The sequence below is a fragment of the Vitis vinifera genome, chromosome 3 (genome assembly GCF_030704535.1).
Source record: "Vitis vinifera cultivar Pinot Noir 40024 chromosome 3, ASM3070453v1".
In the NCBI taxonomy this organism is placed as follows: domain Eukaryota; kingdom Viridiplantae; phylum Streptophyta; class Magnoliopsida; order Vitales; family Vitaceae; genus Vitis; species Vitis vinifera.
Window position 1 is genome coordinate 1,516,146 of NC_081807.1, and position 70,639 is coordinate 1,586,784.

Below are 70,639 nucleotides of genomic sequence, written 5' to 3' on the forward strand. Positions count from 1 at the left end.
CTGTTATTTCTTTTCTGGTAGTTGATTGGCCTCTGCTTGAGTTTGAGTTTTCCGAGTTAAGCTTGGAGGGAAGGTGAGAGTCAATAAACAAAAAATTATGGAACTGCTTGCAATGGGGCCAATCTTGACAGGTTGGCCTTGGTTTCATGGTCTGCTAATGGCACCAAAAGTGCAAGATCAACCAGACTGGCCTTGAGCATGACAGCCTAAGTTTGGTTTTAACCTCCATTTTTCGGGTTTTGCAGATAAAACCATAGCCATGATCAGGATAGACATGTTTGCCTAAGCAGCAAAACCCATCCCATGCACCCCTGTTTCAAAAGTTCCATGGAATCGGATAAAAGCCCTCAGCTACCAACATGGCCTGTGAGTTGTACGATTCTTGTCCACTGATTATTTGTCCATTAATCTTGGGCCCTTTGCTAAACCAAGTACTTCCATTAGAAAGAAGCCAAGAACTAGCGCCTTGATTCATGGGGTCCCAAAACAGAGCAGTTAGTTAGCCAAATCCTCGACCACAACCCTCAGTTGGGTTCACCATAATTGTGATTTGAGCACTGGAGAGTCAGATTCTAGTAATAAAATTGAGCCATGAGACACTCGTGTGGACACCCACATGAAGGACATGTCCCCCATACACGTTCACTTGTTCTGTTCCTGGAAATTTCACTGAATTTTTAGTGTTTGTTCCCTCTCTGTTTCAGCTTGATTCTCCATCTCTCTCACACACACCCAACCCCTCATCTTTATCCCAATATTAAAAACCCTATGCCATACTATTTTATGTGATCCATGTTAGGTTTGTTGCCCTTATCTTCCAAAATTGCTTTAGACATTTTTATGGGACAACTCATGCTTGGGGATTTGAAATCTTGGAGTTATTACACCCAATACTTATAAAATATGAAGGGTATGAATATGGATTACTACTAAAGTATTCTGCATGCACTGAATCATTTGCATGTAGAAGTTTGTCATTCTCTCTTTTCATCTTGGTCATTGCATATCGCATAAGTGTATAGCAAAAGTAAATATGATCCAAAACATAAAGAATAAGATGATAGTATGACCAAGATATGAAAAATGAATTTAGGGTATGAAAAAAATGATCAAGGGTATGTATAATACGATCAATTTTTCGTATTGAATGGTCTACGTTCAATCAAACCAAAATAGAATACAATTGAATTATGATCAAATGCGAAAATATGATCAAGAATAATGACAATATACTTGGTGACAAAATACTATCATTGGCTCGTATTATATACCAAAGATGAAATGGTACGAACCTAGAATTTCCCTTTCATCTTTTGACCATTTAGCTGTGGTTTTCTTCCCATGTCTACTTTGCTTTCAAGCAAAGACTCTGGGAGAAACTCAAGAGAGGGATATGGGGATGTGGGTGTGCTATCCAAAATGGGACCACTGTATTTTTTATGCAGAGAACTTTTGTTTATGTTAGCATGTTTGGCTTGTATGTGGCAAGTTGATGAATCATATGCCCATTTATTTAAGTTTTATACCAAAATAATATTAAAAAAAAAAAAAACCTAAATCTAGATTAGGTTCTAAAATAACTCCCAATCGATCTAGTTTGTTTTGTCCTTAGAATGTTTAATTATAAGTCAAAATTGCTGTAAGATGTGTTTTTAATTTTGGGAAAAGTGGATTTTGATTTATTAATATAAAAATATATGAAAAAAAATAATCCTAATTTTTTTAAATCAGTATTATCTTCATTTATTTAAAAATAATTTGAAATATATGTACTTTTTAATGATCATATAATTATTCTTTAAAATGTTTCTTTTACTTATGATGTCATTAACAATAATTGACAACTAAACTTTGATACGTAAACATTTTCCTTCTTTTTAGATATGCTCTTTATTATTATTATTATTATTTTTGTGTTATTTATCATTCTTTTTAAAAATATAAATTAGCTATGAAAAAAATAAAAAAAAATTCAAAAAATGAATATCAATGAATTTAAACCACGATGTTATATTTTGGTGTGGTTTTGATTTGTAATTAAAAGTAACACCCTTAGGTTATATTTGGTTCTCAGAAAGTACAAAAAAAAAAAAGCAAAAAAATGTTAAGGAAAATGATTTTTTCATATTGATTATCTTATAAAATATTTCAAAGAAAATTAAATATAATTAAAATTAGTTAGAAACTTATGCATTTTAAAAATTATTTGATTTTTATATTGATGAATTAAAATAAATAAAATAAGTTTGAAGTAGTAAATAAAAATAATTTATCATCTTTAACTCTATTTTTTATTTTTCCTTCACTTTTTTTTTGCTTTTACTTTTCTTCTTTATTTTCTTTTCTTTGCATTTTTTTTTCAAATTTTCCGATAATAAAGCGTAGCCTTAATATTATTTTGGTTTAAAACTTCATTTATGAACTATTTATTGCATCTGTCCTTTCTTAGTGCCCCCTTTGCTGGCTTTTCTGACCCCTAAGCCTTGAGTTATGTTACATTAATTCTTCTTCCTATACCACTGCCAAACCCTAATTCCTTGAACTTTCTTTCTTTCTTTTTTTTTATAATTTTTTTTCTAAAATAAAAGAAAAATTAATTTCATCAGCTATAACATCACTTTCACATAAATGCTCATCCAATTTAGGGGCAAAAAAGGAAAAAAATAAAATAAAATGAATTAAAAGGATCTTTTTAGAAAAAAAAATTATTAATTGTACTATATGTGGAGCAACATAAATGCCATTTGATTAGAAAATAACCTTAAAAAATTTACTAAAATTAATAAAAAAATAAATCGTACAATAATTGTAATTTCTTTAGAAAAAACTTTAATGTAATCAAACCCACGTACATTAGGGAGTTCCTAAGCTGAGGGCAAAATGGTCACTTCAAACCATGTACTGTATATTATTATTATTATTATTAATTAATTATTATATTTATCATTGATCTACGATAGACCACCGAACTAAAATCGTAATTACCGTCAATTCCAGTGGCATTTCGAAAACCCACATCTTTATATAACTCCATGCACCATACTCTGAATTCAGACCACCTCTCTCCTTCCATCAAAAACATCAGCAGCAATGGCTATGGCTTTCAAGATGGTATGTTGTATGAATTTTAATTTTGTTTTCCAAAATTGCTTTCACTGTTTCCATATCCCAGCTGATCCGGTGCTGCCGGAGTGCAGGCGACGACCGGAATGTGGGTGACCGACGAGTGCAAAAACTCATTCATGGAGATGAAATGGAAGAAGGTTCACAGGTACATAGTGTTCAAGATCGATGAGGGATCCAAGCTGGTGACCGTCGATAAGGTCGGCGGGCCTGGGGAAGGCTACGACGAGCTCGCCGCGTCGCTGCCGACCGATGATTGTCGATACGCCGTCTTCGATTTCGACTTTGTCACCAATGATAACTGCAGGAAGAGCAAGATCTTCTTCATTGCCTGGTCTGCACTTTTGGCATCTTCTTCATGCTCCATACCATACAGTTCTTTTTTTATTTATTTTTTCATTTTGAGTTATATGACTTGACCGTTTTACCCTCACTTCAGAGCATAAGGGTAATATGGTAATTTAACCTTTTGATTACAAAATGATCCTATTATTAGGGCACCTAATGGCACAATTATTGGAATTAAATGATTTTTTTAATCCCTCTAGGTCACCAACGGCATCAAGGATAAGAGCAAAAATGTTATATGCGACATCAAAAGAAGGATTAAGGAGAGTGCTGGATGGAATACATTATGATATGCAAGCCACCGACCCAACAGAGATGGGGATGGATGTGATTAAAGATCGAGCTAAATAAATACATTTGTGATAATTTAATTATGTTCTCAAATTTTACTTTAATTTAATAACTCGCACCAGACTTGCTTTGTAGTGTTACCTTCCTCGGTTTTGGTACTAATGTAAGTTAATCTTCATCTAATTTGTAATAATAATAATAATAATATGTACCATGTGTGTTTAATTTATAAGAAAGTGGGGTTTTTTTTTTTTTTTAATTGGGCGTGGATCTACCTTGCCCACAAGCAAGAGTTGGGATACCCATGAGGTTAAATAATGAAGTTGATTTGGTGGGTTGTAGCTATTGGATCTTCTTTTTTTTGGGGCATTGGGGTCTTTGATGAGGCCAAGCTCATTCAATTTGACAATCAAAAATCATGGTGTGATGGGACTCTCGACCCTACTAATAAAGGGGTGAAACAAATTGAGATGGAGAAGATCCACCCACAAATAAATCATTTTCAACCCCCACTTTTTTTTTTTTTTTTTTCCCACGATCAAATTGGAGAAACATTTCTTCCCTTTATCTTGATGATAGTGGTGGTGGTGGTGCCACATTACAATATGTCATGACCAACTTTAATCAATTCCGATTCCAATGTCAATTTTGGCATATAAAATCATTTTTTACTAAGGGTTCATCTTATCCCTTTTCGACTTAAGATTTTTATTTAGAAAGATGATTTTGAAATTAGGCGTTTGATTTTGATTTTTATATTTTAAATATGAAAAATCATTTAAAGTGATTTCTGAATAATTACTTAACATGTGATTCTTCAATGGAGACGTATTAATAAAAAAGATGAAAATGCTTTAATCAGAGACACTTTCTGAATGGACTCTTGATATTATTTGTCAAAAAAATTTTGTAATGTTTCAAGTGAACCTTAATAATGGCTAAGTTTATAATATATGGTGATTTTTCAATAAAGCAACTTTTGATTTACTTTTGTGCTTCAATTACTATATCCAATGATCACTCTAGGGCTTTTGCAACCACCACAATGATGCCACACCAAAATCAACTTTGCTTGATGTCATATATCACTGTTCATGAAGCAAAGGCCACTAGGGTCCAACTGCCTATGAAGAATGTATCATAGTATAAAAAGGTTGTAAGGATACCCATAGCCAATTGGCACTAAACAGTGAAGTTTGATGATGAGCACTCCAATTATGAGCAACAAACAAATGGCCTAGTGATTGAAGTGACCTAAAATTGGTGGCTTGTGTTGTGGCCTAGTGATTTGGGGTATCAATGAGAACAGGCCCATTTGGGAGATGACTCGAGCTCTTCCAAACTGATGATCCAATTTTATCTTCCCATGGAAGGATAGGGCCGACCCATTTGACTAGATTGGAGAGAGGACAAATGCAGAAGACCAATCACTAACAATCAAACACTCACTGCACTTGATCTTTTGTCCCTTCAATCTTCAAGATTTGGAAATTTTTGTAGTTTTGTATGTCTTCTTCCTACTTCTAACTTAAAGATGAAGTTCAATGCATGTTAAGAAATGAGATAGACTCAAACTAGGGAGTCATGGGTCCTTGCCATTGGGCCAGAAATGCCACGCCTATGGGCTGTCTAAGACCAGAAGGGAGACATGCAAGCATGATGTCATGGGCCCAATAGGATATGTGAGAGGTAAAGTTAGGTTGAATTTTCCGTAACCCAAGGGACAAATAATTATTTATGACTAAGTGAAAAGATGCTTTAGGGTACACTTGAGGTAGATGTTATTTTTATTTAGTCTCTGCTAGAAGAATTTGATGCTATGGAGTATGAATCATATCTTTTAAAGAAAGATATGATTTGATTATTAAGGTGGGGTTTTGGTGCTTTTCCTTTTATCATTGGGTTTAGTTGCTAATGGTGGGTTTACAAGAAAGGTTTCCAAGTTCCAAAAGCCATTGGAGTCAAAATTACACAATCTTCTTGGTAAGTAACTTTGGTTCATTGCATGGCTTGCCTTGGTTGAAGTCGTTCCTTCAATTCAACAAGAAGTTACTATTATCGATGCCCTTTTCATCAAAAGTCGGAAAGCTCAATTATAGAGGTTTAGCTCCCAAATAACACTAATTTTAGAATGTTTCTCCTACTTTCGATTTGAAAATCAATCATCGAGTCAATTTTATCTATAAGATTCAAGTGTAATCGAGAAAGACCTTCAAATTAAAAGATGAAAACTTAAAAGATTTACTACTTAATCTTAAGTAGTGTTTGTTTTTTGGTTGAATAGAAAAAACCAAAATATTTGACTTTTTCTATTCAACTAAAAGTAATCTGTTGACATCATCTAACATAGTTAAAGTGAATTTATTATCAACGGGTTCAATTTAGTTATGTTGAATGATATCAATAAATTATTTTTAGTTGAAGAGAACAAGCTAAATATTTTGACCTTTTCTATTCGATCAAAAAACAAACACCACCTTAGTTTATAAGTACTCTTCCAATTCCGATCACTCCTTATCAACATTATTTATATATCTAGAGTGATTTGATGTCTTAATCATTCCTAAAAATACTCAATTTCTCATTGATATTATTTTTATATATATATGAAATAATTGTACGACACTTAAACCCTGATTCAAAATGTTATAATCACATATTTAATTTTCCACCAAGATGATAATTATGGAGACAATGAGTTGATTACATTATTAAAGGTTGGGAAATATTGTGATGAAAAAATAATAAAAAAAACCCCAACCCCACAAAATAGAAAACCCTGCAGCCATGGGTTCATTTTCAAGATGGTCCCTTGTCCTTTCCTTGCAATCAGACCAAAACTTGTGGGAAATGAGAGCCAGAGATGCCAATAATTGGGATGAGATTTATGAGTAGGATAGGGTTTCCACCCAACTTCTTTGTTTCCATCCACAACCGATGGTTAGAGCAATTGCTAGCACTCAATTCCTCTTCATTGTCTTACCAATTGAGAGCACTCAATTGCTTTTAGTTGTACTTTTATTTTCCGCTTTTGTTTCTTGAGACATACCAATGAGGCATCCCCGTTAATCCAAGCCTTTAAACTAAATCACTAAACTTGATGAGTTTTGGGTCAAAATGGCCCATTTATTAAAAAAAAATATAAGATATAGCCCATTTTTGAAACTTATGTTCAAAATGCCCTCTTTGGTGCCAAATAAGCATCACGTCATAAAAAAAAAATATTTTTTTATTATTTTAGTTGAAGTCTCAGTTGCCAACTGAAGCTTTAGTTAATTTTTTTTTTAAATTAAAATTTAATTAAAAATGATTAAATTATAATTTATGATTGAAATTTAAAAAATATACTTAAATAATAAATTATTTATATTTAAATTTAAGAATTTAGTATTAGTTCAACAAATATAAATTGATAAATAAAAGATATTATAAATGAATATTTTATTTATTAATAAATTAATAATTTTAAAATAATAAATTTATATAACACATAAATAATATATAAAATTGTATTTTTTTTTAGCAACCGAAACTTAAAAATATAATATTATTTCAATAAAGATAAATTTGTTATAATACAAATAATTAATATCTTAAAAAACAACAAATTAAATATCTTAAATTAATAAATTATATAATTTTATATATTATTTATATGTTATATAAATTTATTATTTTAAGATTATTAATTTATTAATAAATAAAATATTTATTTATAATATCTTCTATTTATCAATTTATGTTTGTTGAAGTAATACTAAATTCCTAAGTTTAAATATAAATAATTTATTGTTTAAGTATATTTTTAAAATTTCAATCATAAATTGTAATTTAATTATTTTTAATTAAATTTTAAATTTTAAAAAAAATTAACTAAAACCTTAGTTGACAACTACGACTTTAGTTTAAAAATGAAGCCTCAGTTGGCAACCGCGACTTCAATTCAAAAACGAAGTTTTAGTTGGTAACTGAAGTTTCAACTAAAATGATAAAAAAAAAAAAAAAAAAAATTATGATATGGTGGTTACGTGGCACAAAAAAGCCATTTTAAACATAAGTTTTAAAAAGAATTACATCTTATACATTTTTTTTTAATAAATTGGTCATTTTTACCCAATACTCAAACTTGGTGGCTTGTACTGTTGTTCGATTGACTATTTGGATCCGATCAACTTCTGTTGCTACGTAGTTGTATACACTTTTTAGAATTTAATTCACTTACTTTTTATTCTCTATAAAATTAAGTAATTTAAAATTACATAATTTTTTAATTTTAGTTATATTTGATTTTATTTTCTTTTATATTTTTATTGCAAATCATAGTAAAATTATTTTTCTAAATTTGTATTTCCCTTTTTAAAACATTTTAGAAAAGTATTTTAAAATTATGTTTCACCTTTAAATTCAGTCTTCATTGTTGAAAAAACTCTTTAAAAATGTTACATTTTTTATTTTAAAAACATTATAATTTTTACAAATTTAAAATATTCATTTTTAAAAAAAAATTATTAAATCAAAATGTGAGCATGGGGCAGCCCTCAGAGTGGGACACGTCGCTTTCCAGCTCAATAAAAGTCAGATGATGTCAGAACTCAGAAACGAGAAAGGTCAGAGACAGCTGATGTGGGACAGTTGAATGATTACGTGTCGGCCATGAGGCTATGCACGTGTACCCCCACACCACATCTCTGCCGTCGGATCAATCATATACTAGAACCAGTCAATGATCTCTCCATGTGATGGCCATCATCTAAACCGTCCGATGAGTGGAAAGTCCATCTGTAAAAACCAACATTAGCCGCAATAGAAGCGAGTAGTTGGCTTTTTCTAACTCCACTGACATGTTCCCTAGCTTTAGTAAAGCATCGTGGTTAAGAAATGCTGCTCCCCACGCGCCTTCTCTCCCACACGCGCCCTAATTTTGATTTTTACCATAATTTTTTAAACTAATTTAAATCCTAGCCAACATCCACCTTTTTCAAACTTCTACTAAGCTATACCACCTCAAATATTACCAACTCTCCTAAAAGCAATTACTGTTAGGAAGTACGCACACTCTAACCTTATAGTGCATTCACCCAAGCGTCCACGACGAACACAAAGGGAGTTGATGGATACAATCAACCTTTCGATCTACTAACAATCTCCCCCTAGCAATACCCCGACTCTGATACCACTTGTAGGACTTCAAGTGCTACTAACTCTCATAAAAACAATTATTGTTAGGAAATGTGTCTACCCTACCTTTATAATATATTCACCCAAACGCTCACGACAAACACAAGGGGAGTTAATAGACGCGATCAACCCTCCAATTTGCGAATACAAATATTAATCTTCTTATGCTTAGAGACATGTTACAATGCTTCACATTTAAAAGCTTCTCTAAAGATTGATAATAAACAAAGAGAATAAAAAATAAAAATAAAAAATTTTAGTACATAATCGGGGTTAAAAGAATACAAAGAAAGTATGATTGAATAAAGAGATACTAGGTTATGAAAATTAGGCTCAAATGCACTTCAATGAAGAATTTCAAGGTGTTGGGATTAATGAAAGTAAATGTCAAAAGGTATTTAGGAATAAATACACATATGAGTTGAAAATCAACTTCATGTTAGATACAAAAGACTTCAATTGATTTAAGTCCATTTACACTGGTAGTCAAAACTAGTTCGATTAGTCATGCCTAGTGATCGAATAGTGACTTCGATCAATCAAGGTTCTACCGCAATCAATTGGTCATTACTTATGCTATTACTTAGACCACTAAATTCCAAAATTAAATGTCCAACCAACTCTATATAAATATGATCATTATTTATCAAACAATTTTCACATGATTCATCAAAAATTGGTTAATTGTGTCTCTCAATTCACATGTCAATCAACTATCCAAACACATCACTCCATATCTAAAATGAAATTATTCCGTTGACATAACAATAACATATGACATCAACTATATGCAAATCATTTAAAACACACATCATTAATAGGAGGTGACAATAATTTCAAAATTAGATATTAACAAAATAATTATGGTCAAGGCAAAATCAAAGAAGCCTCAATTAAATATTGATAAAAACATTTAACTACCTTCTTTAATTCTCAATTTTGTCAACGAGATATCGAATTAGGGTTTGTTTGTCATCGTTATCAAACCCCAAGTTAAAAAAAGGTTAAGTTTTAGGGTTTTGAAAAACGGTTGCAAACATGGCCTTGGTGTTTGGATTTCCACTTGGAAGCTGCGAGTGGGTATGGCCTACATAAATGGACCAGGATAAAGCCAAGCCTTCTTCGATTCTATCTGATTTGCGCGTCCCTAGGGGCAGACCATGGTCCACACATCCAACGGTCGTCATCATATAAAAAAAATGAGGTCCCATTTTAACACCGTAGTCCCTGCCCCACCGACACAAAATCTATTACATAAAAGTAAATAAATAAAGCGACTCGCATAATTCCGAGGACTGGAGGAGTGAGAACCAACCCTTTTCTTTTCTTTTATTAAAGGAAAAAGGTCTCAAACGACGTCGTTTTTCTTTAAACATAGCTGACTCATCAGTATTTAAAAAAGGACAAGATAAATATCCACAATTCAAACCATAAATATTTAATTAATGGGAAGTTCATGGACACCGTTTATCTTTATTCTTTAAATACAAAATGGTACATGAAATACCGAAATTATCCTTCTCTAATAATACCCGACCCAAATTCAGTTGAGGTAATTTAGTCATTTGATACATTTCATATTAAAAATTAAAAAAATAAAATAAAACAAGGAGTAAATAGAAAAAATTGGGTCCACGTGGACCCCTCAATTAATTTAATTTGAAAAAAGAAAAAGAAAAAACAAAAAGACAATAATCTCCATCTTATAAGTGAGCTTCACTGCCCAGGTTTGTCTCTGCTTCAAACTCAACTCCTTTCATGGCGCCTCCTTTCTTACTCGTCTTCTTTTTTTTCTTCTTCTCTGGGGTTCCGCTGAATGCGGCATCGTTTTCGCATGATCAGGCGGTGAAGACCTATATCTTTCGGGTGGATGGCGATTCTAAGCCGTCCATTTTTCCTACACACTACCACTGGTATAGCTCGGAGTTTGCTGACCCGGTTCAAATCCTCCATGTATACGACGTCGTTTTTCATGGCTTCTCTGCTACTCTCACCCCAGACAGAGCCGCTTCGATTCTTCAGAACCCCTCGGTTCTGGCGGTGTTCGAGGATCGCCGCCGTGAGCTGCACACCACTCGGTCGCCGCAGTTTCTTGGCCTGAGGAACCAGCGGGGGCTTTGGTCGGAGTCCGACTATGGCTCTGATGTTATTGTGGGAGTGTTTGATACTGGAGTGTGGCCGGAGCGGCGGAGCTTCTCGGATCTGAATCTCGGGCCGGTGCCGGCGAAGTGGAAGGGGATATGCGAGACTGGAGTGAGGTTCGCGAGGACGAATTGTAACCGGAAGCTCGTCGGAGCTAGGTTTTTCGCTAAAGGGCATGAGGCGGCGGCGAAAGGCGCCGGTCCAGGATTTGGAGGGATCAATGAGACTGTGGAATTCAGGTCGCCGAGAGATGCTGATGGGCACGGAACTCACACTGCGTCGACTGCTGCTGGGAGATATGCTTTCAAGGCGAGCATGTCTGGCTATGCCGCCGGGATTGCGAAAGGCGTTGCTCCGAAAGCTCGACTGGCTGTTTACAAAGTGTGCTGGAAAAACTCCGGTTGTTTCGATTCCGACATCCTGGCGGCATTTGATGCTGCTGTTGCTGATGGTGTCGACGTGATTTCGATCTCGATCGGAGGTGGCGACGGAATTTCTTCTCCGTATTACCTTGATCCGATTGCAATTGGTTCTTTCGGAGCAGTATCGAAGGGCGTTTTCGTTTCAGCATCTGCTGGAAACGATGGACCAAACGGAATGTCAGTTACAAACCTTGCGCCTTGGCAAACGTCGGTCGGAGCTGGCACCATTGATCGTAATTTCCCAGCGGATGTGGTTCTTGGTAACGGAAAGAGACTCTCAGGAGTGTCGCTTTACTCTGGAGAGCCACTGAAAGGGAAACTGTATTCTCTGGTTTACCCTGGAAAATCTGGGATTCTCGCTGCCTCACTGTGTATGGAGAATTCGCTTGATCCAACAATGGTGAAAGGAAAGATTGTGGTTTGCGATCGTGGAAGCAGTCCTAGGGTTGCTAAAGGTCTGGTAGTGAGGAAAGCTGGCGGCATCGGAATGATTCTCGCTAATGGGATCTCCAATGGCGAAGGCTTAGTCGGCGATGCTCATCTCATTCCAGCTTGCGCTGTTGGCTCCGACGAGGGCGACGCCTTGAAGTCCTACATTTCATCGACCTCAAAACCTACCGCAACCATCGATTTCAAAGGAACTGTGATAGGAATCAAGCCAGCACCGGTAGTGGCCTCCTTCTCCGGCCGAGGACCAAACGGACTCAACCCCGAAATTCTCAAGCCTGATCTCATAGCACCTGGTGTGAACATCCTCGCCGCGTGGACCGACGCCGTCGGCCCCACCGGACTCGACTCAGATACTCGGAAAACAGAATTCAACATTCTCTCTGGCACATCGATGGCTTGCCCTCACGTCAGCGGCGCAGCGGCGCTCCTGAAATCTGCACATCCCGATTGGAGTCCAGCCGCGATAAGGTCCGCGATGATGACCACTGCTAGCATCACCGACAACCGTCTCCAGCCCATGATTGACGAAGCCACCGGAAAACCATCCACGCCATACGATTTCGGCGCCGGGAACCTCAACCTCGACCAAGCAATGGACCCAGGCCTAGTCTACGATATCACAAACGCCGATTACGTCAACTTCCTATGTTCAATTGGTTACAACCCCAAGATCATTCAGGTGATTACTCGATCACCGGAAACCTGTCCGTCGAAGAAACCCCTGCCAGAGAATCTCAACTACCCATCAATATCAGCATTGTTCCCCGCCACATCCGTGGGAGTTTCAACCAAATCCTTTATCCGAACGTTGACAAATGTGGGGCCGCCGAATTCAGTATACAGAGTGAAAATCGAAACTCCGCCAAAGGGAGTGACGGTGGCTGTGAAGCCAGCGAAGCTGGTGTTCTCGGAAAAGATGAAGAAACAGAGCTTTGTAGTGACCGTATCCGCCGACAGCCGAAAAATAGAAATGGGCGAATCGGGTGCGGTATTCGGATCACTGTCGTGGTCTGATGGAAAGCACGTGGTTCGGAGCCCCATAGTGGTAACTCAAATAGAGCCGTTGTAAATGATCACGTGACTGTGATCTTGAAAGTCACGTGCCCAGGTGTACTGTAGCATGAACTTGCTACACACAGTATCACTCTTAATATTTTTGTTTTTGTTTTTGTTTTTGTTTTTTTTTTAATATTTCTTTTTTGTGTGGCTGTTCCTTGGTTGGAGCACTAGGGCTTAGGAACAAGGAACTAGTTTTGAATGTAGTTTTTGAGTGGGTTTTCCTTGTTTTTCTTTTGATGTATTTACAGATATCCAAGTTTTATATATACTCCAATATATAAAAACTTTTGGGTCAATATTTACATGGAACAACAAGAACAATACACCAAAAAAAAAAAAAAAAAAAAAAATTAGGGTAGGAAATTTTTCTTAATGTTAAATTTTTTAAAACCTTTCTTAACTTATAGATGTTAAAATCTTTGATTTTTTTTTTCCCTGCATTTAAAGCACTTCCAACTACTTTCTTTTTTCGTTTTCTTGTTGAAGCATAATAAGATTGCTTTAATGGCATGAAGCATGCTTTAGAGAAATGAAGCAATTCCTTCCTTCCCTTTCTATTCAAAAGAAGGGGGGAAAAATGGTGGCTTTACTTGTGATTTTGAAGGCCACTGTATTTTGGAACTATTGGGCATTGATTTAGTTCTAATTGTGGCCTTTTAGGCTTAAGAACAGTCGCAATGGAGTTTGATTGATTGGGACTCTTAAGGCCCTAGGGCCCCCACACCACCCCCCCCCCCCCCCCCCCCCCCCCCCCCCCCCCCCTCCCAAGGTCAATAATCTTTTCTTTTAGCATAATTTGTGTCCACATGGTCCCAATTTTTTTTGTAATAAAATGAAGGTGGGTGTGACCCATCTGGCCATGGTTGCTTTATGACTGTTTTTTTCTACCATGGAAGCTCACTTTCCGTTGTCACTAATGTGGGACAAAACAGGTGTATCACACATGGTGGACCTGGACCCATTCCTCTTCTTTGTGGGAGACCTCTTTTTTCAAACATTACTTGCAGGGTCTGCATCATTTCGATCACGTCGGCGACAGTGATACTAATTAAGGTCATTTATACATTATATACATGTTAAAGATTTGTTTATTACTCTTCCATCAGAATCCGTTTATGAATATTCTATGCAATCCTGGTTGGAGAATCAAGTTAAATGATCTTAGACTGATTTGCTTATATTAATCTAATGTTGAAGGTGGAGTATTGCATATACCATTATCTTACCTACTAAAGCTCAAATCTGAACACTAGGGTTTGAGTGGGGGAATACCCATTTTTCAATTCTCACAAATCCTTCCCAGTTCCCAAAATGCCTTTGAAAACACTTACCATCAAGCACTTAATCTTCACCTACATGAGAAAATAACCTCTGCTGACTGAGTGACACATGAGGTGGAAGCCACCACTTCCCATCCTTCCCAAACATTTCTGCGAAAGACCCGGAAAAATCTTGACTTATCCATGGTCGTTTTCATGGAAAACAAACAGCTTGAAGCTAGGAAATTAGTATTTTCAGGGGATGTAAGTTGAATTTCCTACTAGTAGTCAGCATTGGTAACCAATGCAGTTGCACTTATTGACTTGTTCTTAGCTCTCATCTACCTGCAGGAACTAGGTTTGGCTGTTAGCTGAATACTACCTCATCCCTCATCCATTGCCCTACAATCACATTTCTCACTACCACATTGTTGTCAGGTTTTGCCATGTCAGTACTGAAGGAAGGGGACCAATAGGATGGTACAGGGAAGAAACTGAATTCAGTCTGGAAGCAAAAATAGTTAGCCCAGCATGAGTCTTTTTGGGTACTAATGTAACTGGCCGAGCACAACCATGGTAGAGCAGTAAAATTAAATATTCGCTTCGGGTTATCCCCTATGGTTCTGCAAAGGTTTCAGGTATGTTTTGAGCCTTTTAATCATGCACATCTTGCATATTCTTCATACATGCTCACACTTCCAAGTCATTCAAGCAGTTTGGTTTAGGAAATTCACATTTTTATAGTTGCATAACTGCAAACATTGAATGGGATGCCATAGATTATATATATAATATATGCAGCATGATTTTAGGAAACTGTTCTAAAATTTTTATGTAACCATCTGCATTTACTCAGTCTCAGTTCTGCTAAATCTATTACAAATTATCTGCAAAACAAAAATGTAATTATTTTGATTTCTGGTGTCTTTGCAACATACCATACTGCTATATTCTAGCTGATGACAAAAACCTTATCCTGGTAAAAAGTACAATGTGAGTTGAGAGCTGTAGAAATTCTTTTAAGATTGAATTTTCTTTCTTCATATCACATGTCAATGTTATGCTTTAACAGCAGGGTCATAAAAAAAAGTTAGGTAAAGAATTTGATGATTCAACTTTGAACTAAATGCTAATGAAATAAAGATGTTGGCTTGAGTCACTTACAAGCATCTCTCAGCATTGATGCTTCCCAAGTTCGTGTCTAAACTGCAAAGCGATTAAGAAGTCCTGCATACACGAAAACGTGGTTTCAGACCTTGACAATGCGAAAGGATGTGTGCAATTTAGGCATCCCCACACCACAACAAAGGAACAGAGAAAAGAAGATTGCACACTTTGATGTCTGAGTCCAGCTTGGCTACAGAAGTCTTTCATAACTAATCATGATTTTTGTAATAATGTGCTAACATGAGGTATCATAAAAAAATAGCGGAAAATGATTATTTTCGAACCTTAATAACTATTTTCTCTTGCCTTTAGGTGAAAAGAAGGTCTAATCACTCATTGTTCTCCTTTCAGGCTTGGCATTTTCTCTTCTCCAATTGTTTACCTGTCTCATTCCTTTCTTTCTTTATTCAAATCATAACTTTTAGCCCATGCATTTTGAGCTGTGTAAGATTCCACAACTTTTGGGGATTTGCATTGTTATTCAGGGGTTTTGGTACACAATTTGCTAAGATGGGATGTTCATCATATTAACAGCAGACACTGATTTTATACAATTTCCTAATACCTATTTGGTTGTAAAGTGGTAGTAATCACTCAAGGTCTAAGTTTCACTTTTGCTCCAATTGATCTCCTTGATTAAGTCACTGAACTTGTTTCTGTTCTGTGGATCAGGGAGATGACCACAATGCATCATAAAGGGCACTTCTCCACGACATTTTAAAACCATTAACGGAAAAGGGTGTGAGGGAGTCTTTGCAGCAAAGGTATGAGATTACATTTTACTTTTATGATTGGTTTTGGAAGTGGGTTTTCCATTTTACAGAAGTTGGATTATGGGTTATGGAAGGCATAAGCTGTATCTGAGATATTGATAGTTATTGCAACAATTGTACGGACCACATAAGCAGAATTGAGTCTTAGAGTTATGACTGCTGCAGAAATTGCAGCAGAGCCAATCTTAGGGGAGTTGCAATCAACTTCTTCTGCAATCTTAGGAACCACAAAATGCCATGTTACCATTCATTTAACCAATTTACCCATGTGTTTTAAGACAATGACTGAACTATCTCGAAGTTATCGCTACCATGCCCGTCACTGTGGAAGAAAATGAAAGAAACTAGGACAAAAAGGGACCAAAAAAAACACCTTCATATATAATAAGCTTGTTTCCAAAACCCTTGTCAACACAACCATGCCTAGCAATTACAGAAACTGTAAGACTAGAGGAAATGCTTCCACTTAAAAACCTTCCAAACCAGCATAGATGCACATGGAAAGTGGCTTAGATAAGGCCAGTCAAGAGATGAAAAAAGCCTAAGCCTACCCATCAATACCGAGTACAAAACAGATATGTGCTATACTGCCATTGTTCACACAAATGCACTCTACAAAGGACCTCAAGATTGTTCACTAAAAACACTAGCTGGTTCATTGTCTCAACATTTTGTTGGTTTATCCTTCCAACTACAGAACAATAAATATCAACCATATTACGATATAGAGGAGGGGAGAGTACAATTAACTACATATATCCTATTAAAAATTCATCACACTGGAGATAATTACTATGAAAATCATGCCAACATATGCCTCCTTTGCAGGTCTTCAAGCAAACCCGATGAGGATGGGATAGAAGCACTCCTACTGCATCAACAAGAAGGGCGACGGATATGAGGATGAAAGAAAAGGTCGCAGAGGAAATAAGAAGAACTGTGCTCGATAAGGTACCATCTAGAGGAGAAAACAAGCTAAACAACTGTAGGAACTTCAGGAACAGAATAGTGGTAGCCCATACATAGTACCAATTGGATGCAAGAATGTCTGAAATCCTCATCTTTGGAGCAATACTTGAGCAATAGACATGAGATGGGCAAAGAGGACTTGAGTATATATAGGGTGCGTGGCGTAAATGAAAAGACCTAAAGGCACTGGATCAAGTAGAGAAAGAGAGGGCTTGAAAGTTATGGAAGAATGTGGAACGTCATGTTGAGAGGATGGAGATGGGGGTGAATTGGGTTAGCTGGATGGCTAAGAAATTGGTCTAAGATGAGCTTTTAATGTGAAGAAAGGAGAAGGGAGGTGGGACCACAAGAGTTCCTCTCACAGAAGGTGAGACCCCACATCTTTAAAGAGGAGAATTGAAGGGTTTTCATTGTAGGGTAGAGTAATAATGAATCATAGCAATTGGCAAGATGGTACCACATTTCTTGATTTGGAAGAGAATTCAATGTAAGTGTCACCAAAGGAGCTGCAAACAAACCAAGTTGAGCAATTAAAAGTACCTTGTGAGCAGTAAGGGCTCTGCCTCTAGTTCGTCATATGTTCATGGCCGGCTTTTCTTTTCAGATAGGTGTGCATTTACAGCAGGGTCATCCCAGCCATAACCATTGAAGCTAATTCCTCAAACTACAGCTCGGATTGCGTTGCCTTTGGGGTGGCCAGGCATTAAAAGTCGGTTCAGCCTTTGAAAGGAATCTATGACTATGCAATGCACCGCTTCTGCTGACTTTGTGGGTCAGGGGGATTCACTGGAAAATCAAGCACCCACCATGCTAGAGCCCATCCTAGAGCTGTCCCACCAATTGGAAAGGTCCTCAGAAACCAATATCTAATTCGGGTTTGTCAATGGCCAGTTAATGTGGCACCAACAACCCTGATTTTCGTAACTATTCAATGGCAGGAAACCTGTGCAACCACCGTTCTTTTATGCTGTACTGGATTTAGTGAACTGAAATGGACACAATCTTAAAGGGCAAGGTTCAAAGGGCTCAAGCTGCTGCAAATGCTGCTATCCTTTCCTGCTCATGAAATTATCAACTTTCTTATCACTGGGACATCAAATTATTGTTTATTTTCTTCTCAATTTGTAAACTTGTTATATTTTTGGGATCACTAGCATGAAAGAATTTTAAGGAGTACGGGCTTGAAATGTTGTATGCACTAAGCAGTTGAAAGGCTCATATATAACTTCTTGTTTTCGACTTGAGCTGAAAATTGAGGTACAAGTCTGAAGGATAGTATTAATATCATAATAAAAGCTTTATTAAATACAAAAACCTATTGCCTAAACCAAAATAGAGCTTCCACACAACAAACAATATTTTCTTCATGGTGTCCACTCTCCCCTTCTTTATGATTTTAACATGAGCTCAATCTCATCAAGCTTGACAACCATCAGATCAACCCTCCTTTTCATATTATAAACCACCATCTCTTATTATGATAAATCTAATACATGTTCTGCCAGAGGCCTTGCCACCAGAGTTTTGCCATTAACACTACTTAAAGGATTCTTGTAAAGAAGGCTCAATACTTTCATTATGTTTATGAAAGATATACATACTCAAGACCACTTTTCTTGGGCAGCAATTGCCTTGATGAATTTCATACAAATTTCTTTTAGAAGGGGCAAAAGAAAATTCTCTCCAGAAATCAACTCCAGAACAAATTTACATCACCACAGCCTTATTCTCCTGGAACAGCTCGTAATATACGACCTGATCCTTCAAGTTTCTTTTCCCAGTGCTGAAGGAGAGAGCCACCTTGGTCCTTGGATGCACCTTTATATCTCCTACTGCCATACCCTTTGCTGTTTGTAACTGAATGGATAATGTTCCATGCCACCATCTGGTTCACTCCGTTTCATTCCAATCCCAGAATTCAAGCACTGTGAAGTGGACCACATAGACCCCTCCATCAACTGACTCTGCCCTGGCCTCAAAGCCCCAGTTTCCCTGTTCCCACCTTCCACCATCAAGCTAGAATTCAGATCAAAACCAGCCTTAGCAGGCTTAACTCCATTCACATGAAATGGTTGGGAATTCATGCCCATTAGGAATGGCTGCGGAGAGCATGAAGGAGGAAAGGTCACTGCAGAACCCATTATCTGCGGTACTATAGGAGCTCCTCTTGAATCTATCATGTAGGGGATGGAGCCTGGTCCGGACACAGTGGAGAGAGTCATAGAGGGTCCCATTATAAATCCACTGTACCCAAATGGCGAGGATGCACAAGCCACTGGATGCCGAAACTCCATGACACCTTGAGGCCTTGCCAAGTTGGTGCCCCTTGATGAATTGCCAACCTGCCCATTTAGCAGAAGAGACTGGGATGGTGTGAAGTTCCTTCCATTAACTGGTGCCCTAGAGCCAATAATCAGAACATCGGAATCCTCCTGCTTAAACCCTACAGAAGCACTCATTTCTTTCGAAGATGATTGCCCAAGATCATTCTGTTGGTCATACATATCATTAGTGAAAGAAAGATTTTCATTCAAGTCAATGTTAATCATTGAAGGTTGCCTAGATGATGATGAGGCAGCATGTGAGGGACTACGATGCTCATCCAGATTATGATAAAAGGAGTCCACCTCCCTCCTATGCGATGATGGAGCATCATCATCATCACCAACACGATTCAGGTCCAAATTAAGCCTCTCTGCCCGCTTTGAGTTCACTTCAACCAAAGACTCACCAGAAATTATGCCAGATGAAGCAGGGATCTGATCCGTAATTATTGTATCAGCTGCTCCATCAACACCATCATCAGCCACATTCAGATCAATCTCAAGCAAGTCCTGCCTCTGCTTCAAACTGTAGCTGCTTCCCTCAGCAGATACCGTCTTATAAACGTCAGATGTTTTTTCTAGATCTGCAGGATGGAAGGCACTGGTAACAGCAGAGCCCCCTTCAACCTGTATAGGAACCAACGGTGGCCTAGCAACTGCTGGTGGTCCTGATGTGGCAAGAATGGAAATGGGAGCAGACATGGGAGTTTTAGGGCAATCCATTTCCTCAGGGTAAATTTCTTCATTCAGATCAAAACCCAACATGCCTTTCCCAGAATTACTGGCCACTTCTTGAGCATTCCCAGTTACCAAGGATGAAACTGTGTCTTGAATGCAATCTTCAGGTTCAGTGTCCACATTATTTCCTTCGCAATGAGAAGCCCCACCTGAAAGATTTTGTGTAGCTTCTGTTCCATGTACTGGTTTTCCATTGACAGAATCAGGGCTACCAGGTTGATCCATCTTACTATATCTTTTCTCTGAAGAGCTGCAGAATGGCTCACTGTAATTCCCCAATTCTTCCTCCAACTCACCAGCAATTCGCTGAGCAACTTCTAAAGCATCATCATTAACTGCACATTTGGGCTCAGATTGCAACCTACCATCCATCCTATCAGAATCTTTGGTGACTGTCTTCAGCTTTGACAGATTATCTGTGATTACTGAATCTTCCCCTCTGCCCACCTCCATGCTCAACTCGCCAACATCTTTGACAGAACTAGTATCTTCAGCTCTTGAAAAAGAAGACTCAGGATTCTCCGGTTTACTCAAGCTGTCCACTTCACAAGTCAAGTCCCGCAAAACATTTGGAAGGCATTCACCACATTCACCTGTAGCTTTATGTTTCACTTTCATTTTACTAGACTCAGACGCAATCATGTTCAGATCACTGTCAGGACAGCTCTTAGGACAGGAGTCTCTCACTTTGACATCGAGATGACTTGGTACATCAGGGTTTTTATCAGACCCCTGACTTGGATAATCAGAAGGTGAAGAACTACACACAGGCATTGATGTAACAGCATCAGAAGAAACTTCCATTGGACCAAGCATGCAACCCTCTGAGAATTTTGTCCTCTTCACATCATCAGTGGAATCTTTAGGCTTTGAGGCATCCAAGCTCTCTTCAATATCACCTTTTCCAGAAACTGAACAATCAAGTGCCTCAGTGGAGGCAGTCCCTTCAGGAGGTGTTGAAAATTCTGTCTTAGTAGAAAAATTCTCTTCACCAGCTTTCTCTGCATTGCCATTTTCTCTTAATGAAGAAATTTCAACAGCAGAATGTTCAGAACTTCCACTCTCCACAGCAACTACTGCAGAAGCTGAAACCTCATTATCATAGCAGGTGCCATCTCTGACAACATTTGAGTTATCTGAATCACTGTTCCTTCCTTTGTTCCAACTATGATACAGAGCCTTTGCCCTATCCACAACCCTTGAGCTCTTGTGACCAAAAAGATTCTTAACAGTAACTTCAATCCCAGAAGATTTTGAACATTCCTGATCAATAGGCAGCTTTTCAAGTGCTCCTAACAATGAAGTGATTGATTCTTCCACAGAGCAATCGATGTTGTCCTCGGTACACTTTTGAGCTTCCTGAAGCCAGTGTTTAAGAAACCGGATTCCATCTAACCGAATAAAAAGATCAAGAGAATCCTTATTCTCAGTGGCTGCCAAGGCACTTGCAACAGCAGACCACTGTCTGGCTGCCTCAGGAAAATTCTTCACAACGCAATTGCTATCCTTCTGCATTACTCTTACCAGCTCCTCAACTCTAGACAGGACCATAAGACCATCCTTCATCTCAGTCAGGGTAAAGAAATCTTCTAGAGTCATTTTGCTTTCAAGCAGGTTAGATTTCTTCACCATTCAAAGCCAACCCTGTAATGCACTACTGAAATTTTGTCTCATCCATCTGATTTCTTTTGTTTTCTTTTTGTTTCGGCAACTGTGAGAAACTATGCTGCAGTTGCGCCTGAGACAAAGTAACAAGCTCATTGACACAATGAAGGGCAGTGATTCACAAGTCTCCAGAAAGAAACAATAATTACAAAACATAGCAATTCTAAAAAAATTGTCACTCCAAGACAGAAAATTGACAATAAATCATAAGAACAGGATCATATTAAGAAAAAAAGTTCATTCTCAAATCAGGTTACTTTGTGTGATGTACCAATTTTGCAAACTAAACAACATAGGGGGGATTCAAGCCTGAGCCTTCAGGTGAATTTTCTAAGGTATGCTACATTGATTATTCTTAGACTCCACAAATATGATACAAATATGAAATATATGCATATCAAATCAGATCCACATATCCACATGTCTATACTCAATCATGCGACTATATGACTAGGTGTAGTGATCCAATCAGCCACCAAAATTTTTGGGGTTATTATGCTGATTCTTGTACCAAAGTACTGGAATTTATGTTCCAAATTATTTGATTATTTATATAATAATATAGTATAGCTTATATCAATCTATCTAAAATTATAAATTATACATTTAAATAATTATTTTCTTTTGAAGTACTCCAACTGTTTACCTCCATTATCCTAGTTATCCATCAATTGAAAACTCCTAAATTCTCTGAATCTAGAGATCTTAATCCAATGTTTTGATCCTATTATCAGAGACCATCTCAACTTGTGGAGCCTCATCAGATCCAACAAAGGCTCTCCTTGGGTTTAACAAAAGTACATCAAAAAGTAGCTGCAAGCTAGATCCTTTTCTCTTCCACTGAGCAACAAAATGTATTTATTCATCCAATAACATTTGTCTCATCACATTCTTTTTCCTCCTCATTTGTAAGGTCGTCCCCATCAAATAGAGCAGAGCAAGTACATAGGCTGCATCTTAGACACAAATTCATAAATAAATGTGTACATACATATTCTAATGCAGAATAATGCAAGGAGATGGGAGAAATTAAAATCAAAAGAACAAATTGGGGTTTTAGAAGTTCCAATGGCACTAAATTCTCCAAAGCTTCTAATTATGTAGAAGGCACTGATCAAAGAGGATTAAGAACAATCAACAAGAAACAACACACTAATTCCGGAAAAGCAAAAAAAAGCTAACAATGCAACAGATGAGTGACATCCCAATTTCAGAGCTGCAAGTAAGTACATAAAAAGCGGCTTTCATAGCATGACCCCGAATGCAAGAAAACATGGAGTCAGTTGTTTTTCACAATTAATCAAGCCCATAAAGCAGCTCTGATCATACACACAAAAACACCCAAATTCACTAACACGATAGAAACCCTAATTCAAACCCTCAAATCAGACCCATACCGATAAAATAAAATAAGAAAGAAAGAAAATGAGCTAATGGGCTCCCCGCGAGCAACAGAAACATGAAATACCCAGAACAACTCATTAGCACAATCGCAGATATGAGAAGCCTCTCAATTACATCGCGAAATCAAACCCGCTCGCTCTCATCACAAAACCCAGATAAAAACTACACCGCAAAAACCATAGACCCAAATTCACATACTTAGCAAAGCTGCACTCACTATTTTCGAAAAAAGAGAGTAATTTTTCACCAAACCAAACCCTAAACATATGATAAATTCTACACAACCCCACCCCCTTCCCCAGAAGCCCAATTCTCGGGAAATCGCAACTACTCTCCCAAAGCAAACACGGACCACACCCAAAGAAACCCTAGCCTAGGTCAAACCCATAAATTCCATCTATTAACACAACCAAAAAAAAAAAAACAAATTGCAAAAAAAAAAAACTAAAAATCGGAACAATTGTTTCGATACCTGAAAGAAAAAATAACAAGGAAAATTGAATTAAAAAAATAAATAAATCGATACCTGATTGATATATAGAGATTGAAACCCTAGAGGCCCCTTAAGCTAGGGCTGATTTGGGAAAGAGGGATTACGAGGGTTTTCATATTGAATTCTTGGGTCTGAGGTTTTTCAGAATATCATTGGCCTCCCTCGCTTCCCTGAAATTTCGTGGGCTCCTCGCCCGTGATTTTACATATTTGCCTTTTAAGCTTGGTTGTTGGGTGGCACGTCTGGGGTAGAGTGGTCTTTTCATGTCTTTTACGGTCAACTTTCCTAAAAGAGGATGACCCATGAGCCTTGTCCTTCTGACCTTTCTGCCCAAGAAAAAAAATTTCATTTTCCCCAAAACGTAAAAAAATTTTAGTTTGAAATTTCCATTTTTATACATTTTTTTATAATTAATAAAACCCATTAATCATCCACATGAACAAAATATTTATAATTTTAATTTATTTTTTTTATTTTACTAATTTCAAATTCTATATATTTCCATATGGTATATGATTGGGTCACTTTACTGCGATTGTGTTCTTATCAATAAAACCCATCACTCCCAACCAAATTTAAATATGATTTCAACATATAGTTTTGGAATTTGGTTCTTCAAATACAAGGAAATAAGTACGCAGAATCAAACACATTTGATACGTTTATGTTACTCTCATGGCTGTTATCATGCAGAGGCAGAGCAAGGTTCAGTGGCTTGGTTAGTTTTTGATATGGGCAATCTGGAAACTCTGTAATGGTTGAATTTGGATTGGGTTTATTTAGGTCATCGTTCAGTTTATCATCGAGTCATTTCTTGATCGGTTTAGGAGCCTTTCAGAGCATCTAGAAATGGTAGGGTGAGTGAAGTTGTAGGAGGTTCTCCTTGCTGGTATGGCAGCACTTGAAGGAAAGGCTGAAAACTTCAAACTTCTGATTAAAATTATCTGACTTGGGTAGTTGATGAGCCTGATGCAGTTCCAGCTCTTGCTTTAGGCATTTTCAGAGCCACAAGGTTTGGTTCTGCTCTATGTTGCAATGGTTTTTCCCCCTTGGTGTTCCAAATTCTGTCAATCATTGGATTTCAGAAATGGTTATTACCCTGAGAGACATTTTCCTTACTAGGATTTGAAAATTGTCAACCAACATCATATGGGATTCTATTAAGCAAGCTTATCCCCGGATTCTTGATCAATTCCTTCTTCTTCATACTTGCTCTCAAAGCTTCAGCATCCTGGAACCTCCCAACTGATGCATAAACATTTGAAAGTAGAACGACTTGACCGGGCTCTTCTGGATCCAGTTCACACACCCTTCTAGCTGCAAGTTCTGCAAGCCCTACATTACCATGAAGCTGACATCCACTGAGCAAAGCCCTCCAAGCATTTGGACCCATCTTCTCCATATATCGGCTTACAAACTCTCTTGCATCTGAGAAGCAGCCTGCTCTTGCAAGCAAGTCAACGATGCACCCGCAGTGGTCTTGGCTAGGCCTGATTGTACGCTCTTCCACCATCTGATTGAAAATAACCAGACCATCATCCACCAACCCTGAGTGACTACAAGCACTCAAAACACAAAGGTACGTCGCAGCATCAGGATTTTCCCGGCCCTTCCTCATTTCATGGTAGAGGGCGACAGCAATTTCTCCATGGCCATTGATCCCATACCCGTTTAGAATTGCATTCCAAGATACTATATCTCGGATATAACCCATCTGCCCAAACACATTGTAAGCAGGTTCCACATCTCCACACTTTGAGTATGCTGATATCAGACTATTCTGAACCAATCTATATCGGGGGAAACCAGATTCAAAAGCATAGCAATGGAGCTGCTGGCAGAGCTCCAAAAGAGCAAGTTCACCAGAAGCTGATAGAACCCCTATCAGCATTATTGAATCAAGGTAAAAACTCTCTTCTCCTCTCATTTTAATCAAGAGCTTCAGTGCTTCTCTTGGGTATCCATTCTGCACACATCCTAAAATCATCGCTGTCCAGGAAACAAGACTCTTCCCAGTAGTTTGATCAAACACAGTTCTTGAAGAATCTAGGTCGCCACACTTTGAATACATTGCAATGATCGAGTTTGTAAGCGGGAGCTCTGATCCAAATCCACATACAATAGCTTGAGTATGGATTTCTCTGCCTCTCTTCAAATCTCCTAAAATAGCACAAGCTGAAATCAGATTCATGACAACCACCACATCATTACAGATCCCGGTATTTCTCATCTGGCGAAAAAGCATGAGAGCATCAGAAGCATATTCAAGACAGACCAGTAAATTAATCATTGTAGTCCAGCTTATTACATCTCTACATTCCATCCCTTCAAAAACTCTTGTTGCAGCATCCAAATCCAGCATACTTGAATACATATCAAGAACCGAGTTGTTAACAGCCACATCCAAAACAAGACTCAGTTTTACAACCATCCCATGAATGGATTCACACAGTCGCCGCGACTCTAAAGCCACACAAGCTCGAATGAGAGTCAATACTGTTGCAGCATTAGGCACCATGCCAAGCTTCCGGAACTGGTTAAACAATACAACAGCCTCTTCAAAGAGCTCATTGTAGACAAACCCGGAAACAATTGCACTGCATGAGACCAAACCCGGATTCTCTAGTTGCTCAAACACTCTATAAGAATCAACCACATTTCCGCATTTTGCATATGCATTCAACAAAGCAGTAACCACTCTAAAATCAGAGTCAAGCCCATATTTGAGAATTAGTCCGTGAACACATTGCCCAAGCACAGGGTCTCCTAAGCCTGCAATGCTGACAAGAACACCAACCATGGTGAAAGAAGTTGGAACCAAACTTGAAATCCTCATCTGGGAAAACAGTTCCATGGATTTTCTCCGAAACCCATTTCTATTATAACCATGGATCATTATAGACCATGAAACTACATCCCGTTTAGGAATTTCTTCAAACAGCTTCCCTGCATTTATGATATCCCCAGACTTCAAATAACAACTCAAGAGTTTTGAATAGTTGATGGGGTCGCTTCCATGTGGGTAGCGTTGGGTTGAAGTATGGATGCTGTAAAGTTGCAGAATAGCAAGTGGGGTTTTCATATTTTTCTTGAAGATCATAGATTTGGTATTTCTAAGCATTGACTTAGGGTAGCATATGATAAAGTGGAACCATTTCATATAGCGTCTGCACCACACAAGCATCACACCACATCTTCTCATTTTAATTACCTCTAATTATGATATATTAACAAGTGATAAGATATATTGTCGACCTTGTTCTTTTTTTTTTTATCTTAGGATGTATTGATTCGAAGTTAAAGATATATGATATAGATTTATTTATTTATTTTATATTATTAATTTTTCAAAATAAAAACTAAAAATTAAATTTGTGATTTAAAAAAAATAACTAAAAAAAGTATTCATAAAATATACTTTATAATAATACTTATTTAATATATAAATTATTTTATATATTGAATAACATAATATAATTTTTTATTCATAAATTTTAAATATTTTAATCATCAATATTGTTAATAAATCAAACAAATTATTTACTAAATTTTAAATTATTGAATTTTTTTAAATAATATTGAATACAAGATAAATTTCGTATTTTTTAATAAAAAAAATATTATAATATAACATAATTTTTATTATAAACAAATATTTAAAAAATAATATATAGTTTATTTTTTTTACTTTATTTATTATCAAATGTTACAATATTATTATTTAATAATATTTAATACAACTTAATAATATATATATATATATAATTTATTTTTTTTATCAATAAATAGTGATGAATAGTGGGTTTCGTCTCCCACTTTAGCTTTGAAGTCAACGTGGAGCAAGGGAAAAGAAAGAGAATAAATATTCTCTTCCAAAGTCATCTGACACAAGAAAATTTTCTTACCTTCTTCTGCAGACCTCATTCACCAAGGCTTCAGCTGTCTTTACACGTGACGGATTTCAAAAAATTTCAAGAATGAAGACGAATGAAGACTCAAGACAGACTGAAGTCCGAAATTTTTCGCCTATAAATAGAGCTTCAACTCTCTTCATTAGGCAAAGTGCACAAGAGTGGCAAAAGAGTTCAGAGAATGTTATAAAAAATTCTCTCTTGCTTTTGTAATTTTTCAAAATTCTAGTCCTTTATAATCATCTCTTTGAGTCATCCCTCTGCTGTCAACAAGCTTGTATTAATAACTCTCTGTAATCAAGGTATATTTTTAATAAACAATATTTTTAGATTCAAATATCTGTGTTTTTATGATTAAAATTCTACAATAAATTAGATAAAATTAGACAGTAATTATTTTTGTTTTTATACTTGGAGTTCATTAAATAGAACTAATTCATATTGTTTTCTTAAAGCATTTGTTTAATGAACTCCAAGCATAAAAACATAAATAATTACTGTCTAATTTATTGTAGAAATTTAATCATAAAAACATAGATATTTGAATCTGAAAATATTGTTTATTGAAAATATACCTTGATTACAGAGAGTTGTTAATACAAGCTTATTGACAATAGAGGATGACTCAAAGAGATGATTATAAAGGATTAGAATTTTGAAAAATTACAACAGCAAGAGAGTATTTTTTAGAACACTCTCTGGACTCTTTTGCCACTCTTGTGCACTCTCTCCAGTTTTGCCTTGTGATGAAATTGGTCTTGCTATTTATAGACGATGAAATCAGACTTGAGTTTTCATTCTTGATAAATTTTTAAAATCCGTCACCACATGTTTGGACCTTTGATGTAGGACAACCCTAGGATGGTTGTCTACACTCAAGGGTAGGTGGGCTAGGGTTTTATTTTTAGGGTGTAAGGAGAGGAAAAAGGAATAAACTTTATGGTAGAGAAAATTATAAGATAAGAAATAGAGAGAAAGAAGAAACAATGAAGAAAAGATGGAAAACCTTAGAGTCTCACTAAGGCCTTCTAGGAGTCTCACCTAGAAGAAAATCAATGGAGTCTCACCATTGAGGTTTGCAACCTTGCAATGAAAGAAAGTATAATATTATTCATCAAAATTCATTCCTTTGATTTACATTGATTAGCCTATATATAGGCTTCTCTAAGAAATCCAAAGTCTACTAGGACTCTAATAACCTATTCTACTATGACTCTAATAACCTAGTCTACTAGGACTCTAATAACCTATTCTACTAGGACTTTAATAACCTATCATGACTCAAATTCTAATTATATTAATCCTACTTAAAGTTTACTTAGGTCTTCCCTTTCTTCCTTGAATAAACTTTAAAAGGCTTTTCCCCATCAATTCTCCCCGGCTTGAAAGAACTCGGCTCCGACGAGTTAGATGCTTGATACAATTCATAGAGATCGGGGTTAATCTTCTGAAAATCTGTTGTCGTAATCCATGTATTCTCGGAATGTGGTTTGCCTCGCCATTTCACCAAAAAATTTTGGTATCCACCTTGTCGAGTAGACACAAGTTAATCATCAAGAACATACTCGATCTCAGGACATGGGCTAAGAGTAGGTGGTAATTGAAGATCCAACTCTTCACTTACATCGTTGTGATGGCCATGGTAGATATGTAAATCTTCCACATTAAATATTGGACTAAAATGCAAGTTTGAAGGGAGCTCTAACAAATAAGCATTCTCACCCAACCGCTTTAGTACCCGAAATAGACCAGCTTTCTTAGCTTGAAGCTTTTGATATGTGCTCGGATGAAATCTTTCTGGTCGTAAACGAACCATCACTAGATCACCTTCTTGAAACTGAATATATCTTCGATGTGCATCTGCTGCCTCTTTATAGTTCTCATTGCTGATTTTGATTTTTTCTCGTACCTTTTCATGTATATCTCGTATATGACGTGCAAATGCATCACCATCTTGGCTGGTGCGGACAGAAGTAGGTAATGGTATAAGATCAACAGGTTGCTTAGGTTTTAGCCCATATGCCACTTCAAAAGGTGAGTACCCAGTAGTACGATTAGTGGAGCTATTGAAAGCAAATTCGGCTTGTGGTAAGACATTATCCCACTTTCTCAACTGATCTCTCACAATGCATCTCAACAGATTACCAAGACTGCGATTGACAACTTCTGTTTGTCCATCAGTTTGAGGATGGAAAGAACTTGAAAATTTTAATTGAGTACCTAGCTTGGCCCACAAGGTTTTCCAAAAATAGCTCATAAACTTGACATCGCGATCAGAGACAATGGATTGTGGTAATCCATGCAATCGAACTACTTCTTTAAAGAATAAGGCAGCAACATAAGAAGCATCCGAAGCCTTCTTACATGGGATAAAATGTGCCATTTTGGAAAATCTATCAACCACAACAAATATAGAATCAAAGCCCCGTTGTGTCCTTGGTAATCCAAGTACAAAATCCATGCTCAAGTCTTCCCAAGGTTTGGAAGGAACTGGTAATGGCGTATATAACCCCGTATTTTGCTTTGAACCTTTTCCTACTTGACATGCTCGACATTGTTTGATAACCTTCCAAACATCCTTCTTTAAACTAGGCCAAAAGAAGCGATCTTCCACCAAAGCAATGGTCTTATCTTGTCCAAAATGTCCGCCCATTCCGCCTCCATGAAGTTCCCATATGACATGATCACGTAGAGAAGTCCTTGGTAAGCATAAATGATTTTTATAAAACAAGTACCCTTCTAAAATCTGGAAATCAATACATGTTACTTTTGAACCACTCAAAAGAGAGGAATAAACATCTCCAAAATCAGCATCATTGTCATAGCAATGCTTTAATTCTTCAAATCCAATTGTAGTGGTTGACATGTTTATTAAGAGAAGGGTCTTCCTGCTAAGGGCATCAACTACTTTATTTTCAATCCCTGCACAATGCCTTAAATTAAAGGTAAACAGTTGAAGAAAACTACTTCATTTTGCATGTCGAGAGTTAAGCTTCTTTTGAGAATTAAGATATCGCAAGGCTTCATGATCTGAATACAAAACAAATTCCTTGTAACTGAGATAATGTTGCCAATGCCTAATTGCTTGCACCACTGCATAGAATTCAAGATCATATGTGGAGTATTTTTTCTTTGCCCCATTGAGCTTCTCACTAAAGAAAGCCACAGGATGTCCCTCTTGGCTAAGGACTGCTCCAATTCCCACATGGGAAGCATCACAGGCCACCTCAAATACTTTCTCAAAGTCTGGTAGGCGTAGGATAGGAGGGTTCACCATCTTGGATTTGATTTCTTCAAATGCCTTGTTGGCCGCCTTGGTCCAAATAAATAAACCAGGTTTCATGCATTCAGTAATTGGGGCCATAATAGAGCTGAAATTTCGAATAAATCGTCGATAGAATGTAGCCATTCCATGGAAGCTTCGCACCTCATGGATATTTGTTGGTACTGGCCAATCAACAATAGCTTTGATCTTCTCCGGATCTGTTTCAACACCCTTAGAAGACACAACAAAGCCAAGAAATACAACACTAGGGCTCATGAAAGTACATTTTTTCAAATTAATGTAAAACTTTTCAGCCCTAAGAGTGCGCATGACTTGCTTCAAGTGTTCCTCATGATCTTCACAAGATCGACTATAAATAAGAATATCATCAAAATAGACAACAACAAACCATCCAATAAAAGGTTTTAATATCTGCGTCATAATCCGCATGAAGGTACTTGGAGCATTGGTTAGTCCAAACGGCATGACTAACCACTCATACAATCCATCCTTAGTTTTGAAAGATGTCTTCCATTCATCCCCTGGTCTAATACGTATTTGATGATATCCACTTCTTAGATCAATCTTTGAGAAGATTACTGATCCAACCATCATATCTAGCATGTCATCAAGTCTTGGAATTGGAAATCGATACTTGATTGTGATTTTGTTGATTGCACGACTATCCACACACATCCGCCATGATCCATCCTTCTTTGGTGTTAGTAGGACAGGAACTCCACAAGGACTTAGGCTTTCACGAATAAAGCCTTTAGTAAGTAATTCATCAACTTGCCTTTTCAATTCAGCATGCTCTGTTGGATTCATTCTGTAGGCTGGTAAATTTGGTAATGATGCACCGGGAATCAAATCAATGGCATGTTGTATGTCACGCATAGGAGGGAGTTCATTAGGTAACTCTGCAGGCCATAAGTCAGAAAAGTCATCAAGGATTTTACGTGCGTTTGCTGGATATTCCTTATCTTGTTCTTTAAATTCTTCCACTTTCCGAGCCATTAAAGCAAAAATAACTTTAGTTTCCTTGCTCTCATTTTCAAATTGACACATAGTAAGTACCTTTTTTGGTTGTGCATTCTCATCCGACTTCTTAATTGGAGGGACTTCTTTCATTGGACGAAGGATCTTCTTACGTCCGTTGTGTATGAGAGCATATGTATTTTCATAGCCGTCATGTTGAACTTTTCTATCAAAGAGCCAAGGTCTTCCAAGTAAAATATGACTTACTTTAATGGGTAAGACCTCACACCATACAGACTCTACAAAGTCCTTACCAAAAAGGAATGTTACTAAACAACGAAAACTTACCGGGATAGAGGTGTCATTAACCCATGCTACTCGGAATGGATTTGGATGTCTCTCTGCTTTAAGGTTTAGCTTCTCAACAAGTTCTTGTGAAGCTATGTTCAAACTGCTACCTCCATCAATGATCATGGTGCATAATCTCCCTTGGCAAGAAATACGTGTTTGGAAAATGATAGTACGTCGCCAATCTTCTTCTCCTTTTACTTTTGGAACGGTTAATAAAGGTCGTACTACAAGACTCTGTCCTTCCGTCATACCATCATAGTAGTCACATTCTTCACTAACTTCATCTTCATTGTAGGTCTCTTCTTCCTTTGGGTAACTTTCCAATTCAGATTCTGGTTCTTCAACACAAAAGTGTAAACTTTTGGTTGGGCATACAACAGCATAATGACCATGCCCACCACACTTAAAGCATAAAGGAGTCACGTCTACTTTTCTATCTCCATTACTCATTGAATTTTTACCCTTATTACCATTCTTATAAGCCACATTCGAAGTTTGTTGAGTGTTGCCCCCACCATTCACATGATTAGGAGTTCTGAAGTTTGACGTGCTTAAAGGTTTGTTTGCTGTCCTGTTGGAGAAAGTGCTCCCAATTTGTGAACTTGGACGCCTGGAAACCCGGAATTTGAGGCCTTCTTCTATTTTGAGGGCTAGTTGATAAACGTCATCTACGGTATAAGTGTGTGCAACTATCATCTCAAGTTGAATCTCCATTCGAAGTCCAGCTTTGTAGTGGGCTGCAAGTTGAGCATCACTTTCCCGCACTTGATTTCGAATGCTCAATTCATGGAATTCTTCTGTATATTTTTCAACGGACTTGGTACCTTGTTTAAGGGAAAACAATTTTGTATACATAAGTTGTTCATAATCAGTTGGGAGAAAGTGCTCCTTCATCTTCAACTTCATCTCGTCCCATGTGTCAATAGGCGGTTGGCCAGTTCTATGAGCTTGATTCTCGATATTATGCCACCATAGACGTGCTGCTCCTTTCAACTTTGCCTTCACAAAACGAACTTTTCTATTTTCGGGCATTGCATACCAATCAAAGTAATCTTCCATTGACATAATCCAATCAAGAAAAGCTGTTGGATTTAGTTTTCCATAAAATTCAGCAACTTCAAGACGTACCTTTTTTGTCACATCATCATCTAGCTCAAAAAGTTTGGCCCTTCTTTGATTCCCCATCATAAAATTGTCTTGTTCTTCGCGTGATCGATTTGGCGATTGTCTAAATTGATGACTTGCGATCTCCTCTTCAATTGGTCGTTTTTCTTGACTCTTTTCTAATAACTTCATGATCTCATCAAGTTTGCTATTTAGTTGTATTATAGCATCTTGATGGGATTGTTGTGTGGCTGAAATTTCCTCCAAGCGTATTGTATCGGCATCTTGATTGCTAGAAGTTTTTTTGGAACTCATGCTTGCATAAGTTGCTCCGCTCCTTAATTGCATATGCCTTCAAGCCAAGAATTTTGGCTCTGATACCAAAATTGATGTAGGACAACCCTAGGATGGTTGTCTACACTCAAGGGTAGGTGGGCTAGGGTTTTATTTTTAGGGTGTAAGGAGAGGAAAAAGGAATAAACTTTATGGTAGAGAAAATTATAAGATAAGAAATAGAGAGAAAGAAGAAACAATGAAGAAAAGATGGAAAACCTTAGAGTCTCACTAAGGCCTTCTAGGAGTCTCACCTAGAAGAAAATCAATGGAGTCTCACCATTGAGGGTTGCAACCTTGCAATGAAAGAAAGTATAATATTATTCATCAAAATTCATTCCTTTGATTTACATTGATTAGCCTATTTATAGGCTTCTCTAAGAAATCCAAAGTCTACTAGGACTCTAATAACCTATTCTACTAGGACTCTAATAACCTATTCTACTAGGACTTTAATAACCTATCATGACTCAAATTCTAATTATATTAATCCTACTTAAAGTTTACTTAGGTCTTCCCTTTCTTTCTTAAATAAACTTTAAAAGGTTTTTCCCCATCAACCTTGTTTCTTGAAGTCTACAGAAGGAGAAAAAATTTCTTTTCCTTATGGCTTCGAAAAATAATAAATTCTCTTTCTTTTCCCTTTTTCTCTTTTGGTTTCGTTTTGTAGTAGTAGATAAAAACTACTATTTACTATTATTCATAACTTTTTGACTTTTGACCTTCTTTTATTTTTTAAGGACATAATTATTGTTTCATTTTTTTATTAACACATAGTATTATTATTGAATATAACAAACTATATTATATATATATATATATATATAATTTCTTTAAAAAAACTTTAAAATACCTATTATTAGTTTTTACATCATTTTATAAAATTTGTTTTTAAACATTTTTCATCTTGTTAAAATATCTTTAGATATTTTGTAAAATCGAGTTATTGATATATAAAAAAAACAAAAAATTAATATTTTTATATTTGATTGTATCTAATAATATATAAATATTTCATCGTATTCTATTCCACCGCCTAAATATAGGCTTAATGATTAAGAAACTTATGAGACGGGAAATATAATAAGTATAATTCAGAATTTGATATTTTTATATAATAAACTAAATGATGGGAAGTGAGTTACTTTCAAAGTTGATATTTTTATTCAAACTTATTTGAAATTACCAATCAAGTTTATACATTCTGAAGTCTTAATAAGAAATCATAAAAGTGAAAATGATAGGGAATTAATTAGTTTTAAAACTAAACTAAGCTTATTGAATAGATTAAGTCCCAAAAAATAATAATCTTTTATTCCGTCCACATTTTTTAATCAAATGGGTCACTTCCAAAAACCACTTTTCTAAAGCAAAGAATCAAGATATTGCTGCGTTAACCTTATCCCCATGATTTCACTCCACTTTTCATGTTTCCAAAAGCAAACAAACGAAAAACAAAAACAAGAGAAACTGTTTTCAGAAAACACAAAAAACACTCCATGAAATGCGCGGGAGACGTTTCCAAACAGGAAGTGTTACCTTTACAGGCTTACTGCTTACTGCTTACTGCTTACAGCCCCCCGGAAGCGGTTGTTACGCGGCTTCTCCTCGCCCTGCCACGTGTTTACCCGCCGTCTTCATCCCCCAACGGACACGACGTTTCGATTCCTTCAAAACTAAGCTAAAACCCCAAACTTGCCCTTTTTATTTTCTTGGAATCCGAACTCCATTGCCACATGAAATATGTCTTCGAATCCTTATAGAAACCCTAATTCTCTCTACCCGGAAGTTGATCTCTCAAACCCAGAAGCCACTTCTCCTCTTATCTCAAACCCAACTTCTGCTTCATCTTCGTCGCTGTACCCTTCTCTTGAAGTGAAAGAGCTCGCTGAGAATCTTTTCCCGGACGAAAACGATGCCGTTTTACAAAACCCCAGTTCCCAACCATTCGAAGAAGTCCTCGTCAGAGTCTCCGGCGCCATCGTCCATCTCATCGACAAGCAACACAGCGTCGAGCTCGCTTCCGGAGTGCTTACCATAGTTCGGCTCCGGCAAGGCGAGAACGTGGTCGCTGTTCTTGCACGAATCGGCGATGAGATCCAGTGGCCATTGGCGAAAGATGAGGCAGCGGTGAAGCTCGATGAATCGCATTATTTCTTCAGTCTTCGCGTGCCCGAATCTGGGTCCGGCTCGGCTTCGAGCGATGATGATGGTGAGAGTGAGAATTTGTTGAACTATGGATTAACTATCGCGTCGAAGGGGCAAGAGGGATTGTTGAAGGAATTGGATGCGGTTTTGGAGAAGTACAGTTGTTTTTCGGTGCAGAAGGTGAAGGGGACGGTTGGGTGGGAGGTTTTAGATGGATCGGTTGCGAGAGAGACTTCTCCGGAGGATTTGGGATCGAAGAAGAAGAAGGAATTGATGGAGGAGAGGTCGGGGGCGTACTGGACGACACTGGCTCCTAATGTGGAGGATTACAGTGGGTGCGTTGCGAGGATGATTGCCGCCGGATCAGGGCAGCTCATCAAGGGAATCCTGTGGTCGGGCAATGTAACGGTGGATGGATTGAATTGGGGGAATGAGTTTCTGAAGAAAAGAATGGGGCCGGGTTCCAAATCCGAAATTAGTCCAGAGGCAATGAAGAGGATGAAAAGGTTTGATCTTTAATTTCTTAGCTAATTGTGGTGTTTTCTATTTGCAATTGCATATTACTAAAAAAAATGAGTACTTGGTATCCTTTATTGTGATAACTATTTTGCTATATTTGTTGCATTTTGTTGGTTTATTTGAAAAGTAGTTGAATGGGTCTATTTATGCATCTGCCATCTTTGATCTTATTATAATGCGGTATTCTTAATAGAGAATCTGCATATCTTTCACTCCTCAGTCTTCTGTTTGTCTCCATTGTTTATATCCATGGGGTATTTGGGGAACCTGTTAAATGGGGCAATTTGGTTTCTCTTTTTGCTGATTGTATAATGAAAATTATTTGAAAAAACTAACTGATTGCTACTTTGGCACCAGAGTCTTGTCATATTGTATTCAGTTTGTGATCAGCTGCCTTGTTTCGCTATCAGTCAAGCACCCTATTAACCTGTTCTCATTTTTGCTTATAGTCTTGTTTATTAGAACTTTCAGCTTGCATAGTTAGTTGGTTTGCTCTTCAACTAAATGTCTTGTCTCTGTCCATCCCCAAGTTTGCACCCATGCATCTTGAGTAATTTGCATTTCAGTTGCATCGTTCCGTCTTTGAATACCATAGAAGTTGGAAGCAAAAACAAGTTAATTATGCTTGCTATTGTTGACTAAGTGTTGTTGTGATAACCAATTGAGAAGTCTGGTTCATGTTTATTTATGTAAATGGTCTTGCTTCAACCTTAACAAGTCAGCAATTCTAGTAGGTCTGTCAGAGATTTACTTTATTTATTTATTAATTTACTTTGATTGAGTTAAAATGATTTGGTCTTAAATTTTGAACTTGGAGAAGTTACACCCTATGTGTTCCATATGCTGTAGTAATGGTGTACAATCTTATGGCTTGATTTTTTTTTCAGGGTTAAGAAGCTGACAAAGATGTCCGAGAAGGTGGCAACTGGAGTTCTTTCTGGGGTTGTTAAAGTCTCTGGATTCTTTACAAGTTCTATTGTGAACTCAAAAGTGGGCAAGAAATTTTTTAGCCTGTTGCCTGGAGAAATTGTCCTTGCTTCATTAGATGGATTTAGTATGTTATTCATCTCAATTTCTCTGGCTTTCTTTAACTATATCTGTGTGTGTCCTTGCTTCATTATCTTCCCATACCTACATTTTCTTTCTGTTGAAGTATACGAAACTAGTGCAGTTATTAATATTGTCCTGTGTTTTCAATGCCATATGCCATGCTGTGAGTTGACTATAATCATGGAATAATATTCAGGAAAGACATTGGCCTTCTAAGTTAACAAAAAATGTTGTCAAAATTGAGTACCACCCATAAGGTGTTCATGAGCTTATTGTTTGAATTAAAAAATTAACTGAGGCTTGGGGTGTGTCCTTTATCTGCTTCTTCCTAGCATTTTTTGCCTGCTTAATTTTTATCTATATATGATCAGGTTCATCAACCACCAGTTTGAGTAGGAACAGTGTGAATTGCTTGAATTTATCATTTTCTTTCCGTAAGTAGATGAAATTGTTGCCTTGATATACTCTCCATATTTGTCCTGTCAAGAGATGGTAGATCCTTAAGGATGGAAGTATTTCTTCATCTGGTGACTCTTAAGCACATATAAACTTTTGTCTTTGGACATTGCCTAAAATGATATTGAAATTATTTCTATGAGAGGACAAACAATCAAGATTTGAATGGGAGGGTAAATTAGTCCCTAAAACCAACTGTATAGGTGGTATGAAACAAACAGAATAGTTTGGGCAGAGACAAGTCTTAGTGTTGACTAAGCAAGCATCGTGAGGTACTAATTAGTTATGAACCTTGTATGATCATCACCACATGATGAACTTTGTCTGCATTTTCATAAATGCTAATTAGTTATGAAAGGGTTTATAGAATTCATGTAAGCAGTAGGAGAGACTTAAACTTGAGACCTCTAGTTACCCATAGTTTTGATATCATGTTACACTACTAACTTTCCTGAAAGCTTAAACTGTTAGGTTTTGGGCCTTGGGCCCCCAATGTATATCAGGCTAACCATAGTCGATTTGCGGTGAACTTTGTGTTTTAAGCCCCTTAATGCAATATACTTCAAGCTTGCATGCCTATTTGGTGGATCTCTTTTACTCTTTCTTTTATTTGGTTCATCATCCATCAGTGCTTTGCTGTGCCTTTGCAAAGAGCAATAGTTAATCAAGGGAATAACCATAACTTTCAAATCCCATGTTTTCTACAACTTTTTATGAGGTTAATTTGATCCTGGCATATTAGCTGCTGTTGCAAGCTCATATGTTCCAACCACACAATAAAAACTATACTTTTCAAAAAGATTTTAGCCTTTAGATGAGTAGTCAATGTTAGTTGTAGTTTAGATGGGGTCTTCTCTCTGGCTTGAAATTAGTAAATGTATTGCGTATATAAGGTGATAAAATGGAAGTGAAATAATCACTTAATTTCAGCTGGTTTAGTTTCAATTTATAAGAACTATGGGAATTGCAAATGCGAAACTTGAACTGTTGGGACTAGGAATTACATGATACAAAAGAGATGGCCCTTCTACACAAGAAGAGAGAGCCATCAGAACAAGAAAAGAGGAACTAAGGTCATGTGGCAGTCCAAGATGCTATGATATTGCATTACTGTGTTTTGATATTCCTTTTGTTCTTTCCGTAGTCCTAGAAACTGCATCATGCTTCCTGCTTCTTGCTTATGATATCATTCCTTTTGTCTGTGCATCTTGTTGTGGACAGATAAAGTCTGTGATGCTGTTGAAGTTGCTGGAAAGAACGTCATGTCTACCACCTCAGTTGTGACAACTGGGCTTGTTTCACAGAGGTAAAACCTGATTCAACTGTAAATATGATGCTCCATTGCATCATCATCAACAATGTTCTGTTCTTCTGTTGCTATGAATGTGTTCTTCATTTCATCATTATATTTTGTTATACATTGTGGTGTTGGGCAAGTTGGCATTACATTTTGTGGTGTCACTCTCCTGCTGTTGTGGTCAAATCCTCATATCGTTTTGAGGTGGGACCGTGGAAGGGTAATATTGCTTTTGAATCACATATCTTGCTCCACTAATTTGGGGATCTGAAAGCGATGGCCTGCACAAGTCCTGATCCAGTTACATGCCACTGATCATGTCTCCTCCCTCAAATTGTGTTGGACAGTAGATAAGACCAAAACAGGTTAAGATATGGTAGAACAGAGGAAGGAATTGTTTGCCATGGACTCAGCTCAACCCAGAATCTGAATTAAGGATATTCTGCCCAAACCCATTTTTCCCATAATGTTTTGGTTTGATGATTGGTATGAAAGTGTTTTTTATTGTTGCAGGTATGGAGAACAGGCAGCACATGTGACACACGAGGGGCTTGGTGCTGCAGGGCATGCTATTGGGACTGCTTGGGCAGTGTTCAAGATACGAAAAGCTCTCAACCCGAAGAGCGCATTTAAGCCCACAAAACTTGCAAAAGCTGCTGCTGAAGCAAATTCTGCTAAACTGAAGACTAAACAAGCAAAGTAATGGCAGATGGTTTTGGGTTGGTTTTATATGAAACTCTTAGACACTTCCATTTTTTGTTCTTATACCAAGTGGTATCTACTACAGACAGTCGAATGTATTTATTTATTTTTGTTTCAATGGATGTTCTCAGAAAACCAGTGTGTGTTTCAACAATCTTCTTGTATAAATGATGTGTATTTCAATGAATATACTTTATCTTTGCCTCAGCAGGAGCTTGTGGGAACCCAATGGATCCATTTTGTCAAGAAGCTTTGACAATGTGAACTAGGAGTGGAAGGGTTATGCTAATGGTGTACCAGAAATGGACAAAATTTCTTGGTAGCTTTAGGTAATATTGAGGGGAGGATTTACCCCTGTATGGTGGAAGTCCTCCAGCAGTTAAATTTTACGATTTCCCAGAATTTTCCTGCAGCCAAGCGTTCGGGTCTATGCAAACACAGAGAGCAAGTTGAAAGCTAATTTTGGGTTTTATATTTGTTGAACAAAGGGGGGTACATATTATTATTTGAACTCTAGATTCTTAGCATCTGCAGTTCTTTCACACTACTTCCACTGAATATATGCTTCCATTGATATCCCTAGTGTGCAATCTCTCTCTCTCTCTCTCTCTCTCTCTCTCTCCTTAGCCCTTACCTTAATAACTAGTTTTGAATGGCTTGTAAGTCTTGAGATCTAGGACAACTCCAGCCACAGACCCAACTGCCGCAGCTAGAGAAATAAGCAGACAAGCAAAGCTTAGTATCTGCAGGGCAACCCACCGGCTTGTCCACCGTCCAATCTTCTTCTGGGAAATATACATCTCAACTGGGAAATAAACTGTCAAGGGCCAGAACCCAAATGCTCCAAGTATGCCCACAACATCATTGAAGAAGGGCAAGAGCATAGCTATAAGGGTTGTCAACACAACAAAAATTGTCCTCCATACTAAACGGAAGAAGTTGAGCTGGTACACCCCATAGCAAGGGATTGGCAAGTCGTATTCTTCAGTCACAAAGTCGCTCTTCGGCCACTTATGTGCACTCCATTTTTCCACAAATGCGAATAAGGGCTGGCAATAGACCTGCAGTTTCACATTGGTGTCAACTTCGTGAAGATAACATGAAACCTTTAACTATCTCCCTACTCAACTGCAAACTTCTTATACCTGATATGCCCCGACAAGATGAACGATGATTGCAATATTGGCTATGTCTAACAGCCAGTAGGGGTCATAGAATCCAAAGCCAGTGAGAAGATTTCCCGGAGCTAGATCTCCAAAGGCAGCATAGCCAAAGCATCCACACAGCATATAGAATGCTGTTGTCACAGCGATGCTCAGCACCGTTGCCTTCCTCATGGTTTTGTACTCTGCAGGAGGAGATTTTATTGTATCCTACAGATGGACACCAAATCAGAATTCAACATTGAGATGTTGCAAACCAAAATCATCATTCTTGTAATGAGTTTATGTACCTGAATTTCGATGAGAATGAGTGAGAAAGAATAAGCAAAGGCAATAGCTCCAAGTGCCTGCAAACTCCTCCACAACTTCTGTGTTGAAGTCACTACTCCTGCATGAGTTACTGTCCCTATGCTTATGCCTGTCAAGCTTCCTTTGAAGCTCCCATTTTCTGAGAAGAAAAAGAAAGGAGAAACAGCAGTTTAGTTGCAGATGGTAGGTGGTGCCTTGCAGGGCCTTGTTTCTGAAACTAGAAAGTATGTGTGCACACAAAAATATGATATGAGGAAGTGTGTATAACCTGCAACTTTGGCGACGCCAAGGCCTAGACCAACACTAGAGTACGTGAAAGACATAATAGCAGCAACTATGGAGAGCCACCAAACTTGATCAAAGTCTGGGATTTGAGAAAATATGATCTCTATGATTCCAAAGGTGATCATGTATCCATTGCTGGACATGTGACAAGGATCTTTCCCCCCACTTTTGTGGAAACAGTTTGATCTCTTTATCGCCCTAATCATGAACAGACAAGTACATATAGTTATGAACTCATGCAGAAAGCATAACACACCAACAGAAAACTCACTCTGGAAACTCACATCATGCTGACTGATGCTGCAATTGTGTACCCAATTGCAGTGCCAAATAAGTTCAAGTACTGAATCCACCCACATGCCAGGACCTTCTTCCCTCCTGCAGCCCAAATGAAGGTCAACTATAACGATAAAAACAACGAAAATCACCTGAGTCTGACTCTCTGACCATGATGGAAACTATTATACTCACCTAAGTTAGCCTTGACAGCTTCCATGTAAGTGTAATTTCTTTGTCCTGTGAGAGGGTCACCTGACCTGTAACACTGGGCCAGGAGGTTGGAAGAGTATAGATTGACAAAGGCGAAAAGGATCATTACAATAGGCCCTGCAACCCAACCAAGCTGCCCTATTGCCCATGCCAGTGAAAGAACCCCTGAGCCTATGACAGCAGTGATAATATGGGATGAAGCGGTCCAGAAAGTTCCTGCACCAAAGCCATAGTATCATAGTATAGAACCACTATTCAGATTGATGTTAGCTTATTATGTTGATTGGTTGTTTCCAGATTCAGTGCATATAAGAAAGCAAGAAGATATTTCTTATATCCTATGGAGTTTACATACTTAAATCAAATAGTAACTCACCTTTTCTAGTAAATGATGAGTATGTTTGTTGAATCATTTATATTTTATTGACTAGATGGAATCTATAATTTAAAATTTTATTTTGACATTTTTAAAAATTAAAAAAAAAAAAAAAAAAAAAAAAAAAAAAAAAAAAAACCGATTCTCCATGAAAGTAGTCATTCTTTAAGCTGGATACTACTTGGCAGACACCAGAGCTTCTTTGCAGAGTCCATACCTGTTCTTTTGAGGCGGCCATCATCATCAAAACACTTGGAATAGTTGGCCTGAGGGTTTATTGCTTCACTCTCTCCATGGGGTTTAGGCTGGACTTCCACCTGCAAGTAGTGCCTGATGTCTTGCCGCTCTTCCACCTAAAACATTGATGCAGAGCTAATATATCAGAAGAGAAAAGAACAATTTCACCAAGGAAGATGGAGAGGTATGGACATGATCTTACAACTCCATTGTAAATCCTGCTTGGAAGAGTTCGACTTCTTGGTAACATGGTTGTGAAACAGCAGGAATGGTAGTTGTGTATATGCGTGCAAAACAGGAGAGAGCCAAGGATAAAGGGAAGTGGTATGGTAGTGATGGATACTTGAAAAATATGTGCAGTGGGCTTTTATAGAAGAAGATAATGACCTGAATTGAACCATTGAAATGGGGAGATGATGGCATGACGCGTGTAGAAACAATCATGAATCGTGTAACATGTCCTTCGATTAGATTATGATATAATACCATAAAGTTTGAGAATATAATATTGTGAGATTGAGTTTTTACCTAAAAAGATAAGCACATTCTCAATATTATATTGCAACCCTTTCTTAGACTACCTCCAAACATGCCTTATGTCCATGTAAGCTTACAATTTTAGAAGGGCAGACCTTCAAACTACTGATGGTCTCCACTTTCAGTAGGGCCATGTGCAGACTGATCTCTCCCCTTCATGCTAATTGCTTTCTACCTCTATGGATTAGGATGTTGTAATCACCCGAGGAGCTCCCCATCTGTGTAAATATTATAAATGATATTAGAGTTAATCTTTAACCTTAAGAATTTGTTTAACACTCGTAAAGGGTATTTGCTTAGCCCCACAATCATATATACGATATAATGAGAACGTTGTTTCTACATGATATTATGATATCTTATATTAGATAAAGGAAAAAGTTTTTGTATTATATTTATAGAGGTTAAGCCCTCTTAATTAATTATGTAGATGGATTTTAAAATCACGAAAGCAAACAATATGTACCCAATGGTTGGGTACGCCATCTTAATCAACACAATGGAAAATAACCTCAGCGAAATGGACAACATCCTAATCCAAACTGTAATTGCTTCCGTCCATTTCTTTTCCAATTCGGGGAAACGGGAAAGTTGGTAAACTGCGCGATTCCTCCCAAGCTTGCTTCACGTGTAGAGTGGAGTCTTCTCTAATGTCAACGACAAGACACCATAGAGATGCACTTAAAAGCTAACATAGCTTACTTTCACAAAGGCGTTAGGCCCCCATGAATGCTTGCTGACTCTCCCACCACAATCAACAGCTCCCCAGTACAAGGCCTTCCAAAATTGACCACCCCCATTCTTGAAACCGTCAGTGGATTTATTTACAAAAAGAATCAATAGATTTTTAGACACTATCGAACCAGCAATCAATTCTTAATTTGAAATAGTTCATAGCTGATACTCCGGCCTGTTCATTATTAATGTCTAAACTGTTTACTTCTGACTGCACTTTGAGTTTGTCTCACTGATGAAAAAATAATCACAAGCCAACGGGAGTATATATGAACATACCCGCAACCTCTGGATTATGCCTTCAGGCCGATCAAATCGAATCGATTCATTAGTAGTTGTAATCCCCGAACCCATGGTTAGAGCCTTTTAGAAGTTGGTACTGAATTTTTCAGATGTACCAAACACTTTCTGTGTAATCATCAGTCTTATAATTCTATATGTTCCTCGCCTGTAGCAGATTATCAGGAAAGAAAAAGTGTCCAACTTTCACTACAGAAAAGTCGTGCTGAAGATTAGGAGTTACCCAGAAGCTCCAATAATGAGCACAAACACTGGAGGAGGTCTATGAAAATGGTGATTATCATCAAGTGGTGTATGACACATAAGCAAACCAGTACACATATATGGCTCCCTACCTATAGCAATATGATTGATGAACAATTGGCGAGCTAGATGTTTATCAACAAGATTGTTAATGCAGTGGGATTTTGGAGATGATTCTTGGCAAGAATCATTGGCTGGGGGAAAAAGAAAACCAACATATAGAATATCTGTGATCACAGGATTGGATCTCCTTTCACCATCACTTATCAGACAATGCAATGAGGACTGACCACCACCCGGCAGTGCACCACCGGCCCTACCACGAACCTAAAAAATGCCCGATATATGAAAGTATGAAAGCGACATTACTGAACTCCCTACTCTTTCTTTTCTGTTGAGTCGACTTCTTCATTAGGAATTAGTGTTTGTGAGTGAAAGTTTTGGGTAGTGGTAACTGCAGACACGCATCCCTGTCGCCCTGCTGGAGGGGAGGTAGCTTCTTTTTCAGGAAGGTGGCGAAACAAAAACGCGTGTTGAAAAACTGTAGCTATGGTGGAAGACTTGGGGAGACTTGTTTGGAAACGTGCCAAAATGAAGTGCAGCTAGCCCATATATATATGGCTCCTGTGTCCACACACCATGCAGTCCTCTTCCTGCAGGCTACTTTCAAAGCTATCAGTTCTTGGGGTTGAAGGAGGTTAAGAGCATCCTGATCTTGGCCGATTCGGATGGTATTTGAGTTGGGCATGGAGACTGGAGACAATGTGAGGATGGGATATTGAATTGGAACGAGCATATATCCTTAGAAAATATTACTGGTTCCATTTTGCATGATCCATACCATTTGTATAAAGAAGGAGATCTAAGTCATATAATGTCGATTTAGTGGGGTTTTTATCGACTATGAGATAAGAAAATTGAATACTGAATCAATTAAATTAATTTTCGTTAGTTTTAAAACCGAAAGAACTTAATCAATTTTTTCAATTCTTACCCTAATATTATAGCGATACTATTTCTTCATTTTTTTTTTAGTTATTTGACCTAATCGAAATCAAATATTCACTATTAAATTCGTATAGTCACTTTAGTAAGTAATTGGGTCAAGTTAATTTTCAAATACGAGAAAAATATTTTGTAATTTCTTCAATTGCCAATTGCCAGCATTGAGGCCCAACATGAGGCTTGGCCCAAAAGCAACCCAATTGGATTTGAAAATTGTTTTTTGAAAACATTTTTTTTTTTTAGTTGTGATTTGTGAAGGCTTAAACGCCGTCGCTATAAAGCGACAAGACTGACCGTCCAAACGACGTCGTTTAAATTTGCCTTGTTGCCCAAGAGAAGAGAAACAGATCGCAGAGCAAAAGCGAAGGAAAGGAAGAAGAAGAGGAGCAAGGAGAAGGAAAATGGCTCGATACGACCGTGCGATCACCGTGTTTTCACCGGACGGCCACCTATTCCAGGTGGAGTACGCCCTGGAAGCCGTCCGTAAGGGCAACGCCGCCGTCGGCGTCCGCGGCACCGACACCATCGTCCTCGGCGTCGAAAAGAAGTCCACCGCTAAGCTCCAGGACTCTCGGTACCTCTCTTCCTCTCTACGATTACGCATTTTCAGTGATTGTGGTTTAAGATCGTGAATTCTGAGTCAGCTTTTGAACCTATCTGATGGTTTCTGTGGCAAATTATTATTATTCTCTCGCTTTCGTTGTTTTGGTGATGAAAAAACAATTTTGAAAATTAGTCTCTATTGTGAACTTTGCGTGATCATCAACATTTCTTTGCTAGTTATTTGTACATATCTATTACTCTACATATTGCTTTGGTGATGGAAACAACAATTATGCTTTCTGGAAACTGTTTCGAAAAACTTTGTTAAAATGTGATAATTTTAGGAAATTTCTGGGCCTTTTTTACAGTAGATGTGATTCTGATGTGAATGACTTTATGGCAAATGCAAACAATCGACACACTTAGGCCCTGTATGGTACAGAAGTAGGAGTACTTCTAATCAGAACGGATGGTGAAAACAATAATCAGGTTCATTTTTTGGATCCTTTAATAAGTTACATGAATTGAATGCAAATTTGTTGTATTCAATTTTTTTTCAAAAATAAACATTTTTAGGACCAAATAAACACTTAAAAAATTCAACTGCCTGGCATGGTGGGATATTGTTGTCTTTGGGTTCCATAAAAACATAAAATGATGGATTTTTAAATCTCTTATTTTTCTCTGCTCGGTTTCCTCAGCAACCAATTGGAGGGTGAGGTTCAATTTAATGCAAAATAGGGTTAAATCACCCAATGCTTGTTCCTTAAGGTGTCAAATATCTGTTTGTCAGACACCTCACACCTCAAGGCTCATAATTTCAGAAATGTTCACCTCATACATGAACTAGATATAATAGCTTTTATATCAAAACTTGGACCTAAGTGTTTTTACACCTTAGAGTTCTCAAAAACTCTTCTAGCCTTCATTTAACAGTAAAGTTTGATGTATTATGTGGACTTGATAGTGTATATATATGGCTATTTCCATCTTTCTTTTTTTTTTCCTTGTATGTAAATTTTTGTCCCCATTGGGACTTGAACTTAGATCCCCCACCAACCCTTAACACTTGAGCCAGGACTCAAGGGCTTTGGCTATTTTCATTTTTTGTGAACATGGACTTGTGTTTCAGGGAACCTTCCAGAATCCAGAATCCAGACTTCCATCTTTTGTTTTTATAGGTAAATTTTTGTCCCCATTGGGACTTGAACTTGGATCCTCCCCAACCCTTTTAACACTTAAGTCAGGTCTCAAGGGCTGTGGCTATTTTCGTGTTTTGTGAACATGAATTTGTGTTTCATGGGAACTTTCGAAAATCCAGACACAAAGGGTGAATTTACTCTATTAAATATGTGGGGTTATTTTGTCTGAGTTTATGTATGAATCTAAAATAATCTTAAAGAATAAGAGTCAGAATATTAGAGGTTCTCCAACATGGAAACCATAGATAGGGAAAGATTTTGTCTGAGTTTATGTATGACTTTAAAATAATCTTAAAGAATATGAGTCAGAGTAGTAGAGGTTATCCAACATGGAAACCATGGATAGGGAAAGACAGAAAAGAAAAAGAAAAAGAAGAACATATTGTATCTATGATATTATCCTTGACATTATCCTTAGCATTTCCTGCTTACCATCTTGCTTACTGTTCTCAGAACGGTCCGGAAGATTGTTAACCTGGATGATCACATTGCATTGGCCTGTGCTGGGCTAAAAGCAGATGCACGTGTGTTGATAAATAGAGCACGTATTGAATGTCAGAGCCATAGGCTTACAGTCGAGGATCCTGTCACTGTTGAATATATTACTCGGTACATTGCTGGTCTTCAGCAGAAGTACACCCAGAGCGGCGGTGTAAGACCATTTGGCCTTTCAACTTTGATTATTGGCTTTGACCCCTACACAGGTGTTCCATCACTTTATCAGACAGACCCATCGGGAACATTTTCAGCATGGAAAGCCAATGCAACCGGGAGAAACTCAAATTCAATGCGGGAGTTCTTGGAAAAAAATTATAAAGAAACTTCTGGACAAGAAACTGTGAAATTAGCAATTCGGGCTTTGCTTGAAGTAAGTTATTCCTTGTCATATGAATATAAACTAGTTGCTTGCATTTAACAGGGGTATGTACATCCTATATAAACTTGGTTTAATTCAAACCTTAATCGATGAAAATTTCTTTTTGTGGCTCTTGAGGCTTGGCTTAAATGATAAAAGGTTGGGAAGGGTTTATGGGAGGTTCCAAGTTCAAGTCCCAATAAGGGCAAAAGTTACGTGTCAAAAAATAAAAATTTGTTTATGCTTTAATGTTTTGAAATTTAAAATTCACATATCAAAAAATAAAAATAAAAACTTCTTCATGCTTTAATGTTTTGAAATTTAAGTGGTTAATATTGAATATTTAAAAGTGGCTGCATATAATGTCCTTATCAAAGTAATTGATTTGACATACTTTACTTGTCCTTTATGTTATGTTAGTCTTTAATTTGACTTTTCATAATAACTACCAGAGAATTTGATGCTTGTATTAGGTAATAGTAATACAACAGGAAATTACTGCATTTTATTTATCAATTTAATTGATGGAAGAAATTTCTTACTGCATTTCATAACAATATTTACTTACCTTACTGACAATGACATTGTTTCTCACTGCTTTACCTGAAGCATCAGTTACAGAGAAGTTTGAGTTTTGATTTTTAGGAATCATCTATTTAGTATGATATAATTACAATGAACAAAATATATAAATCCAAAATTGTTGTGTTTAAGCATGCTTTTCTTGTTGCTTTAGTACATTTAGACACTAAGTGTATTTCCCATGAATTTGATTCTTATGATATTCAATATTGTGTTGATGATGATCTTGTGTGGTTTTTGAGTGCTCATGCATGTTTAAATATTAGGTTAATAATGGCCCAGGTTGGGTCCTATCATTGCTTAGTTTATTCTTGTGGCGGCATGTACTGCTTGCAGCATGAGAAGACCATTTATTCCTAAAATTGAATAACTTAGCACTAAACACCTGACAATATTGTCTGGTTGGACTTGTTACACTGACAAAGTCCAAATTCCCCACTCAAGATTGGAACCCTCCTTTCCTCCTAAATGCTATGCTGCCTAGCAAACAAGAAACTGGTCATGATGGATAGTGTTGCCAGCTGCAGAGTATAATAAGATGTAATTATCACCCTATATTGAACGTGATGTGCATTTGCTAGATTAGTTGACTAGTTGAGAAGTTCTTTATGGTCATTTGCTGAGAAATGAAACAGAATACAATGACAGTCTAATGGAAAAGACCTAACTTTCAATCAGTCTCATGGAAATTCGTCACACACCATTTTCTTATTGAGATATTTGTCATAGAATCTGGCGTCTACAGAAGAATGCTACTCTTTAAGTTTGGGAACCCTGACCTAGTGGCTTAAGACCGACTGCCTAAGATGCAGTTATACCATGTCCCTGTAAGAAGTTCAGCTATCTATCATTTGACAATTTTGACCATTTAGTTGCTGAAAAATGCATGAAAGACTTAGATGTGGTACTCTCTTAGTATGCTGCTCTATATTTGTGTCAAAATCACCCACAATCATGTCCAAGAAAAGCCTGTTTAATTCTATAACTTATCCCTCATGGTTGCTTCTTTTGATCTGACTTTAGCTTTTGAGTCATGTTTTGCTTCAAATAGGTTGTTGAGAGTGGGGGAAAAAACATAGAGATTGCCGTGATGACGAAAGAGCATGGATTGCGGCAACTTGAAGAAGCTGAGATTGATGCCATTGTTGCTGAGATCGAAGCAGAGAAAGCAGCAGCTGAGGCTGCTAAGAAGGGCCCTCCCAAAGAAACCTAGTTCAGGCATCAATCATACTCCACCATGCTCTTACCATTGTTGTTCAGACATCCTCCTACTTCATCAAGCAGCATCTGAGTTTAGCCAGAAAACGTCTTGTCCCAATGGTGATTGATCATCCCGGGTATTTCTGAACATTTTGGATTGATATTCGTACTTAGCACTTTGTATGCTTTATCTATTACGCATCAACGTATCACAAACTGTTGGATTGAATCGAAAATTCTCAGCAGAGAGCCATCAAAATTAGGGTTTCAGAAAATCCATGATAGAGCAGCTCATCTCATCCATAATTAGGGCTATGCATTGGATTGGATCAATCGGTTTTTTCCTGCAGGCCCATAGTGTGCGGGTTAGGGCGGGTCTTTGAGACGGTTTAAGGCCTGAAGTTAATTTTGGGCACCCCTTCTTGCTCACCCCCTAGCCCTGCATAATTAGCCTTCAAACTATTCACAAAAGATCCTTGTTTCAGCTTCCTCTTTAGCCCTATGTCTCTCACCCTCTCATCCTTAGGAGGTCTTTGATTCAATTGTTGATGATTGCCACAACTATATTTCTTGGTTTTAATAAGACTCCTATCTTTTTATTTTTGACACTTTTTTGGGGGCAAGAAAACACGTGGAATAAAAGTTACACTTGTACATGGCCCCCCCACCCTAAATTTTGGTATGGTCTTTTAGGCCTCCAACCATAGTAGGTAAACTCTTATTCCTAACATCTCTATTCCCCACTTCCCCTCATTAAAATATAGATTTGAAAAAATTATTCTGCATCCAATTATTAGAAGATAAAACACAAAACTCCAAAGGTAGGAAAAAATAAAAGCTGTTGTACACTCACCCATCATTACAGATGGATTAGAATTCAAACCATGAAATATTACCTGTCCCCTATGGCTCCACAAATTGCAGCAAATTATTGCCCAACCCTGCAGTCATCAGATCCCACACAAAACACACACACAAATAATAAAACAAATTGAAACCCTGTGCTTTCGCTTTTTAGGCAAAAGATCTCTCACCTAACTTTGGGCCCTCACCCATGTGCATGTTGGATAAAAGCACCCATCATCAGCATAGAGGTCACACACAAAATGTGGAGAATCAAATAGAAGAGCATGGTTGGTTTTAATTCCCATTAGACCTTCACTTTTGGTAATGTTAGGATTTTTTTGGTACAGCTGAATTGGCCAACAATTTGTTCCATTTCAAAATCAAACCCCATCCCTACATCCTACGGGCATGTCCCCATAAGGTTAAAATTCTAGCTCTTTCATAGGGTCTAGAAAAGTATCTTCTACCCCTTTTTCATCTTTATCTAAAATCTAAGACTAGATTCTACCAAATTGGTCACCATTTGCTAGGTCCCTGCTGTGGAGTTCAACCATGCCTTATTTTTTAAAAGAAGTAAATGTAGGCCTAAAAACTAGGGGCAAATTTGATGAAGGTGGGGAGATTGACCTGAAAATTCAATTTAATTTTTAGGTATATGTTATTAAAGATGTTCACATTATGTGCCCTAGAGCTCATGAACTTGGCTGAATTGTGTTGCTTTCACCCCGTAAAAGTGGATGCTTGTTTCCACCTAAAAAAAAACATGGGCATCATTGACTTCATTCAAAAACATAGACATCAGAAATCAGTGGAGACCCTGATGCTGCCTAACGAAGAGTTGACGATTTAAAGTCTTCAAAACTATAGCTCAAACTAAAAGCAAGAAAAACCTAGGTCACATGATTGGGATGCCCTAGAAATGGTGGGTGCCCCTGTAGGGCAGATCCCTATGAATTTGGAGGGATGCCCTTGGACCCAATTAGGGTTTAGGGAAACTCTATTGGCGTGTTCGTTGAATTCCATAAAAAAAACACACACGCACGCACACACAAGGCAAAATACAAGTAAGAGTTCAAAGTTCAAAGTTCAAACCCACCATTGTACGAGATTCATTGTTTCTCCTATGATTTTAGGGCACAAAACAACCCTTGGGTGAGCCCAAGTCCAATGTACCATGACTCATGCCAGACTGAGGAACCCATGAAAAATTCAAAGAAACCTGAAATAGTTCAAAAAGTTCGGCTTCTTGGAAACAAAACAAGTGACAAAAAGAAAAGTAAAAAAATATTTAAGTGGAAATTTAGTTAAACTTCGATGTCAGCTTATGCCTCATACTGCCTAAACAACTATATTTGGAAAATTCCACTTGTGATGTGAGTGCTATAATCACCTTTTTAACTTTTCTCCTCAAAAGGGTCAATCTATAAAATAGTAATTCCACATTTGGACTCTTTTAAGAGATTATTAGTGTATTTTAATCCATTTTAATTATTAATTTTTTCATTTAATTTTTTCATAAAATTTCTTTTTTCACAAAAACATAATAATATATTCTCTCAATATTTATAATATTATAAATATCTAAATCCATCAAATATTTAAAGTCAATGGTGAAAGTAAGGGTGAAATTTTTAAACTCACATGGCCTGCACAAGACATGAATTAAATATATACATATAAAATAAATAATTAAATATAAATATTTGTTAAGGGGTAGGTGGTGGTAAGTATTATTTTATAAATAGTTTTTAGCATAAATTATCCAAATGAGGACACTAGAAGGAGGCTATGGAATTCCATTGGTTGGCTTTTCCTAGCTTTCCTTGATATGCAGTCACGTGTCCAAAACTACAATTTTTTTTCTTTTTTTCAATAATTAAAAGGGTATCTCACATCACCCATCAAGATTTCCCATTCCCATGTTTAATAATCATAATATATTTATATATTTTTTTTAATTAAAAAAAATAATATGGTAAATTATTGTATCTTGATTTTATAAGAGATTAAGAAGATTATGTTTGAATGGTAGTTGTTGTTATCAATCCCTAATCCTTTATGGTTTTTTTTTTTCTAATGTAAGGAATTTGTACCCCATGTGACATGGAATCTCACCTTTCTCAATTCTAAAAATATATTGATTTAATATTTTATTTTTGTGATAACAACCATTTGAAAATGAAAACATGATTTTAATTAAAAAATATTTCATGTAATGAAAAAGTTTCGAAAGTCTTTAAAATGTAAATTTTTTTAACAACTTTCACTCAGTCTTACTCTGAGGGTAACGGGTCCTCACGATTTTAAACGCTCTAACTCTGAGGGTAACAGACCCTCACGATTTTAAATGCATCTATAAGTTTTTATAGACTTTAATACGATTTATAATAATATTTTATTTTATTATTTTTTTAAATGTGATAAAAATTATTTTTCAAACACCAAATCAAAGGAGTATAAAATAAATTTTTTTATATGTGTATATTTCAAACATTTGAGTAACACATGGTACCCCAATGACATAAGTCATTCCTAAATTTCCATTTTAAACTAATTCCAATATCCTGGTTGAATCTTCTATTTATTTTTATAAATATATAAATATATTTAAATAATAATAATAATAATAATAATAATTTTTAATTTTGGAGGATAATATGGTAGATAGATCAGATCCATGATCCACATAATGATAAAGCGAATAATAGCATGGGCGCAAGTTAGCGACAGGAGGCCCCGGTTATTAAAAGCTTCAAGCTAAAAGGTTTGGCGGGAAAGCGACAGTTGGTTGACCAAAACCGTGACGACTTTGGATCCATCACCGTCTAAGGAGTAGACCACCACCAAACGCTACTGTACACCTCAGCCACACTCAATCCTGCCCTCACACTTCGCTTTTCGCCCGTTCTTATCCATCACACCCGCCTCGCTCACCTTATCATCATATCTCACCAAACTCGTTAACTTTCCCTACCAGCCGTACTTTTGCTATCTTGCGCCGGTCGCGTTCCTGCGCACCCCTCCCCTCTTCACGACCTTCCCTTTCAGTTATGTTTGTTTTTTAATAGGGAAAAAAATAAATAAAACAAAACATGTCCATTCATGCTCTTTTTTTATGGACAACGGAAACCCTTGGGAATAGTGAAATTTCAAAATTACCCTTCAATAAAAATTTAGCAATAAAATTTTTAATAATACCTTATCAATTTTATAATCACCTTAACTCCCATACTATATTAACCTATAATCTAATTTAAATTTAATAATAAAGAACTAAATACATGTTTAAATAAAAAATTTACACTGATTTTATAAACTATCCTAATTCAGATATCGTTCTTAAAATTTAGATGGATATATCGACAATCTAATCAAACGTAAATTATAACAAGTCGATGACTAGCAGAGTCAGAAATATGTTATTAACATGCAAATTTAGTTAAATGGTTAAAATTTTTTGTCTTTAAATCCGTCAATGGAATCGATTCCATCGTATTCAAATAATTGTAAATGAAAATTTACTTGTTGGTATCAAATTTCATTCATCTCACTTGTCTTATTATTCATCATTTAGCCCAAAAGAGCCAAAGCACAAAAGGTCCCCGATCCCACAAGTGATCCACCACTCCCAAATGGTTAAGAAGCACTAACTACTTTCAGCTAGATACATAGTACTTGGTAGGTCGTTTCCCTTCAGGACCCAACCAACAAAGGGACCATTGTGTAGGGCGTGCCCTAAAAGTACACCTTTAAACATGCATGTGTTTAGAGTTTAAGAGATTTGGCATTCAACCCACATTTGTCGGTGCTTTTATAACTCCAAAGAGTTTCCATTTTTCACAAAATTTTAACATATCACATACATGATTTGGGTTTTGTGACTTAACACTTAAGTTTTAAGTTTGTGACTTAATGCTTAAGTTTTAAGTTTACACCCAAAAAGAAACTATTATCACTCCTTCATTATTTCCATATTATCCATAGTACTAAAAAGCCTCGATTCAATAATTGATATCAGATTCAAATATCACAAAACATCAAAAATATCGATCTTAAACTTACTTTAAGTTTGATATCATTTTAACATTCAAGATATTTGTGTTAAAAACACGATTCAAGAAAAAACTTCTATTACAAACGATTGATCAAAATCAAAATTAAAGATATAATTTTCCAAGAGATAATATATCACATTTATGATTTGGGTTTTGTAACTTAACACTTAAGTTTTAAGTTTGTAACTCAATGCTTAAGTTTTAAGTTTACACCCAAAAAGAAACTATTATCACTTATTCATTATTTCTATATTATCCATAGTACTAAAAAGCTTCGATTCAATAATTGATATCAGATTCAAATATCACAAAAAAATCAAAATATCGATCTTAAACTTACTTTAAGTTTGATATCATTTTAACATTCAAGATATTTGTGTTAAAAACACGATTCAAGAAAAAACTTCTTTTACAAACAATTGATCAAAATCAAAATTAAAAATATAATTTTTCAAGAGATAATATTATTATTAAAAAAAATTATATTAATATTCCATGTGAAAGCGTTTAAAGAAAAACATTTATGCTTTTCAAAGCAGTTTGGTAATGACAACAATGAGTTGATAAGAAGGAAAGTGTGTAGAAGGAAGAGTAGAAAATTGGTGTGCTAAAGTTTTTAATAAATTTATGGCTGCCAAGAAGGCAAATGGTTGACTTGACTAATAAAAATAAATAAATAAATAAATAAATAAAAGGATAGAGTATGGAAAAAGAGTGTCCAAATTGCTGATCTCACTCAAGAACTTCACCCATCTCTTCATAGCCCATATTGATTTTTCAAAAAGTTTGAGTCTAATCCCACCAATCTATTATTTTTTCAAATACAATTAGTTTACTTTGTCAATTTTTTATTTTATAAAAATTAAGATAATTTCACCACCTCAACCTTACTCTAAAAATTAAAGTATATGAAGGAATATTATATGGTTCATCATCCATGAATGGCTCCTAAAGCAATTGATTATTTATGATTATTATTATTACAAAGTTCATAATTTTTTTTTAGTTTTGTGGAATATTAATGGCTATTTGAAAATAATTTTTTAAATTAATTCTTTTAAAAAAATAATCTTTAAAAACAACTTTTAAAAATAGTTTTCTTTTTTAATTGAGGAACTAGGATCTTCTCAACTTATTTTCTATAATTTCAAATGTTTTTAAAAATTATTTTTATATATCATATTTATATAATTATTTTTAAAAATAAGTAAAAATAATGAAAAGCATTTATAATATTTTTTTAATAATTTTAAGTTTAAAAATTAATTTTCAAACAAACCCATTTACATTTTGAAAAAAAAAAACTGCCCTCTTAAATCTAATAACAATGATTTTCAAAATGAAAAAATTGAAAAAAAAAAAGTTGTTTGGATTAAAAGCACTAAGCTAAAGATTTTTTTTTTTCACCTACTTTTCCACAAAACTCATAATTATTTTCACAAAAATTTGGAAAATTTATGAAACCTAATAATTGGTAATAGTATTATCACTATTAAGTAGTCTTTGATGACAAAAAAAAAAAGTCAAATACAACAAATATATATATATATATATTATAGAGAATTAGCAATAATAATTGGAAAAAAAAAATGGTATGAAAATTTTTTAATCTAATGATCATTTCTTTTATAAAATTAATTTTTTTTTTTTTGAAAAAGTTATTATTTTTCAATAAATAAATGCCACGGTTCTTATCATATATCAAATGTGGTCGTTACGTGAATCAAACAAAGAATAATAAAAACAAAATTTAAGAAATTATTATTTAAAATAAAATAAAAATAAAATAAAAAAGGGGAGAAGGGGAAGGGGGGAGAGGGGGGAAATTGATTGATGGAGAACGATAATGGTGGAAGTGGGGAGTGGGATCCATGTGGTGTGGGTGGCGGTGATTGGTGGGACCCACCGCCGCAACTGAGCACATGAGGCTACGTTGGGCGGCTGCCAACTACCACCCAAAAAGAGAGGAGTTGGTAACGTGTGGGATACACACAATCTTCTTTTTTCATTCCCATGCCCTTCCTTTTCCTCCTTTTTGCATTTCAGTCCCTCCCCCATTTTCCACTCCAATTTCCTCCCCTCCTTGCAAAATGACCCTCCTTCCCCTCCTAACTTATTTTAAAAAAAAAAAAAAACTATTTTATCACCTTTTGTATGAATTGTATCATTGTAGTAAGCATTTCTAATTTTGGTTAATTTTTATTTTTAAATAATTTAAATTTAAATTTTATGAGATAATTTATCATGTAAATTAAAGATAGCCCACATGCTTAAATGATAAAATAAATAAATAACACCTGATTTTATCATATATTCAAAAACGTGAAATGGACCAATTTGCACCTTCATTGATATTCTTCTACACATATTTTATATTATTTTTACTATTACTTAGAGCTATTTGTTGCCTTCATAAACCTTGAAAGCAACATAAAAGACCACATTTTCTTACATTGGGGATGAAATTTCAAATTTTCATGTCATGACATAAGTAGGAGGAGGAGGAGTTTGATTCTTTGAAGGTGGGACTCGATCAAATTAAAGAAAAGGGTGGATGACTTTTCACAAATAATTGAAAGAGTGAGGCCCATAGAGGCAAGAAATGGGAGTAGTGAAAGGACCCACCACAAGGGTCATGCATGTGATGTTGGTGGGAGTTGAACTATTAACTACTAAGGTAGAACAATAATTAACCTATTGATGGGGAGGGAAGCAATTTTATAATAATAAGCATAGCCTTGTTACACAATTTTTCTCTAAGGAGAGAGAGAGAGAGATGCAAAAGGTGGGAGGGAGAGAGAGAGAGAGAGATGCAAAAAGGGGGAGGAGGGAGAAAAATTAAAAAAAAATATCTCATGGAAGCTTCTAATGTGTCTACCTAACACCTTTGAAAAAGAAAAAGAAAGGGTGAAATGTTGAAAAGTGACCCCCTTTTTCCATTTGGGAAGGGTCATTGTTTTTTGGATCTTGTTTCAAAGGAGCTTACCACTCATGTGTCCTTTTGTTTATGCTCTCATCCAAATATGTCTCTCACCCTCTGCTTTTTAGGGTTGGAGGGGTTGGCTATTCATCCCTTCCATCTTCTCATTCTTTTATTTTGTTTTATTTTATTTTCTTCGAGCCCCGATCTTCTTTCACTTTTGTGTCAACTCCGATGATCCGTTGCCAAATTATATTTAAAATAAGGTTGGTATCACTAAGACATCGACGTAATTATGATAATAATTTATGAATAACGGGTAAGTACATAGTTAAGCCAAAACAAAATTTATGAAAGGTCAAGCACAACTAAAATGGTCCTTATGGTCCGAGCCAAGTGACATAACCCATTAATTGATGTTGGTGGTTTGGTACCAAGATGGTGGGTCTAACCCCTTGACCCTCTAAATGGGTCAAATCTAAGCTTATTGGATGCTACTAAGCCTTCCAAGATACGGAATGTATAAGATAGATTTTATACCTGGTGTAAACTAAATTCTAGTCATGATGAGTTTCTCTAGAAAAAATGCACTTAAAATTCTGCTATTTTTGTCTTGAATTTTAAGCCCCCTTAACAAACATGAGAGATCCCAGTAAGGCAAGAATTAACTCAAGTTGAAGTAGTTTTCTCACAAAAATGCCATAAGGGGACAGGGTCATGAAAGCTTTGGAACAAAAAAATTTATGGCTAGTTAGAGTTTCAATTTGTAATAGTTTGGTAGTTGGATCATAGCTTAGACAATTATTGGTAGAAAAAAATGATACCATGGCCTGTGGTTAGTTTCTTCACGCCTCTAAATTATATATATAGTGTTTGTAGCTTTTTAATAAATTTTGGAAGAGATAGGTTGCCCACCTCTCCCTCTCCCTCTCCCTCTCCCTCTATTCTCCTCCTCTCACAGCTTATCCATTGTCCTTCCAAGTGAAAAATCAACCTTTTCCAAAAAGCAGAACTAGAAAAGAAAACCCAATAAATATTTTTGAAATTTTTTATATCACATGAATCAAGATATATAACAAAAGATTCATGAAAAAAGACATGGTTTTTAAGATAAAGATGTATGTGGAGAGAAAATTATTTGGTAGAAAAATGTGGGTTTTGGAAGAAAAAAATGGGAGAGAAGCCAAAAAGGGAAGACTTGTGACTTGTGTTCATGCAAAGATACCAAATCCATTATTTTGTTGGAGAAGAAAATAGGGAGGAACCCATTATTTGATTTTGAAAGTATAGAAGAACAATGACTCTCTCTATATTTCTCACTCTCTCTGTGTGTGTGCGCAGGTGGCAACAACAACCACAACTGGACTGGCATGAAAATTTGGTGGGGGTATGACAAACCCCAACTTTTTTCCAGGAAAGTACTGAGAGAGAAAATGAAAAAAAAAAAAAAATAGTCTCTGGATTTGGGGATGAATAATGAGAGAGATTCCAAATTGGAAATGGAAAACATTGAAACAATTCTGCACAAAGAACAAGCTGGTGATGATCATCTTCTCTGTACTGGTACTATATATATATATATATATATAACACTATGAACTAAAAATTATACAAATAAGGGAAGAGGAGAAAAGTAGAGAGATTTTGAGCCTAATATCAATCTCTTTCTTTCTCATTTCTCTCAATTCTGTTTCTGCTACATAATCCAAACCCCACTTCCATTTTCCTCTTTCTTATTTCATCTCCAAACCTCTGTAATCCAAAACCCCAGATGTCAACCCTAAGAAGTCATACCCAGAGCTGCTGCTTCCACTACTAGTACCAATACTGCAACTGCACTCCTCACTATTTGGTATTCCCAAACTGCATGCAAAGCAAAGAGTAGTGCTGCTACTCCTCCCACCAGTCTTCAATGGCGTCTCAGCTTGGGGTTGGTATGGTGGGCTGATTCTGAGCTCAAGGTTGAGGTCTGGACACTTTTCCGTAACTGGGTTTTTCTCAGTTTTGCACCCAAATCCACCAGTACTGCTGATATTGATCTTCTCCTCTTCCTTAACTGCGGCTGCGAAAGATATGGTTGTAACGTCCGGTGAGGGCTCGTTGATGGGGCGATGAGTAGACGGATCGATGCCTCGGTTCAGAAGCTTTCTCCGTATGTGGGTGTTCCAGTAATTCTTTATTTCATTATCTGTTCTTCCTGGTAATCTCCCAGCTATAAGAGACCATCTGCAAACAAGATCCAAAAAGATGGATTAGACCCCATATACTTAGAATTCAGAATTCGATTGTGGAGTGATGTGAATTATGCTTACTTGTTGCCAAGGAGACTATGCAGTTTGATGATGAGTTCATCTTCTTCCTCGGTGAAGTTTCCCCGCTTGAGGTCAGGCCTCAGGTAGTTTATCCATCGGAGGCGGCAACTTTTCCCACATCGGAGAAGGCCTGCGGCCTTGGGGAGAGACCTCCAGCAGCCCTCGCCGTGTGCCCGGATATAAGCGATGAGGCGATCATCTTCCTCCTTGGTCCATGCCCCTTTGTTTGTATGAGCTTTCTCACAGCAAGGAGACCTCCCCATTGAGCTGAATCACAAGCAGAAGGAAAAACTGGCAGCTATAAAAGCTATAGAATTGTGTACAGTTTTAGCAGTAGTGATGGTGGTGGTGGTGATGGGGGGGGTGGTGGGTAGGGAGACGGAGGCCTTTTGTTTTTGGTATTGTTGCTGAAAAAAGCATCAAGGCCGGCCTTTATGAGGACTTGTGATGGGGTTTTATAGGCTTTTGACTCTCAAATTGAGAGAGAAAAAGAGAAAGAAAGAGGGAAGAGAGAGAGAGAGAGAGAGACTAATTGCTTCTAGATGTGAGTTGGTGAGACAGGTTTGAGGGAGAGTGGCTGGTGGCCTTTCTCTTGATGATATTGGCATCATCATCATATAATAAAGTTAAAAAGAAAGTCATTAACTATAGGGTAACCTTCAGGTAGGTGTAAAGCAAAAGTACTAAAGTATAGCAAGACAAGGTGTGATCACTGCCCTTTCCATTTTTCTTTTTAATTAATTTCTTTTCTCCTTATATTATATATTAATAATTTTATTTAACCCTCAAATCTCCTCCTAATTCAAGAGATGACATATACCCTAATACATGTACACCTTAGTCCTTATATTATAGTATGTTGTTGGAACTAACACCATTAGGGCTTTTTATTTTTATTTGACATAGCTAGGGTTTGAGTTCATTTCAAGCAGGATTGAGTGTTCTTAGTGTTGATGGGATCATAAAAAAAAGTTGTTGTTTTAGTAAGTTAGTTGTAGTGGGGGATTGGGAAAGAAAATGTCCAAGTGGTTTTGGCTATTCTTGTGCATAAGTGTAGAGATGGTAGTTGTGGATTTTTATTCTATTGTTGCTCTATCAAGCATATGAGAGAGAGAGAGAGAGAGAGAGAGAGAGAGAGAGAGAGAGAGAGAGAGGGTTTCTAGAAGAGTTGGAGGTTGGGTTCAAGGAGGATGATGAAAGAAAAAAGGTTGAATAGGGGGCAAAAGGGAAATGAGTGTGGTTGTGGTTGTATGTGGGCTTTGGTTCACCTTCCACTTTTCTTTTTTCTCCCCCAACCTTGTGGTGCAAGTTTAGGCAATAAGGGTAGGGTTAGGGGATATGGAGGGTTTGATTCACCTTTTTGTTGTTATCTCCCCTCCAATTTGCAAATTATTTGTTACCCACCACCACCACACATGGCTTTTCTCCTCGCACACTCCCTTTGAAAGCAACTTGTGCCCATCATCCTCAACTCTTGCTATCAATTGGTTTTGATGATTTGAGAGAGAGAGAGAGAGAGAGAGAGAGAGAGAGGGAGAGCAAAGTCTGCCCACTTGTGTAAATTTGTGTGTATTTTACCTACCTTTTCACCACTGACTATCCCTCCACCTTTAGTCCATTTCTGCCTTCACTTTTGATGTTGAACTATTGCTCCATTTATTTTCTTATTCCAACTAGTCCTCTTTATCTTTTCCCAAGAGAACCCACCTAAGCTTATCCATTTCTTTTTCCATCCAACATTTCAAAACCAAGAAAAAATGTAACTTACCCTATTTATTACTCCACATCCTCTCGTGTGTTAAATGATTTTGGATAAAATTTTGAAAATATGGGTATTCTCCTTTCAAACATGAGAATCTTATACTTTTCTTCAACAATAAGTATTTTTAAGATACTTCTTTTACCACTAAAGACACAATTTAAAAGGGGGAAAATCATTTAAGTCTCAATTGTCTGTGCCTCTCTTGAGGCTTAATCAAATGCCAAATCTCATTGTTCCCTAGGATGGCCAAGCTGTCCCTATCCTCACCAGCCTTCCCCTCCCTACATATAACCACACACAAACACATGGAGAAACCTGAACAGAAAAAAAAAAAAAAAAAGGAGAGAGAGAGAGAGAGAGAGAGAGAGAGAGAGAACAATGAGAATGATATGATAATTATGTGAGTGGTTAAGAAATTTGGGAGGTGTGGGTTAGGATTGGCAATAATCTTCAATTGTATGGTGAGAGCCAGCACAGCAGCACGTGGATGTAATGTGCTTAGGTATAGAACAAGACTCGTGGGGTTGTCCTTAAAACCTTTTACCTACCTACCTCTTTGGCTGTCCTCCCCCATGTGGGACTCTCCTGAACCTCAGCACCATGAGGGGTCTGTTTCAAAAATGACCCACATGGAGGATAAAGCTTCTTCTCTAATGTTTCCTTTCTCATTCATTTTTTTAGTCTTCTCATTACATTATCGATGGAGATTGAGGCACCTACTTCTAACCTAATCTTTCTCTCTGCCACCTTGTTTTTAAGGTAGCTTCAACTAAGTTGCTGGTAAGAAACCTGAACTCTGGTACAAACCCCTTTCAATGGGAAAATGTAAAAGAATCGCTCACAAAAATTAAATTAGAATTTTTTTTTAATCTGAAAATAAGACCTAACTTAAATACAGACAATACAACATCTCAAAAATAAACACGACCTCTGCATACTTTTATATGAATAAGCATCACCCGAAATGTGATTTGCACACAAGACCCACATGTATGTGGACCTGGATTATGAAAAGGTATGAGATGACCCTACTTATTTTAAAGGGGAATGAGAGGGTAATTGAAGAACTCATTCATTCTATTATTTGCCCCAAAATGGGGAAAATCCTTCTAATTTTGCCTTAACCAGCAAGCTTTAGGCAGACCTGTAGGATATATTATTGCTGTTATTATTGATGGAAAAACTAGAACTCTATTGCGCGGTACATGATAAGAGTGACCTTAAATAAAGAGATCATACACAGGGCGGGTCTTGTTTACTTCATTCTTTTGCGAACCTCGTAGAAGTAACTCAGGATCACCACTGCAGCAGCAACTACAACTCCTACAGCGCTCTGTGCCAATACGGTGCTGTCTTTGGCAATGACCTTGGAGCCGGAGGAACTTGAAGGAGTAAACCCCAGCTCTGAGAGTTTCTTATGAGATACTGCATAGTCCCTAAAGAATGCATCCTCATCCTGCGAGAAGCGAAGAGTTGGGAATGAACTAAGCAAATAATTATAGCTACTATGAATGTCCAAGGAGGGCAAATGGAATAAAATGGTGAGAACAGCCTATCTGAGGACAAAAGCCAACTGGACTAAGTTGAATTGATCCAGAAATGCATCAATCTTAACTGATTGAGAGTATCCTACAAATGGCTCTAGTCCAAAAATCATAGCAAACAGAAAAACAGCCATTCAATGGTTATAGCGCCTTAAAAAGGTTTTGACATTCATATTCACCATAGTTTTAAAAGGCGAACTTTAAGCGCACCTAAGCTCAAGGCACCACTACTCCCTAGTTATAGCGCCTTGCTTGCCAAGATATGCATCTTATTGAAAAAGCGTACCTTATCAGCTTTACTCTTTCTTATTATTATTAAAATTTCTAATTATATACTGAAATTTATATAAATTCGATACTTTTTTATTGAATGCTTCTTTTAAATGTTTCAAATCTTAAATTTTTTATTGATCAGATTAGATTTTGAATCATATTTTACAAAATTGATGTGTATCCTAGATAGCATTTCACTTCACTCAAGTGCGCCCCTTGTCTTGTGCCTTGCGCTTAAGTTATAGGAGACTTTTGCACCTTAGGTATGCCTTGTGCCCTTTTAAAACTATAATATTCATCTAAAGGTATGCATTGTTGCATAATAGCCAGCAATAAGTCACGTTTGGGCCATAGTGGGATAGGATTAAATTCAGGTAGAAAAAGTGATGCTGGAACCAATCAATTATTAGGGGCCCAATCCAGAGCAAACCTATAGGCCCAAATTAATTTTGAAAATATCCTTAGAACAATGAAATATAAATGCTAAATCAAGCTATCCTGACCAAAACTAGACTGTTTACAATCAGGTTAAATTCAGTTCAGAAAATGGCATGTTTGATGAATTGATCAACTCAAAATCTACTTGCTTTACTGAATTGAGGTTTGGATCATGGCTGGCTTTGCTATCCCTACTAGGGCACAGTTGGGCCAAATTCAGTTGTAACAGCAAAGGCAATACTAAATGCTATGATGCTATGCAGAACAATTTGGTGAAGTTTAAACTCCAAACCAACACTAAATATGTTATAGTAATCAGGTGGTGGTGCTTTCTGCTTTTGAGAAGTAAGGAAAAGAAAAAACTCATGATAAAGGTTGCTGCCATCTGTCTATATGTTAGTTCTGAAGGGCATCATAAAATACAAAATGGTTAAGAACATAATTGGACAAATTGAAACAAGCCAATATTACCTTTGCATACAGCTCAACATAACCACGGAACTCAGGATCATCCAATAAAGCCTTGTCTGTTGGAAGTTTCAACAGCCCCTCTGATTCCCCTTGCAGTAACTCCCTGTTTAGATAATAATAATGATTATCATTTAATGGATGGTTAGAACTTAACAGATTTTTATAATGTTGTTAAATATATAAATGAGATAATATAGGTTCATAAAGAAATTAGTCAATCAAGTCAATCCCTCATTTATGTCGTACACAAAGTATGAGTTATCAAACTTCAGAGGATTCTTAGTCCAAGGGCCATCAAAACCCGATCGCTCTGGATGTGCCCTTCCCTGTAGCATCAAACCAACCAAACTATATAAATGTGTGTACATATTGCCGAAAAAGACGTATGATTGTAAATCTGAAGGGAGAACTACCAATGTGTGCCCTCCTGACAATGCCACAATATCCTTGCCAGACAGGCCCATCCGGTAAAAAATGTCCCTAAGATGTGATACCCCTACATCAACATTTGGAAGAGAATATGAATTTGAACATATTCATATATAACCTAGTCAAACTGCATCAATGCATGCAAAAGTACACTTCTCCTAAGGCATCATGATGATGAGAAAGGAGTCATTAAAAAAGAACAGAACATTAATGGAAGCTATATTTGGATAGTTTGCAAGTTTACATGATAGTGACATGAAATAGCTGTTGAAAAAGCTAAAGTGCTTATGATTCCACTTTCTCTCCCAATCATTACATTTCGTGTAAAATTTAAAGTTCCACCAGCAGACATGATAAATCACGGATCCAAGAAACCTCAATGCTTGTTATGGTACACAGCTGAATCTTACACAAAAATATTCATCTTAAAAAAAAAAAAACCCTCCAAATTCTACACATACTAATTACTGAACTGGTTTAGATGAAGAGCACATGACCAGGACTTAATGGAAACAAGGAAAAGGTCACTAACTTACTATCCAAGTCAAGATCTTTAACATCCAAAGATTCTCTGAAGGTGTTAGTTTACAAAGGAAAGCTTATGCGAACCCATGCAAAGAGAGTTTGTTCTATCGTATTATCATGTGAATATAAAAGATGTAACCTGTCATAATTAAACATTACATTACATTACATTTTTATAAGCATTTTCATGGACCCCATGTATCTCTTTATCCAATACTTAGTGAAACACAAATCCCTGGATCCCTGAAAATTGAACCTCACATCATGCACCTTAAGATCCTCTCATGCCATGCTTTGACAAGTCTTCATATCTTCACACAAAAAAAGTTTCAACAATCCATATGACAAAGGGAGCTTGAGTACCCTAAAGCAAAGAAATCATAATAATACATACCCTATAACTAGGCACCAAAAACTTTTGTGCCCTACATTTTTATGTTCCCCCCCCCCCCCAAATACAAAGGACATACAGCCCCATCATTTGAGGGTGTGCGATCTGTGCCTTCAAGCATAGTCATGGGTCAAAAGTTTTCTTATCTCATTGACCAACTGCCAGATTTAGGTGGGATATAGAGCTTCAGAAAGCAAAAACTAGTTTCCAGCAGCAAGCAAATGCATGCCCACCACGCATCCTAACAAAATACTTAATCCCAGAAGAGAACAACTGCTACTTATCTTGTCTAAGATTCACCCACTCAAGGATGTTTGCAGGTTCTCTAAAATAAATAGTGGAAAGTTCAAACAAGGGCATGCACATTTACTAGCATCTTTCTGATATGTTAGCTGAAAAAGGTTTGCAAGTTTACCAAGGAAATACTGAATGTCCACAGAAGGCATGCTAAATTTTATAAGCATCTTCCTGAGACATGCTTTACAAACATTAGATCAGCACTGCCCATGAATAATATTGCTAAACTTTTATGATTGAAGCATAATGACTAAAATGTATTTCCATGGTTCAGATATATGAGCGATAAATACTCAAGTTCTGAATTGAAGAGACCTTTAAGAGAAATATGCAATCCCACAAATGCAAAGTCTTAGGGAATAACATGAATCATTCCCTTAAAACATGTTACTTGTTATACATTCAAAATGTAATGTTAGCAATGGTAACTTCTCATTATCTTCCTACTTTGCTCGACTTCTTTGACCAGCACCACATGTATTTTGAACATAATATGATTCCATATATTATTAATACAGACTTATAATGAAAAAAGAACCAAGAGCAACAGACACTAATTCATTAATGGGGTATTATACCCAACCATTTTCTATTGGAATGGTTGTTCAACGCAATTCTTTACTTTTTCCTCAATTATGTAGAACCAAAACAGCTCTATAGAATGGTAAAGTTAGGCCATAATGTGGTCACAGAAAGCTGATCATCCATGTGAACAGAGAATTTCAAAACTTTTATATGCCTATGGTCCAATCACGAGTCATTTATGAAGCATAACACATAATATAAACCAAACTATACACTCAAAAACTTTTTGTTCATAAAGAAGCTCTGATTAACGACAATTATAGGCCATTTTGGAATGATATTAGAAAACCTTTTTTGGCAGCTGGAAGCCGCCCTTCCTTGGGAGAAATCATTGAATCCTGAAACAAAGACATAAACGGTTACAAGAGCGATTATTTGGTAAGTGATAACAAGCTATGTTATCAAGATGCCACATTAACATACCTTTCTACCAGGTACAAAGTCAATGGTGGGGCCTCCTGTGATCTCAACTGCAACAACTCCTGAAAGCTAAAAAAAAAAAGACAATTGGTTAATTATGAATAAGTTCACTCTTCATATTTACAAGAAACATGGATAGAGCATGCTACTAGATTGGTGTTCATTACTCATGTAAGATAGATGGGCATTGTGACAGTAAATCTCCACATCGAAGGATAGTGAAGATAATGTCAATCCATGATTTGCATTTGAGAGTGTTCATGAACACAACATGCATGACATTGACAAAGGTAATCTGTTCTATTAATCAATGCACACAAATATGCTTGTTTGGACACTCTTCATAAGCTTGCCCTTTTTCTTCCCTTTTTCTCTCAATTATAACACTTATCCTTTACTAAATTTCTATCCATCAACTTTTTGGTTGGCCTCTTTTTTTTTTCTTTTTTTCTTTTTTCCTTTTTTTGCCGTTTGTTTGTTTACAAACTGTTTGAATGATTTCTATTCATATAGAAATTACTAAATCTGTATAAAGAAATATATGAGAAACTCTTAAGATGTTTCATTCCATAGAACAATATACATATGTTAAGACACCTGCCATGTGTAGCATGATCATCTATTCTTATTTCTGACTTCAAGACCCATGCTACATTCAAACTATTTAGTAATTTGGAAATTCCTAAGCAGAAAATGGTTCCAGGATTCTCCACTGGTCTCATCTCTTCATAGCAATCATTAAAGCATGAGATGAATAAGAGGATATAACCCACTGAGCACCAATGAAAAAGCAGGAGGATGTTGCCTACAAAATATTCCAAAAAGCAGCTGACCACAGATAATAAGGAAATAAGATCATTCATCTTCCTTGTTGGGAGGATTAAACATCGATTCCAAAAAAAGGTCAATTATCTGCCACACACTTGTAAAAGAACTTTGGAATCATTTCTCAGATCCAGTTCCCTGTCTACCAAACAAAGTTTCTATTTCTTACACATTCAGGTTGGAAGTTATAAACATAGAGAGAGATGCAAATATAAAAGGCTCAGTTTGCATGAACGATGCAATCCACCAGTACAACAAATTCTTTTTTCAAATTCCATTGTGATCTCTCAACTCTTTAATAGCCATGCCAAATAAAATGCCTATCAATCCATTTGGTTCCAAAATGAACCAATTGAATTTCAATAAACAAGAAAATAAATTCATTCCACACTATAATCACCTGGTATAGGTCTGCATAAGTGATCTTTGGGTATTTGGACTTCACTTCCTCTGAAATCAGAAAGGAAAATGCCCATTTAAAATAATCACAAAACCTAACATCAATCCACTTCATAAGAAAGAAATATGGGCAAGAATCCAAACAGACACAAAATGGCATAATTGGATTCTTCAGAAGCTCACAAATTCAAAACAACCAAAAATCTCAACAAAGATTAGAATCCAAACATGAAATAGCTAGTAACAATTATTTGATAAATAATAGAACAGACTGAACAAGCAGCAACCATAGGACCTTCTATTGACTCTTCAAAAAAATTTCACGAGAAAGTAATTAGCACATAATTTATCAATCCGCAGAATATCTAATATGAGTTAAATAAGATGATTCAAACTGCCAAATAATCAAAATTCAATGAATTCCGTCTGCCAGGTAGCTGCCTATATAATTTGGTAATTTCTTGATATCCTTGACAAGGGATATATTTAGAAAACCATAAAGCGGTGGGATAAGGCAAGTGTTTTGATCAAGCCCGTATCAAGTTCCTTCCGGATTAGATATCAAACCCTGCCTTTTTCCTTATTAGCGATAGCTTCAGAGTAAATTATAGGCCAGAAACTGAATAAAATTCTCACCATAACCATCGAATTTCTTCCATATTCCCACATTTTTCTCAGCAGCCAAACAGAACACTAACACACACCACTCGCAAAATTCCAAAAACAAAACTCACCGCAAAAATCAATAGCTATTTTCAAGCCATTATTCGAACCATGAGAGTACTCCTCCTCAGTCCTGATCGAGCCGTTAGGGCCGCCAGTCTTGGTGTGAACATCGTACGTCCCCGCATCATGCCACCTACAATAACAACCACAATTCACCAACCAAAACCACGTTTCCCTCCCGAAACAACATCCAAAAAATAAAAAATAAGTAAAAACCACAAGTGCCTTATTTTCACGGGAAAGTGAGGGAGAAACAGAAAATTACGCCAGGCGGAGCATGATCGGAGCGCAGTTCTTGGAGGCGATGAGAGCTCGGAGATCACGACGAGCCTTGTCGATCTCCTTGAGGTAGTCTGTGTCAACGACGGGTAACGCCATCAAAACTCGGCGTCTGCTGAGCTTCGAAGAAATGAGGAGAGTGATTGGTCTGGGGATTGGGCAAGAGAGGCCAATGGTATAAGATAGAGTTTTTGAGCGGCGATGGGGAAGCCAAACGGCGTCGTTTAAGGAGATATCGTGAGCTTGGGAATTGTTAAACGCGTCGTTTTGTTGAACATATAATAAGGCCAACGGTATGGGCGTTGGCGGTAGGGAGGATAAGAGGGCGATCGCCTTGGAGATTTGTGCATGTAAACGACGTCGTTTTTGTGGGCGGGAGGTGGACAAAAATTTTAACTCTATGCTTGGATTTTGAAAACCGAAAAACATGAGAGAAGAAAATAGAGAAAAATTAAATTAAATTAAAATATTATTTTTTATATTTTAAAATTTTATTTTTCTTTCCTTACTAGAGGGGTTATTAGCTCAGCGTTAGAGCATACCCCTAATAATTGGATCGTTGTGTTTGGACTATAAGGGCTCTTAACCATATGGATGATTCAATGTGTTCATCAATGCTTGATCTTGATATGTAGATCATTCAAGACACATTAATATGACATACTCATATTCAAATTGGAGTTTGAAACAGGTATTTTCGAAAAGAAAAAATATTTTTTTTTTTTATATTTGATTTATTGTGAAAAACAAAAATTAAAATTAAAAATAATTAATATTAATAAAAAAACTTATTTATTTTTAATTATTCAATTTTTATATGGATTATAACTTTCTATCATTGCTCATATTTTCTAATATGATTGAATACTCTTAACACATTTTCTTTTAACAAAATGCAAGAAGTAGAATTTTTATTTAATTTTTAATAAAAACATTTTTAAAACCCATGTCTCAAACATATCAAATTCAATGACAACATCATAATAATTATTTCTAAGTCCACATTTGTAATAGACTGGGGTGAAGAAAGTCAACATCTTCAATCTACATTTTCCTTTCTTCAAATTTTCATTGATTTCTCTGCAAATTGGGTTTGAATATTTAGATTATTGCTAGTACAAAAAAAAAAAAAAAAATGGCAGAGAAAAGATTGGAAAAGGA

General features: G+C 36.6%; 10 protein-coding genes and 1 long non-coding RNA gene across 11 annotated transcripts in view; 5 read left to right on the top strand and 6 right to left on the bottom strand.

Moving 5' to 3' along the window:
• Positions 1 to 3,003: 3,003 nt before the first annotated feature.
• Positions 3,004 to 4,107, top strand: LOC100245314 (actin-depolymerizing factor 5). Its single transcript, XM_002277760.5, has 3 exons — positions 3,004 to 3,111; positions 3,198 to 3,457; positions 3,672 to 4,107. The coding sequence occupies exons 1-3, from the start codon at positions 3,091 to 3,093 to the stop codon at positions 3,820 to 3,822; spliced, it is 432 nt and encodes a 143-aa protein (XP_002277796.1). The 5' UTR covers positions 3,004 to 3,090; the 3' UTR covers positions 3,823 to 4,107.
• A 6,452-nt stretch (positions 4,108 to 10,559) lies between these two features.
• On the top strand, positions 10,560 to 13,309 carry LOC100854771 (subtilisin-like protease SBT1.6). Its single transcript, XM_010648663.3, has one exon. The coding sequence runs from the start codon at positions 10,699 to 10,701 to the stop codon at positions 13,021 to 13,023; it is 2,325 nt and encodes a 774-aa protein (XP_010646965.1). The 5' UTR covers positions 10,560 to 10,698; the 3' UTR covers positions 13,024 to 13,309.
• Positions 13,310 to 13,969: 660 nt separating this feature from the next.
• LOC104878383 (uncharacterized) lies at positions 13,970 to 19,629 on the top strand. Its single transcript, XR_785283.3, has 4 exons — positions 13,970 to 14,066; positions 14,624 to 14,910; positions 16,112 to 16,203; positions 17,041 to 19,629. It is a non-coding gene; the product is annotated as an uncharacterized LOC104878383 (long non-coding RNA).
• LOC104878379 (uncharacterized) lies at positions 18,629 to 24,040 on the bottom strand. Its single transcript, XM_010648646.3, has 2 exons — positions 23,839 to 24,040; positions 18,629 to 21,981 (listed from the first exon to the last, which is right to left on the bottom strand). Exon 2 carries the CDS (start codon positions 21,873 to 21,875, stop codon positions 19,011 to 19,013), a length of 2,865 nt encoding a protein of 954 aa, XP_010646948.1. The 5' UTR covers positions 21,876 to 21,981; positions 23,839 to 24,040; the 3' UTR covers positions 18,629 to 19,010.
• Positions 24,041 to 24,940: 900 nt separating this feature from the next.
• On the bottom strand, positions 24,941 to 26,887 carry LOC100260508 (pentatricopeptide repeat-containing protein At1g11290, chloroplastic). The gene has a single exon (XM_002277705.5). It carries the CDS (start codon positions 26,885 to 26,887, stop codon positions 24,941 to 24,943), a length of 1,947 nt encoding a protein of 648 aa, XP_002277741.4.
• An 8,271-nt stretch (positions 26,888 to 35,158) lies between these two features.
• Positions 35,159 to 40,126, top strand: LOC100267615 (protein EARLY-RESPONSIVE TO DEHYDRATION 7, chloroplastic). Its single transcript, XM_002278009.4, has 4 exons — positions 35,159 to 36,401; positions 37,302 to 37,468; positions 39,142 to 39,226; positions 39,731 to 40,126. The coding sequence occupies exons 1-4, from the start codon at positions 35,491 to 35,493 to the stop codon at positions 39,918 to 39,920; spliced, it is 1,353 nt and encodes a 450-aa protein (XP_002278045.1). The 5' UTR covers positions 35,159 to 35,490; the 3' UTR covers positions 39,921 to 40,126.
• Positions 40,127 to 40,368: 242 nt separating this feature from the next.
• Positions 40,369 to 43,113, bottom strand: LOC100262462 (amino acid permease 3). Its single transcript, XM_002278050.4, has 8 exons — positions 42,981 to 43,113; positions 42,759 to 42,894; positions 42,148 to 42,381; positions 41,961 to 42,054; positions 41,660 to 41,874; positions 41,373 to 41,530; positions 41,065 to 41,292; positions 40,369 to 40,980 (listed from the first exon to the last, which is right to left on the bottom strand). The coding sequence occupies exons 1-8, from the start codon at positions 43,026 to 43,028 to the stop codon at positions 40,555 to 40,557; spliced, it is 1,539 nt and encodes a 512-aa protein (XP_002278086.1). The 5' UTR covers positions 43,029 to 43,113; the 3' UTR covers positions 40,369 to 40,554.
• Positions 43,114 to 45,836: 2,723 nt separating this feature from the next.
• LOC100257349 (proteasome subunit alpha type-7) lies at positions 45,837 to 50,256 on the top strand. The gene is given in 4 exon segments (XM_002278126.4): positions 45,837 to 46,172; positions 47,797 to 48,211; positions 49,833 to 49,973; positions 49,976 to 50,256. Coding segments are annotated over 4 exon segments (882 nt in total). The 5' UTR covers positions 45,837 to 45,999; the 3' UTR covers positions 50,129 to 50,256.
• A 9,258-nt stretch (positions 50,257 to 59,514) lies between these two features.
• Positions 59,515 to 60,390, bottom strand: MYB4A (flavonoid-related R2R3 MYB 4a repressor transcription factor). The gene is given in 2 exon segments (NM_001281200.1): positions 59,515 to 60,028; positions 60,115 to 60,390. Coding segments are annotated over 2 exon segments (756 nt in total). The 5' UTR covers positions 60,378 to 60,390; the 3' UTR covers positions 59,515 to 59,535.
• Positions 60,391 to 62,935: 2,545 nt separating this feature from the next.
• On the bottom strand, positions 62,936 to 69,765 carry LOC100246866 (L-ascorbate peroxidase 3). Its single transcript, XM_002278245.4, has 9 exons — positions 69,465 to 69,765; positions 69,208 to 69,332; positions 68,475 to 68,524; positions 67,253 to 67,318; positions 67,119 to 67,167; positions 65,016 to 65,098; positions 64,849 to 64,928; positions 64,603 to 64,705; positions 62,936 to 63,332 (listed from the first exon to the last, which is right to left on the bottom strand). Exons 1-9 carry the CDS (start codon positions 69,575 to 69,577, stop codon positions 63,132 to 63,134), a joined length of 870 nt encoding a protein of 289 aa, XP_002278281.1. The 5' UTR covers positions 69,578 to 69,765; the 3' UTR covers positions 62,936 to 63,131.
• Positions 69,766 to 70,516: 751 nt separating this feature from the next.
• The window catches only part of LOC100241744 (synaptotagmin-2), a 5,402-nt gene continuing 5,279 nt past the window's right edge, over positions 70,517 to 70,639 (bottom strand). Inside the window, exon 12 of the mRNA XM_002278305.4 lies at positions 70,517 to 70,639. This exon is cut by the window's right edge and continues 195 nt beyond it. The gene's annotated coding sequence lies outside the window, so the exon portion shown is untranslated.

Coding starts and splice junctions, on each gene's coding strand:
- LOC100246866 (XM_002278245.4), bottom strand. CDS start 69,577: ATGGCGTTACCCGTCGTTGACACAGACTACCTCAAGGAGATCGACAAG. Junction 64,929..65,015: donor TGTCAGGAGGGCACACATTG/GTAGTTCTCCCT, acceptor TTGATGCTACAG/GGAAGGGCACATCCAGAGCG. Junction 63,333..64,602: donor ATGTTGAGCTGTATGCAAAG/GTAATATTGGCT, acceptor CGCTTCTCGCAG/GATGAGGATGCATTCTTTAG.
- LOC100260508 (XM_002277705.5), bottom strand. CDS start 26,887: ATGAAAACCCCACTTGCTATTCTGCAACTTTACAGCATCCATACTTCA.
- LOC104878379 (XM_010648646.3), bottom strand. CDS start 21,875: ATGGTGAAGAAATCTAACCTGCTTGAAAGCAAAATGACTCTAGAAGAT.
- LOC100245314 (XM_002277760.5), top strand. CDS start 3,091: ATGGCTATGGCTTTCAAGATG. Junction 3,112..3,197: donor TGGCTATGGCTTTCAAGATG/GTATGTTGTATG, acceptor GCCGGAGTGCAG/GCGACGACCGGAATGTGGGT. Junction 3,458..3,671: donor AAGATCTTCTTCATTGCCTG/GTCTGCACTTTT, acceptor TAATCCCTCTAG/GTCACCAACGGCATCAAGGA.
- LOC100854771 (XM_010648663.3), top strand. CDS start 10,699: ATGGCGCCTCCTTTCTTACTCGTCTTCTTTTTTTTCTTCTTCTCTGGG.
- LOC100267615 (XM_002278009.4), top strand. CDS start 35,491: ATGTCTTCGAATCCTTATAGAAACCCTAATTCTCTCTACCCGGAAGTT. Junction 36,402..37,301: donor GCAATGAAGAGGATGAAAAG/GTTTGATCTTTA, acceptor TTTTTTTTTCAG/GGTTAAGAAGCTGACAAAGA. Junction 37,469..39,141: donor TGCTTCATTAGATGGATTTA/GTATGTTATTCA, acceptor TGTTGTGGACAG/ATAAAGTCTGTGATGCTGTT.
- LOC100262462 (XM_002278050.4), bottom strand. CDS start 43,028: ATGTTACCAAGAAGTCGAACTCTTCCAAGCAGGATTTACAATGGAGTT. Junction 42,895..42,980: donor GCAGGATTTACAATGGAGTT/GTAAGATCATGT, acceptor TCAATGTTTTAG/GTGGAAGAGCGGCAAGACAT. Junction 41,293..41,372: donor TCATTCTCATCGAAATTCAG/GTACATAAACTC, acceptor GTCCATCTGTAG/GATACAATAAAATCTCCTCC.